The 68488-nt window shown below is 49.1% G+C and overlaps 2 protein-coding genes and 2 long non-coding RNA genes across 5 annotated transcripts; 2 read left to right on the forward strand and 2 right to left on the reverse strand.

The window, feature by feature from the left end:
- Positions 1 to 12132: 12132 nt before the first annotated feature.
- LOC122386441 lies at positions 12133 to 26670 on the reverse strand. Of its 2 annotated transcripts, none has more exons than XM_043375620.1 (2): positions 14204 to 14594; positions 12133 to 12819 (listed from the first exon to the last, which is right to left on the reverse strand). In XM_043375620.1, exons 1-2 carry the CDS (start codon positions 14429 to 14431, stop codon positions 12334 to 12336), a joined length of 714 nt encoding a protein of 237 aa, XP_043231555.1. In that variant the 5' UTR covers positions 14432 to 14594; the 3' UTR covers positions 12133 to 12333. The 2 variants fall into 2 exon arrangements, with proteins under 2 accessions (XP_043231555.1, XP_043231556.1); XM_043375621.1 differs by lacking the exon at positions 12133 to 12819 and adding an exon at positions 26545 to 26670 and having other exon boundaries at positions 13947 to 15153.
- Positions 22830 to 25244, forward strand: LOC122386442. The gene is made up of 2 exons (XR_006257381.1): positions 22830 to 23038; positions 24542 to 25244. It is a non-coding gene; the product is annotated as an uncharacterized LOC122386442 (long non-coding RNA).
- Positions 26671 to 39634: 12964 nt separating the features above from the next.
- Positions 39635 to 41094, forward strand: LOC122386437. The gene is made up of 3 exons (XR_006257378.1): positions 39635 to 39971; positions 40453 to 40598; positions 40891 to 41094. It is a non-coding gene; the product is annotated as an uncharacterized LOC122386437 (long non-coding RNA).
- A 10416-nt stretch (positions 41095 to 51510) lies between these two features.
- Positions 51511 to 57602, reverse strand: LOC122386432. Its single transcript, XM_043375611.1, has 2 exons — positions 55557 to 57602; positions 51511 to 51516 (listed from the first exon to the last, which is right to left on the reverse strand). The coding sequence occupies exons 1-2, from the start codon at positions 57600 to 57602 to the stop codon at positions 51511 to 51513; spliced, it is 2052 nt and encodes a 683-aa protein (XP_043231546.1).
- Between the last annotated feature and the right edge of the window lie 10886 nt (positions 57603 to 68488).

Below are 68488 nucleotides of genomic sequence, written 5' to 3' on the forward strand. Positions count from 1 at the left end.
GTGACGTTCATCTAACGAGCTAGATCTGAAGACATCACAAAGTCCAGTGATGTGTCGTCCTGGACACAACAAGCACTTGATAGGCGTCGGATCCAGTGAGCCTCCAGTGTGTCCGCTACGTAGTTCAGTTGCCGGCCTGGGGGCGCCTGCTGATGACAGGAAGGTCCTGACTCTACCATTAGCGGGTTGTGTTTGCGGGCGACGCTGGCTCCGCGTCTCTTCCTGGGTCGCCAGCATCGCCACGGGGCCCGAGGCGATTCTTGCTTCTCTTGCAAGAAATGTGACAAATTCATCGAACGATGGGTAACACGGTTCTTGGTCAGGCTCTGGCTCGTAGATTTTCTTGTCCACGATCCTTTTCCACTTATCGACGATGTACCTCGGCAGCTTCTTCAAGATCATTGCATTCTCTTCTGCTTCGCCTAGCGTTCTCATGCCTGGCACGACATCAGCAGTAGCAGAACACCCATCTAGAAAGTCAGCCAGCTGTTGCAGGGCCTTGGTGTCGCCCGGTTTGATCACAGGCCAGTCCCTCAGTCTTTTCTTGTAGCTTGTGACGGTAATGAAGCTGTTCCCATATCGCTCGATGAGGCGTGCCTTCGCTCGGTCATACGCGTCGTTGGTCCTGAGGCACAGCAGTCCGTGTATCGCACTCCTCGCTTCTCCGGCCGTGTAACGAGACATGTAGTTCAGCCGTTCAACTGGAGACTCGGTCTTGCTTTCAATGAAGGACTCAAACGACTTTAACCAAAGCGGAAAGTCTTCAACGTTGCCCTTGAAAACGTCTGGCTCCAGCTTAGGGAGATCACTTCTTTTGTTCTGAGCTGACAACAGCGTTGACAGACCCGTCAGCAGTTGTTCTTGAGATGTCATCTCAGCGTTTCCTTGCGGATCACCGACTGCGTCCAACGGAACTCTTGTTGAGCGACTGATACCGAGGCCAGCTGTGTCGATGGTTGGACCTTCAGTTTCTTGATAGTTTCTCAGTGTTGCGGCTTCATGCATAGCAGCAGGAGCTTGCTGATGTTCGACACACATGCGAGGTCTTGCTCCTGTTTCCATAACAAACATCTCTTCTTCTTCCTCTGCAATCCGGTTTGCAGCTTCCCTCTGTGCTGCACTGACTTCGATTTGTGTCTTCAGCCGAAGCTCTTCTTCTTTCCATTCGAGTTCCTGTCTCATTTGGTCCAGTTTCCTCCTACTCTGGAGAGCAGCCATCTTCGCTTCCGCTTCAGCTCGCTGACGCTCATCCTGAAGGCGGGTTTCGAGCAGCTTAGCACGAAACGAGCTTGCAGTGCTCTTTCGAGACGCAGCGCTTTTGTTGTCATCATCGCGTTCAATCCTGAGGTCGGTTTGAGGCGTCTCTTGCGTCACACCCTGTCCTCCAACTGCACCAGGTGCAGCACTTGAATACGGGCGGCAGAGAAGCCCTCTTGGATCTTGTTGTCTTAGAAGACCAAGAATCACTTTCATTTCTTCCAGTTGCTGGCCATGTTTCTTGTCATGTTGGAGTCTGTCTTCAGGATCCAGCAGTTCTTGGAGTTCCTGTTCAATCTGTAGGAACTCCTGATGGCAAAGCATCCATTTGTCCAGAAGTTCCTGACTGATATCGTCTGCTATTTCCATACCATCTTCAGTCAGTATGCGCACTGCCAGCTTGTTAAGCTCCTTGCAGTATCTGTTATATGCCTGTGTCTTGATACCACATTGGTATTCTCTGCCAGCTTCAGTCATCTTCTTTCCTCTTGTTGGTCGTGACCCTTCACATACAGTTGTCTTCTTCTCTTGCACTTGAACCTTCTGTTGATCCATCTTGTCTTCAATTCTCCTCTTCAGTGATACCAATGACAAGGATGGGACATTACATTGGACAGAAGGTAAGTATGTTCAACTTGTGTTCATTGAGTGACTGGAAAAGGAAGCAGCAAACGAACTTTTACTGTAACCGCGTTTCGTCAACTACCATCAATAGAGAAGGACAGTTAGGATTGCCCCAGTGATGTATTGCAGCAGTAGTCCATTCATTTGTCACGTAAAAGCTGCAACAAACACGCACAGATCACGCACCGTCAGTCACATGAAGCTCATGCAGTGCTCATGCACGATTCATGCACGACAGCCCTGCGCAAGAAGCTATGCGGACAAGACAATCGAGCAAGCATTCTAGCGATTCGTTTGACAGTGCATTATTCACAAGCAATCATTCACATTTTGTACTGTCTGGCGTCTGCTGAACATTCTGTTGTGATCAGTGTCAATTCAAAGTAGTGGCCAGCTCATTAGAAAACAAATGACTCCATAGCGTAGCCACAGTTGACCGTAGACATTTAACACATAAACGTATGGATACGTACTTCGTTTGCAAGATGAAGGAGTTCAATGGTCCAGAATACGCCTGTCATCAATGAACAATTACTTTAGCACGTTTGCACTGTAAGAGAAGGCAAAACATGTGTGAGCAAACCCGGCAGCCACGATTGCAACACAAAGCAAACGTCCCAACATCCCATGCAGTGCAAATTCCGCAGGCAGACATGCACAGGTAAGTGTTGCACATTCGCATGCCCTAAGCAATAAACTGAACTGGCACCTCCTATTCCTTCAATTCCCCCTCTCGGCGGTAACACATATCTTCCCATTGAGAATAGAATACCCGACTTTGACTCAGATAGCGAGGCCGTAAGTCTATGCATGTCGCTCCCCTGTGAGTGATATGCCTGCCAACGTGACTCTCGCACTTACTTTAGGTATTGGGAACAGGGTATGGGTTGCAGTTGCCTAATGAGAATTTGTCACGGGACGGGAAGGGAACATTGCTGCTGAAATATTTGCCTTATTTTGTTGGGTTACGTTATTTGAAGTCGGTCGTGCTAATTATGGGTTTCTGATTGGATGACGGGCTGGTGAGATATTTGCCCTTATCATCAGTATGTTCCTTTGAAGGCGTCCACAGTTCGAGCGAACATTCAAGTGATCGGTTTAGGAACGGGTGAGAGAAGTGAGCGGAAGGGAAGAGATTGCGCACAATATTAAACGAAATCTTTTAATTGACGTTCAACTGCGAAGAAGTAACCACACATGCTAGTCCCCGATCGAGTAGCTCCGGCCGTGCAGAGGTCCTTTGAATTATGTCATTGACGACAGTTTAACTATCAGCAGCAGACAGATAGGGCTTAGGGCACCTATAGCGCTGATAGAAGAGGATGAGTGTGTAGCCGAAGAAGGCTAACCGTTTGGTCGCCGGTGCTGTCCCAAAACCCGTGGCTATACGGAGACGATGCAGGCAGCCCGGACGGACCTAGTTACCCAGCCCGGTTTTTAAAGGATAGGTTAGGTCCACTATCTCTCCATCGATTGGAAGCGCAGGATGACATTCGAAAAAGCGACGAGGTAGTTGGGAGACGGTTAGGACCCCTGGCGTCCCATCGAGGAGACGAATGCCGCCGGATGAGTAATGCCCCGCGAGGAAACGTATGATGCCGAGGGACAGGGGTAACGCTATATACCGAGCATGTGAGTCGGGTGATCGCTGTAAGACGGTGCTGGCCACACCGCTGTTAGTCGATTTACCACGGCCGTGCAGAGGTCTTTTCGATTAGGTCTGTGACGACAGTTTAACTACCAGCAGCAGAAGATAAGGCTTCGGGCACTTATAGCGCTGGTAGTCGATGATGTGCAACTGCCAGCAGCGGACAGATAGGGCTTCGGGCACCTATGGCGCTGGTAGTTGAGGACGCAAGCGTAGCCGACGAAGGCTAACCCGTTTCGGTTGCTGGGCTGGCCCGAAAACCGCGGCTATACGGAGACGACGTAGGCAGCCCGGACGGACCTTAGTAACCCAGCCCAGCTGTAAAATTTAGATTAGTCCCCGCGGAAAACCCTGACTTAGGAGCGTCCTGCGAGCCCTGGTCTAGGGACTGCGGTCCGGAGACATTTAGTTGTTTTGTGTGTAGGCATTTGGTATAGTCATGGACCCGCTGCAGGTCACATAGCTCAAGGAGGGAGTGCTGAAGCATGGTGGTTGTTGTATTATTCCTTTACCGAAAGACAGTCTAGTCTGAATTGTATGCAATGGTCGTCTGACTTACAGAAGTCGTGAAGGGGAAGCGTAACTCGACTAAGGCAATGTCACATTTGGAAGTCAGTGATTTATCAGATACCTCGAATTGAGCTTATATCTCGAATGCGTTCGTTTTTTTTTTAATTATTTCGCGATTGTTTGACCAGTCTGAACTTGGGTACCACTGGGGGATTGTAGGTAAACGGGGAAGGGAAAGGTTCGCCACCTGCGATATTTTATTATGCATGGAAGGATGAATGAATGGCCGTGTGAGAGGAGAGTCAATGGGGAGAGCGTGAATGCGTTATATACAGTGGGAGGGAGGCGCCCTCAACTCAGGGGATGACTTGAAGAACAATATAAGTACAGATGAGATTTCGTTGAATAAAACAGAAGGGAGCGTAGGCAGAGAGAAACATCAGGCAACCTTTTAATACCCCATTGTGAATGCCCACCAACCCTGTGACCTATGCCGCTGTAGTAGTGCGTAGCAGTCAATGTGCCCGCCAGTGAATGACCAGCCTCGCACAAACACTGATCAGTAGCCCGACACCCTGCTACACAATTTGGCGCCCAACGTGGGGGATGGCCATACCCTGGGGGCATGAAGTTGCAGGCTGGCATGCATAGCCGAACCGATGAAGTCGTGTCGTAGAAAATCACCGGAGAACAGTTTCAGAGGAGTTTCAGGCATGACATGTGTGTATCCCGCGGCATGCGGATGCTCACAGCTCTTTCAGGTCTGAAGATGTTGAAGGATCGAACATTTGTTGTCCAGGAAGATGTTGAGAACCTTAAAATTAGAAAAAAAGGGGCATTTTGCAACGGCATGAGAATCGATGGTGGCTGCTTTCGCTCGTGAATGTAGTATATAGATATGTGGTATGAACTGCTACTGGACGTCTGAAGATGTTGAAGGATTGAGCATGTGTCCAGGAAAATGTTGAACTTTGACATGAGGTGTTTAAAGGCAGTTTTACAGCGGTGTGAGAAAGGAGGTCGGTTTGCTTACGTCATTGAAGTATCGGTTCTATTCTTTTGATGGCCGGCTGAGGTTGTTGAGTGGACTAATAATTTACTTGTTATAAATGAATGAAGTTTTGAAAGAGGCTAGATGTTCCGTCAAAGGAGAGCAAGAGAAAAACAAGAACTCGAGGAAGAAGGAAGAAATTGTTGAAACCACTACCTGGGTGTGACGGAGATGCATTGAAGACGCGGAACGACCTCTGGCTGTCGGAGACGGGTCGCTGGTCAATCCAGTGGCCCGCTGACGTTGGCCACGGAGCCGAAGCTGACATGGTTCGGCTCTGACAACGGGAGACCCGTCGGACTACATCACCTCAAACCAATACTGGAAGGAGATCGGAGGAAGGAGAAAACACAAGACGAGATCAATAGGGGGAAGGTAATGCAGCAGAGCGACGTCGGAGAGCTGCACCGTCATCGGCAGTCTTCGTTCCGGTACACCCCTCCCCGTTTATTCGTTTACAGGTACGGACCGGGCGGTCACTAACCGGCAGGAGAAATTCGGAGCTGGTGGCCGTGCCGGCCGAAGGAGAGGAAAGGGAAGCCGGTGCCGGTCAGCTCTGACGGCGGTGCCGGGCCCTCTCTCCGAGCAAGCCGCAGAGTTGGCACGCTCGCCAGACGCCAACTGGAGACGAAGGAACACCAGGCGCCGAGGCGCAGCCGGGGCCGGACTGGCCAGGGTGGCCCGGCACAACTTCTCGTGATGACCGGAGGGGAAAGCCTCCGTCGGGCAGAGTGAAACAGGACTGCTCCATGGTGTGGTCCGGTGGTGGGACTTCCACCATGGGCTTCATTTGTAACCGGACTTGACGTGAACATTATTTTGCGGTGCCTAAATGGCTAGGCATTGAGCTGGTTAAGTGCTAGTGGGCGAGTTTTCACTGTTTCATTGAAGGCTTCGGATTCTTAATCAGGGACCGCGGATTCAAATTTTTGTAGGGTGTGCAAGATGTGGCGATTGGGCCCCCCACCCATGTCGGGGCCCCTTCCAAAAAGCCAACGCCTTGACTGCTCTGGTAGGTTTCTAAGGGTCACCGTATCGATTTGGGTCCGAGCTAGTGAGGGTCATCAGAAGCTTCCTTTAGTCCTGCGACTTTAGAGGGTGGTGTGAGATCCTAAAAAAAGTGAGGGCACTCAGAGGCTCGCATAGGGCTCTTCCTCAAAGGTCAGCCTTGGCCGAATGGCGTTCCTCAAACTAGCGTAGGGCGCTGATATTATTGTGTGGGGCTCTCGAGTATTGGCATGGGGACCTCAACTATCAGCTCGGGGCCCTCAGAAGCCGGCAAGGGCTCCGCTGCGGCATGCATTAGCCATCCGATCTCAGAGGCCGATGTGAGATCCTATATGGGAGCTGAGTACACTTAAAAAACCTGCGTAGGACCCTCAGAGACCAGCTTTGACCACTGACCAGACGTCGTTCGTGGACGCCCTTAGAAACTGACTTGGGGGCCGCCTCATCGGCCGGCCCTCTCACATCAGCCTGGGGATCTCAGGAATCGGCCTGGGGTCCTAGAGAGCCGGTTAGGGCCCTCGGAAAGTGGCATGGTACCCTGAGATAGCTATATGGGCCCTCGGGTAACGGCTTGGGGCCATCGATCATCGGCCTGAGGCCCCCGGGCATTGGCCAAAGGCACTTGGATATCGGTCTGGGGCCCCTCAAGAGCCGGTGAGGGCCTTCAGAAACTGGAGTGGGGCCCTGAGATAACTGTGTGGGCTTTCACGTACCGATGCGGGGCCCTCAGGCATCGGCCCCAAGAGGAGGTTAAGGGGGGCAGGGGGCAGGGCTCTCAAGAGCCGGTTAGGGCCCTCAGAAACTGGCGTGGATCCCTGAGCTAGCCATGTACAGGGTGCGGAAAAAGTTCTGTCATATCTCCGCATTTCCACAAACAAATGCAACCTGAGCAGCTATATTTAATAAAACCACCAAACACTGGTTTGCCACATCTTACCACATGCTTTCACTCCCCCCTCACTCAATATAACCCCCCTCAGCGGTGATGACCTTCTCCACACAGGGGTTAAAAGACTGGCATGTCTTGAAGATGTAGGCGGGGTCCATCGCCTCCCACGTCTTCACGATGTGCGCCTCGAGAGCCTCCACATTAGGATGGGACACTCCCTGGACCTCCTCCTGCAATACGCTCCAGATGCCGTAGTCGAGGGAGTTCAGGTCGGATGACTGAGGAGGCCACATCTCCCTGCGCCAGAAATGGGCCTCCCCCGAGCTCTTCCGTCAGCTTCTGCTGGGTGGAACTTGCAGTGTGCGCGGGCGCTCCGTCCTGCTGGAGCACAAAATTGCCGAGTGGGTAGGTCTTCAGGATCCATGGGATGACGTCATTGTTCAGCAGACGTTCGTACACCACCGCTTATCGGTCAGACGTTCGTACACCACCCTCTTCACCTTCTCATTAGCATCAATGAAGAGCATCGGGCACTTCTTGCCGTCCGAACCCACCACGCCGAGCACCATCACCTTGTGTGGATGTTTATTCACCTGATTGAATCGAACCATCGGATCGACAGTCTCCCCCTTGGTCTCCCCTGCTCGTATTTTGGCTTTAATGCGCATGACTGTTCGCCAGGTGACTCCACATTTTGCCGTAACCTGCTTATCGGTCATGCCCGATTTGGCCGCCGCGCGCAGGCACCCAGCGACGAGGCGTCGTTTAGCCTGCCTTTTCATGACTGACCGTGAATGGCTGGTAGTTTTTGCCCTCCGGCCAGGTGGCTAGGTCACCGAAGGTCACGCCTGCGGCTATTCGCTGCCCAGAACTCAACCGCAGCGCTCGTAGGCGAGATTAGCATGCATATGACAGAACTTTTTCCGAACCCTGTAGGTACTCAAATACTGCCTGGGGCCTCGAGACATGGACTTGGGGCCCTCGGGCATCGGCCTGGGGCCCTCAAGAGCCGGTGGGAGCGCCCAAAAATGTTGTGGGCCCTGAGATAGCCTCTGAGATAACACTGGTACCTGTTTAGGCCTTCAGGCACCGGTACGGGGCCATCAGGCTCGGGCTGGGGCCCTCGAGCGTCGGCTTGGGACACTCAAGCGCCAGTGAGGGCCCTCAGCACCCCGCATGGGCCCCCACAACGAACTGTGGGTGTGCAAAAAAGGTGTTTGCACATCCTCGGGATTTTCAGGGTGTGCAATTGCACACCCTGCCCCCCGGAATCCGCGGTCCCTGTTCTTAATGTTCAGGAACAAATTGTATGATTACGGGCGCAAATGTGTGTGTCGTTTTGAATGTCTGTGTGTAACGCGTATGTATTTTGTGTAGCTCCAGGTCTCTAGGTTCATCCAGGACAGCAGGTAATCAGGAATCAAGTGTTTTAGGGAAAGGTGCCCAGACCAATGTCCTTTCTTTCGTCAAGTTCCTTGATCCTTCACCTTTGTACAGATTCAGCCACCGTCAATCTCACCGAGCAGCCAGCTTCATCCAGCAGCCAGCACAATGTGGGAACCAGCGCCGTCGAGAGGCTATCGAAGCGCAGCAGCAAGCATCATTCAGCTGCCAGCGTTGCAAGACCACTGGCCTGTCGTGCCCCTCGGCGAATCAACATCCCTTAGTCGCGAGGGCGCGACTAAAAAAAAGAGGCCAATAAAATGTAACGCTGACGCGCTACATTTTAAACGAGTATTTCCAACATTCTCTCATGGCGACGACGGCGTGTGCACCGGGGTTTGGACGCCGGCGCTGGCGTCACCGCACCGCCGCGCCGGCAAACAGCCCCGGGCCACGCCGGACCAAAAGGGTACGGCCGGGGCGAGAGGGGACCCGGCCGTCAAAACAACCCGGGCGCAGAGGCGGAGGAAGGAGGAGAAGGAGGAGACCACGCGAAGACCAGGACGAACACCAGTACCTGAAGACGCCTCTGTCAGCCATGAGCAGCTGCACTGGGGAGCCGAGGGAGAACGAGGCCAGGGGGAGAGAAGAGGACAGTCGGGAGTTGGAGTCTGGCCTGAGAGCTGACCATCGACGGCAGGACGTCGGCTGGGCCGGACGGCCCGTGTGGCCGGACGGCCCTGCAATACAGGAGGAGGGCTCACCAGCAGCGGTAGGCCATCGGCGGGGCCCGGCCGGCCCTGCCGGCCGCACGGCCCGTCAACCGGGCGGCGCTGAAAGAAGAGTCGGGGTGTGCAACCCAGCAGCGACGGAGGAGACCAGGGCGGCCGACCACCTTGGACCGTCAGCCATGTCAGCAGCAGCAGCCGCTGGCCACCTGCAGCCTCACCATCAGCTCAGGCAAGGTTTGGCCAGGATCTGGTCGGGCGCTGGGCTGCTAACCTTCTATCCTTTTGCCCAGCTCCGACCCACTGATGTTTCTCTCTGATCTTACATGAATAGAAAATTCCTTCCTATTTTGGTCTGGGTACAGTTAGGATATTGATTTAGGATGATTGACACGTTAAACTAAAGGGGGGGGGGGGGAGAACACTCAACGGAAAGCGCGCGATTTAATGTCAGATTTGTTTTGATTGTTAACTCTCATTGATTTTTAGTAAGGATTTGGGGACGATATATAGGATCTTGTGCGTCAAGGAGAGAAAGATTGGAACTATTTAGTGATGAAACTGTCATGGCTTTTCAAGAGGATTGCAGTTTTATTTTTAACAATACTGTCCTGGATTTAACGTAGGGAATTAAACTTTTGTCTGTCCTGGTTTCTTTCAATTGTAAATACATAGCGTAGTAAAATGTAAACACATTTTTGATGAGGATGTGTTGATGACGGATCAATATGACGGGAAACCCAGGAATGTCACGGGGAAGCCGCGAGTGCGACAGCGAAACACGGATCTGACACTGCTTATTTAGGTGGTATCTTTGCACTGTTTTATTAACCCTCGCATGTGTAGGGGGGGGGGGGGTCGGATGGGTTCCGGACAAAAAGTCAAATGCTAAAAGGTAAAAGGATGATTAGTCAACAGACATTACGTCAAAAGCAAGAAGTCAAAAATCTTAAAAGTCAACAGGTAAAAGGTCAACAAAGAGGGAAGTCAAAAGACAAAAAGTCAAAACGGACTAAAAGTCAAAAGATAAAAAGTGAAATTGCCAAAAAGTCAACGAACAAAAAGTCAACTAGCATAGAAGTCAAAAGACAAAAAGTCAAATGGACATAAGGTCAAAAGACAAAAAGTAAAAACGGCAAAAAGTCAAATTGCCAAAAAGTAAAAAGGACAAAAGTCGAAAGACAAAAAGTGAACAGGACATAAAGTCAAAATCCAAAAAACCAAAAGGACAGAAAGTCAAAAGGACAAAAAGTCAAAAAACAACAAGTCAACCGGGCATGAAGTCAACATAAAAAGTCAAAAGGACAAAAAGTCAAAATCCAAAAAGTCAAAAGGGACAATAGGTTAAAAGGACATAAAGTCAAAATCAAAAAGTCAAAAGGTCAAAAAGTCAAAAAGACATATCGTCAAAGTTCAAAACGTCAAAAGGACAAAAAGTCAAAAGGTCAAAAAGTCAAAAGGACAAAAAGTGAAGAGGACTAAAGTCAAAAGACGAAAAGTCAAAAACTCAAAACTCCATCAGAGCCAGACACGGCCCGCCCCGTTCACTGATCTCATCTGCCTGCCCTGTATAACGCGACCACTGCCACCGGGCACCGACCGCAGGCCACCCACGTCAGGAGCAAACAGCGAAAACCTGAACGGCTCGAACCAGGGCTCGAGCCGCGTTTTCACTATCGGTCGGCCTTGGAGAGGGTCGCTCTTCCACTGAGCTACTGGGGCGGGCATCTTTAACCTCGGAGTAGTTTCTACGTTTTTATGCTTCCCGTGTGTACATTAACCCTCGCCCTGGCAGGGGGGGGTGTTGATGCAACCCCCCCCCCTAAGGTTTTTCGAAGATAGCGTAAAAACGGCGGCGCGCAGCGCCGCCAAATTTGGCACAGCCTATGGGCCAACCTTTTTACAATGACCTGAAAATTTCAAGTCCGGGTGACGTTGGGTCAGGTCACCAGGTCAGAAAAACCGGTACAAGGTCATGGTTAAATTTCAATTTTCTTTTTGCACCTGTCCAACTCACAGTTTTGGACTGATTTCCTTCAAACTTTCAGGATGTGCTAAGTTCACCGAGTTGTATAACATATAGTTCGGGTTTTTTGAGGTCACTGACCTGAGGTCAATTAGAGGTCATTACGTCGTAATGTTAAGCCTATGGGAAAATACTAAATTCGGAAAATACTAGAGATATCCGCTTCGTTCTATCACTTTTGTGCTTTGAAACCATAGTAATTAACAGCAGGTCACTTGGTGCTCCTTTGTTTGGTGTACTTATCCATGGGTCAGGTCAAATGAGGTCAACTGAGGTCAAATGACGTTTTTGCCGATAACTTGGCACATAATGACGCTAGAGCTTCAAAAATGGCGTCATTGTGTTCCTGGTGATCAGCCGAATCGAATGATATGCGATATGATGCAATTTGGTTAACTTGAACTTAGTTAATTAATTTAAGTTTACTTGAAAATTAAGAAAAACTTAAAGTATACTTAAGCAAGCAAAAAAGTACATCATTCGACGCGCCTTGACGTGCTGAGTTCACTGGTGCCTTTCTTTTTCTCTATCTTAATTAGATCAAAAGTTATATGCGAAAAACTTTTGACCTGTTTTTAGCAAAATTTTTACATTTATACCCCCTCAAAACCCCCCTAAATATTGATCTAGAGCAACCAAATTTGCACAGGAGCGAGAACTCCAGGGGGCCCACCTACCGGCCAAATTTGGTGTTTCTAGGTGCCATAGGAGCCAATCGCGAGGGGGGTCGCATCAACCCCCCCCCCCTGCCAGGCCGTGTTATGAAAAATGCCCTGCCAGGACGAGGGTTAAAAAATCAATGACCTATATATTTTACTTTACTATACTGTCGATGCCATTGCTGCCATAAAAATTAATGAAATAAGCAAATCAATAAATAAAAATTAGAAAACGTTATATACAGAGATTAACACACAAAACCATGTATTATTAAAACACATTTTGCCGATAACAGTGTCGGGCGAACAATGACACGAACAGAACAGTAGGCACGTAGTCTTTGGGAGCTGCTCCCAGTGCCTCGCGTTGGCACAACAAAAGTTTTAATCTTGGCTGCGATGAAGTGCATCATGCACTTTTTTAACGGAATGCATTGACAACGGCAATGCCCATATCAGAATCGGGGTGCAAGCGCATGTACTGTATCACAACTTCGATGAAAACACCCACGCTTATCACTCTGCAGTCTGCACCACGCTGCCACTCAGCTTACATTGTGTAGTTGTGAGCGACAGCCCGCAGAAACTCAAGTGTTGTCAAGTGCCCTCCGTCCCTTCGGTCCACCAGCCTCGTCAGCCTCTCGGCCAGCTTGGCCCACTGGGGCTTTTGGTTGCGCGGGAGCGCCCCGGCCACCACCCGGTCAATCTCACCCCGCCAGTGGTCCTCCTCCTGACGCAGCCGTTGCAGGAGGCGGTAGATGTTGGGACTCGCACAGTCCACCACACCCCTAAACCTCCTGTGCCAGCCTTCGATGTTGTTCGTCGTTCTTGCCAGTCCCGCCGCCGTTCTATCGTGCTGATTCCATAGTTCCGGCTTGAATGTTGCTCGACGCCCCTCATCAGCATCTCCGACGTATGTGGCGTTGAAGTATGCTGTCAATGGTAGAGTTTCTGGTGGTAGGATCCCCAGCAGGAACATGAAACTGTCCGGGACTTCAGCGGCCGGCAGGAATGCGAGCGCAGGGATGGTGCGGACCTGAAGGTAAGACAATGTTCAGAAGCACGAATGCACTAACTTGTCTTGCGGCCTCATTTTACATTCACTTTGCTGACATTTATGTTTTTTTACCATAGTAAACAAGATACTGATAGTTCTAAAAAAAAAACTACCATGTGGAGCAGTAATGTTAACGTTTTCATAACGAATTCAATGTCAGGTTAAAACCAGATCGATTAAGCTGACGATCAGGATAAATTTAGCTAAAATAGACTTCGCATGAGAAATCACGAGACGAGCAAAAATAAGCCTAATGACGTCATTTTCTATCATAACTGTGCACATGGAATTTTATTTAGATTTATCAATGTCAATCAATGTCAACGTCATATGCATTGCAAAATCATTTTAACCCTCGCCGGCACAGGGGGGTGATGCAACCCCCCTAAGGTTTTTCGCAAATAATTCGCGTAAAAAGCGGCCGATCGCAACGAAACTTTAAGTACCCTCGCATTGATCAATTTTACACCTACCCTGAAAATTTCATGACCCTGACCCAAATGACCTTTGACCTGTGACCTACTTTCCGAGACCATGTTTGGCCGGAATCGCGACTCGGCGTATGTCGGCTCGCATTAGCCGCGCGTTTGCAAGCTTTTCGTGGTTTAAAAACGTTCAAACATGTGATTTGATGTTGCTCCCATGCATTAGAGTGGATGTCAAGGTCACCTGAAGGTCAGGTCAGGTCATTGACCTTTGGTGACCTCGGCTCACTTTTTCCAGTTTTATATGTTTTTAAGCTAGTTTTTGGAGCTGATTTCGAATTTAGCAACCATTTGAACGTTTATGAAGTAGTTTTGGTGGCTTCGTAACATGTTACGAAGCTGTTAGGGGCGGTTGGCACGTATTACGAATACCCGTCACGACCCCTACCGGTTGACCTGACCTGACCTGACCCGACCTGATCTAAATGCTTAAAGACATCATCTCTGATCAAAAACAACACGATATTCGTGATCAGCACCACGGAAAACCTCATAGCAGCCACACTTTACGACATTCTAACAGGTCCCGATTTTCCCGATTTTCGGGTCATTGACCTGACCTGGAAGGTCACCCGATGACCTAGGACCTTAAAATTGGATGTCATAGGCTTCCTCTCGTGACGGGCAACACGCTCGTTTTTTTTCCGCGAAGCTCTAAATGAGGTAATGCACAAATAAATCTGAGAATCTGAGAATCTAGCTCGATCAGGGGTCAAACGCGAGGGGGGTCATACCAACCCCCCCCCCCTTGTGCCGTCGAAGGACGCAAAATGGCCTGTGCCGGTGAGGGTTAATGAAGAAAACGAGCGAGGTGAGGGGGTGTGTTGAGAGATCATGAACAAAGTTGATGTCAGAAAGCTAAAATGAAGGTATCCCACCATAAGAGCGAAGTCAGCATCTGTTGCGTACAGACGTGCGAGGCCGAGCTCTTGTGTCTTGCGCCACACCGCCTGGCTGAAGTGAAAAAAGCATAGCGACCGTTCCTTTTCGGGGAACACTTCTTCAAACGCCTGCAGCGCCGCCATCTCCAAATCTGTGATGACCGTTCCTGTCAGGTCAGTGCCGGGGTATCTCAGCAGAAGCCTCTCGCGGAGCGCCAGAAACATCCTCACGTATGTGTTACGGGACTTGTTCGGCAGCAGCGCGTACGCGCAGGGAACGATCCTGTCGTGGACTGTGGCATGTACTGTGTATAGCTGCGTGAAGATACCAGGAGCCACCTGAAACGTGCCATCTGCTCCCCAGTGGGGGGACTGCGATAGGTTACGGAGACCCCAGTCACTAGCAAAAATGAGCATGCGTGGTCCTGGTTCGTCTCTGCTGTCGTAGATCAAAAAGTTCTCTGGCGGGCATCCTGGTCGTCCAATCGTGAAGCAATCGTCTTCTCTCAGCTCCAACTCATCTGCCGTCAGAGGCTGGGCAGGAGTACCGTGCGCTTGGGTGCGATAGCGCCTGACGTTTCGCCTGCTGTCAGCTGCCTTCGGCATGTCTGTACGTGCTGCGCGACTCATGCCCATCTCAGCCTCGACACATATAACTGAAATAGGCTCAACTGTTTCCATTGCACGCTTCTTCATCTCAGCCCTCGCCTTTGCCCGTTCTATGATAGAAGGATTTGGCGCATGTGAGTGGCTTTTTGTTGGGGTGACCACGCCGTTTTCCACCACCGCTCTTCCCTTGCAGCTTTTCGACGTTTTCTGGCTGCACTTCATGTAAATCGTGTCACCCCTGGCGCTATCTTGCGTGTAGAAGTATCCCTCATGGCTGATTCTTCTCTTCTTCGTACCCTCTATGACCTCCATCTCAGGACGCGACGGATGACAGAGAACTGCAACAAAACGGAACACCATTTATTATTATAACGTAAGGATGTATTATTAATTCTGTAAAAAGTTTTCATAAAAAAAAATCTGACCTCGTGTGACATTGGGTGAGCTCAATGCCAATGGTAGGCAGGTTAACCCTATTCCTGGCGGGGGGGGGCCTCAGGAGCCCCCCCTGAGGTTTTTTGGTTATTTCTCCCAAACGCGTTGAGCTAGGAAGCTCAAATTTTCTGACTTTTCCTAAAAGGCTTCTACGCAACATGTCTGAAAATTTTGAGTTGATCTGACCTCAGGTCAGGTCACCAGAGGCGGTTTGGTGACCCTACCTCAGAAAAGTTTGCAATCACGCCAGAGCTAGAGTTTTTGACCGATCAATTTCTTCTCTTCAGGCTTTAGTTAGGGTACCAGCATGTGCAATTTGTATATCTCGGAATTTTGATATCGGTGACCTAAGGTCAGGTCAGTTTCGCGACCTCCCCATTATAAGTCAATGGGGGAAAAATCAACTCCCTGTTTTTACCACTAAAACGGGTCGGAATGGCCCCATATACCATACATGACTTCATATACGATCAACCTTCACTACCTTGAGGTCTGTTTTGCTGTTGGGCAGCTGTGAGGTCATGTGACGTCATCAAAGGTCACCAAAGGTTTTTGGCCAATAACTCCGTACAGGAACAAGATACAGACGCGTGGATGGTCTCATTGTGTTCAGCTCGTCAAGACGCATCGAATGATATACATGATGACCTCGAGGTCACGTGACCTGAGGTCAACCTTTGACCTTGACCTTTCGAGGTCAACATATATATATCAATTGATGCGGATTGACGAGAGGATCACGATGATGCCCTTAGTTTGTTCCTATCTTGACTAATTCGAAAGTTATTCGAGAAAAACTCCATATCTAGCGCCGCCATTTTGACTTTTTCGACCCCTGTGACGTCATCTTTGACCTGACCTGAAAATGACCTTTGTAAAAATTGTAGACCTTGTCCATGCGTATCCGATGCCGTTTACCGCTTGTCGCTATCTTGCTTCGTTCTCGAGATCTCAGGGGGGGGGGCCGAATCGGCCCCCCCCCCGCCAGTTTCTTGTCCCGGCGGAGCCCGCCAGGAATAGGGTTAAGTTTGTAGGTCATGAAGCGCAAATGGGTCTTAATTATAGATTTTGACTCGCTCCTGTGGGAGGACACGGGAATGCGGGGTCGGGGACTCCCCGGGCCGGCGCCTGAGCGAGCAGGTGGCCGACGACGGCGGGGTTTCCCCTGCCCGGCTCGCGGCCGACTGCGCCGGTCACGCGGCGCCGGGGCGGCAGCTGGCCGACTGCGCCGCGAATCCCACCAACCGGCCGCCGATTAGCATCAAGGAAGGGCAGTGCGGGCCGCGGAGTGGTGACAGGGAACGACTATGAATTAGACGTTAGAACAGGTAGGCGCTACTTAAGCGAGCGAACGAATAAATAGAGAAAAGAATAGATAATAGGCAAGCGCCACAAATTTAAACGCACGAGCGCACCTCCGAAACGGAAGAAAATTAAAATGTACATATCTAATTTATTTATTTATTTATTTATTTTTCGGTTCACCCGACAACCACAAACAAGTGGGCATTACGACGGGAACTTGCAAAAGCACAGATAACGCAGCCTCGCACCGCTCGCACATATCATACAAGATTGTTAACATTTGCAATTCAGTCCCACGCACAAGGGGGAAAAGCTCAAAAAATTGAGCGCTCAAAAAATTGAGCGGGCCCCATTATGAAGGAATAGGCGAAACGATGGTATTTTACAATGCCTTTAGCGTCACACTACGGCAAATATCGTATCCAAATAAGGTATCAATGGCAAGAGAGAGCAACAAGGTTTCTTCTCGAACACTCGCCGTGATAATTTATATCGGTGTTTTTGGAAAGAAGATGCCCTAAAGACGCTCAACTTTTTGAGCGCCACTAGTCGTTCGGGACCGCGATACTCAATAAATTGAGCGCCACGACAGACGACAGTCAGCTGGCGCTCAAAAAATTGAGTGCCGGCCAGCATCTACACTCAATTTTTTGAGCGTTCTCCGCGACAGGTGAAGCCGGTACTGGCTGCCATTTTTGATGTTATGTTTGTTGAAATACGTTAAACTGAGTTGAAACAGAAATGCAGGAAGTTGAATGCTACGTGGTACCTAAACTTTTCACAAACCCATTGCCACGGTTACAACTTACAAGGCCTGAGGCCATCGGCCGCAAACAAACAAAAATACTATACAATGTGGGTTAGATTCACAAACATCATCAAGTGTGGAACACAGAGACGAGCAAAACAACATCACATTATCGCATGCCAGCCCGACCACATTGGAACCGGGTCCGGGTGACCTGCGACCGGAACCTGCGTCTTGCCAGCATACATCACAAAAGCAGGAGGCAGTGTCGTATTGCTTTGATCCAAAATATGCCATATAACAAATGATATAAACGACCTAAGCTCGGACTAAGCTTATCATTATCAAATCCTTAACATGTAAAAGACGAATGGAAACATCGAGTCTCAGACCAGCAGTAGCAACGATCACAGTAGCAACATCACAAAGAACACGCGGCATTATCAGACAGCCGTTTTGTTATCGGGCTACAGGCGGCGACGGCGTGGTTGCAGACCAGCTGCGAGGTAGCGGCGTGCGGGCAAAAGGCGCGGGCACACCTCCATGTGGCCGTGCGGACAGTGCGCGGTCGGCGTCGCATAGTGGGCGGCATCGGGCTGTCCCGGGCCGTCGAAGCCGCACAGGCTGTCGGCGCATGTGGGCGCGCGCGGTCACCACGGCCAGCTGCTCACCGCCAGCACAGACTGCGCAGCGTCGCCGCTCCGCCGGCCAGAACACGCAGACAACCCTTCTTGCAGTCGCACAACACGTCGCCAAACTCATTCACCTGCTCCACCATGTTGTTGATGTCACCGAGTCGTTCGAGTTGTGGCTCGTGCCGTCGAGCATGACCTGCCCGATCGGACACGGGTCAGCGGCTTCTGCGCCAGCGAAGTCTTCATCTTAGTGACGTCTTGCTGATCTCCACAAAGGCTGAGCAGATGACCTTACCCACAGAGACGGCCGACGTCTTCGCCAGCGACCGCTTGGTTGTGCAGACCTGCCAGAAAAAGAAAAGCTGTTTGGTGATCTCAAACGATTTTTTTCTTTATGCAGTGGAACAAAACGGAAAATATGTCATACAACAGGAACTAAAAAAAGATGCAGCCTAGGTCGTCTAAGAAATGGGTGCAACACTAGGGTTACCCGCGTGCTCCGCAACGCCAAGGGGGGATTTTTTGACCCGTGGGTATTGGGTTGGTCTGTGTCGATTTGGTTGGTAGATATCCATTTCGTTCGATTGCTTTTTGACGGCCAAGCATTTTGTAATAAAACAAAAAGATACATCGCATCGAGGTGCCCGTGTCGTATTATCATGCGTTCTACTTTAGAATGATTCGAAAACTGGCGTGAAGTCTTTTGAGGGCCATCGATGAATTTCGCTAAAAATGACAATGTAATGGTTTGGAACATTTACATTTTTAAGGAAACTGTTGCTAATCATGCGAAAATGAAGAGTGAATATTGGACAGAATTGAATGCTCTATCCAATGGTACCATACTCAATTGCCAAAGGTATCAGGTTATGCAGCAAACCCCGTGTGATTAATAAAGTGGCACAAAATTGACAAACACCATTTTCTCCTGTGATTTGCACCACCTTGATTTGGATCAATCAGCTTTTCACAATTTTTATATGAGAGGCGGTACCTTTCTCTTGCAAATAGGCGTTGATTCAACTCGCTCCATTTAACGGTCACCTAAAAATAAAATTAATTCCAAAATCCCTCAAAAACCGCATTTTTCAAATAAAAGTGCCCTCTCCGGTGCACGTGGCGCGTGCTATCCTCTGCATTGCACACCATTCAATAGCCCGTTCAATTCTGTACACGATGCTGTTTTCCCCGTGCCGGTCGGACCCCTGGTCACCAAGATATTGCACGGGAACTGGACCCGTGTTTGCCAAAATTAGCCGTTTTCGCCCGATTTCGCACGCCGATTTATACATGTAAAGTCTATGACGCGAATTTGCACTTTTTGAGCACGCGCCACGCGCTCCCTATCAATCCGATCGAGCTGAGACCCCTCAAAGGCACGTCGCGCATCCTTGATCTATAAGTTGTGCAAATTTCACCGGGCTAGGTGCAACGGTCTGGCCTGTAGTCCACGCAAAGCACGACCAAGTCGGGACCTCGGTAACGGACAGACGCACCCTCCTCAAATAGTAATATAGATTGATAAAATTCTTCATTGAATGAATTCTGCAAATGCTTTTGATAAAATGTGTGGTGATTTTAAGGAGACCACTTTACTATAAAATTGCTCAGGATTCCCTATCTGGACCTGTCAAAAAAAATCCTGACTGCACACCAACAATGAGCATTAAATCCAAAACCTCTACCCGGTACCTAGGGATAATTAAATTCTGATTCAGGAAAATATTTCACATCATACAAATAAAAACCTTTACTATATTGAAACTGAAAATGTGATGCTGATCCAGTGACCTAAGGGTCTCAAAGTATAATAATGAATTAATCGATTATAAATTTGGTGGTGACTGCCGACTGGCGTCTGGCGGCCTAGACCTTGAGGCTTGAAAGTGGCCTTCCTTTTCCGTTGACTCCGATCCTCCAGATGGAATGATATAAAGGATCATTTTTATCTTATTTCATATGAGCGAGCCAGTCAGCAAAGTGGCTATCCTGTTTCAGCATTCACCCACACAATAGTTGACTGTCAGTCTGTCATGCTGTCAGTGTTGTGAAGTAGGTAATGAAGGAGTTGAGTTTTGTTGATTATAAATTGTGATGTGATGTAAAGGACTGGAAAATGAATGTGAAAACTATGGAAACATTTTGGCAGAGTATTGTCACTTACTATCAGGACATATGGATAGAGAATACATTCAAATTAATAAGAAATACCAAATATCAAGGTACTCAATCACTGATAGCAGTGGACTATCATATGTTTTAATGTCATTTATAGACATAGACATAGACATAGACGTGTATTGAAGCCATCCACGATACACTCGTGGCTATTACGGCCGCTCGTACAGGGCTAAAACTCTGCATGGGAGACATAACATAAAATAACGTGATAAATACGCTCAAAGCCCGTACACACAAACAAACATACACATGCACTCATACAGACTCATGGCCGCTGTCTAAGTCACCTCGCCTCCCCGTAGGTGGGATTGGAGGTGCCGACCAAATAGGTGGGCCGGTAGACGCGTCAGTTCTGACGGGAGCTGGTTGTAGGCGAGGGGCGCCCGGCAGCAGAACCGGCGCTGCCCCATCGCTGACCGCGATCGTGGGACTGACAGATTGCGGTCCTGTCTGGTGGATCGCTGCCGCGTCTGCGATACCTGCACCAGCTGGGCAGCCAGGGTTTCTGGCTCGCCTGATCGCCGCACCTTGTGCAGCAGGCACAGAGAGTGATACTGAGCAAGCTGCTCAGCGCTGAGCCAGCCCAAGTTATCCAGCAGGTCCGATACATGGTCGTACTTTTTGCGGCCGAATGGCTTATATGAAAGTTAAGACTGAAACTACCTTTTACCTCATCATAACTAATGAAAAATTGTGTGAAGAAAACATTCACAGCCTCTTTGAAGCACTTAGACCACTAAAAAACAAAAATTTTCACGTAAATATGTTGTGTCTCCTTCCTTCAAAACATCATATCGGATGGCGCCACTTTCGTCGACAGTTACTTATCTGCACGCAAATCGAGGAAAACGTGAATTGACTGACGTTTATGTGTTTCCAAATTTAAAATCACAGCATATTCAAACTTTTCAGTGTACCTTTTAACATCTAAGTACAACTAAAACGATAAAAACTTACCCTCAACACAAGGACGACGACAACCACGCGACCGGAGACGTCGCGACGAAATAAACAAACGGCGCCGCCAAATGAAAAATATTCTCCGATATGGGTAATGTGAAATTGAATCGCAATCATTTTGGGTAGTATGAAAAATGCTCTTTCCAACAGAACCCTAGTAAAAAACGTGAATTGACAAAAATTAACTTTTATTTCGACATAAATATTGGCCTGTTTTTAAGTCATCCTGGTATGCCGTAAGATTTCGACCTATAAATTGGTGTTCCCCCAATCATTGAAGCTTGAGCAGTGAAAAATATGAAAGCCTAATCTGTTTTGCATCATTAGTGATTCTCCTAGGGTGTTGCCATTTCTCCCTAGGTGTTGCGAGTTGCTTTTGCAAAACGTGTTCCTGAAACGGCTCAATTTTTTGAGCCCTCAGCATTACGCCTATGGGAGCCTCTGACGTCACACGCTCAATATTTTGAGCGCTCAATAATTTGAGCTTTTCCCCCTTGTGCGTGGGACTGAATTCACACTTATGCACAACTTCACAATAGGTATACACATTCGAATAAGACGCATCGCCGTGCTACATTCCTAACCGCTTAATTCGCCAGCATCCGCTTTACTTTTAAGGTATTTGCTAAACTCGGCGATAGAGCATTGTGGAGGTAACCCATTCCATATCTTACAACCGTGATACGATAAGGATGCTTTTTTGTATTCGGTTTTAGGGATGGCAAGGTCCAAATTGCCACATTGCCTCGTCATTCGCTCAGATCGTTTCATTTTAAAAAGCGATGAAATAGCATTTGGAGCTTCGGAAGAGGCGGAAACGTCACAGGTTTTAAGTGCCAATACTAATACATTGTGGCACTTATTTGCAAATTGTTGTAGGCAATTGGCTGTGGAGAGTGGAGTAGCAGATTAAATATCCGAGATATAACACTGAAATAAAAATATCGCTATTTTTAAAAAGTCGCCGTGACGTCACAAGCAAGTTATTCGCGATTATCTTGGCTTCTAGATGTCCGACCGACAGGGGACAGACATCAAATCCATCCCAATTTGTATGGCCAATCCAATTTAGCCATGCGATAAATACTTAAACGATTAGAGTTCGTTTTTTTTTAGTTTGCCCCTCACTGTAACGTCTTTTTGAACACAGCACGAGAATTGCTAGCTGAATTACTGAGAAAACTGGTTGGCGCACATTGTATTGGAGATATGAATAATATTCTCAAAATCAGTTTTGAACACCAACGATGTAACGTTAATGTTAAACGCCGTGCAATTTGTTTATTAGTTCGGACATAATTCTTGAGAAGTCGTCTATCACTGTGGGGCTGTAGGTATGGGCAGATACGAGCTATGAGTCTGTGAAATAATAAGTAAATTTGATGAAACTGATCGCCTGTGAAATCTGGTGAAATCAATAGCCGGGTACACAACGACACAAATCGGAGCGGGCCAGCGAGGCCCGGTAGTGGGCTAACATGCGGTTCACACCACACTCCACATGCCTACCCAACGTCTCACTACACACGCCTGCGATAAATGGTTACCAGTAATTAAATGCCCTACTTCGATTTTTATGACGAATAAAAAGTCATTCAATCCAAAAAAGCCTATAATACTCACTTACAAACAATATTTCCTCAGCAGCTATGCGCCGATGTGAGCCTGCCTTTACCTGGCATCGGAGTGGGCCAGCTAAGCCACCTGCCGCGGAGATGGCCAGGCTGGCCCACTGCGAATTTCCACGGAGAAAAAAATATGCAGATGTCACGCTGATTTACTGACTCAGCACCTTTTCGCTGAATTTGTCACCTACGGTGGGCTACCGGCCTCGAAATGAGAACCTGGGCGCATGCGCGTATATCGCATCTAGGACAATTTTATTGTCAAGAGGAGGGAGATAGGTAATTATGGAACGTTTTTAAAGCTGTTTTTGTATTTTGACGGTCTGTGGCTAAGGTAGATGTTATGAATTTATGTTTTTAATGAATGTGCTGGTTCGTTTGCTTGCTGGCTGCTCTTACTTACCTACTTTCTTGCTCTTTCGTTTTGATTTTTTCCCTGCTAAATTTCTACCTGATAAGGCATTTATTACGGAGCGAGCGAAGCGAGCGGAGTCTCATACTGAATTAAGGGAAAATCCTGAGTATGAGCGGCCGGCCGGCCGGCCGGCCGTGGGGACGCTCTTCAAAAGCTAATATCTTAGGAACGAGACATCCGATTGACAAGCGGTCTTCTTTACTGAATGTCACTTGGACGTAAAAGTTCTGTGGTGTGATGGCCACCATGCGTTCTTGCCAACCACCGCACGTGGCGCGTGGTAAAGTTGGACATTTTTTAAGAACCCCCAAAATTGCAACCTCAATAACGGCACAACGGTTGGGCCGATTGAATTGAAACTCGGTACACAGTTAGGTCTCCATCAGATAATTCATCTGCATGTGTTAAGGTTGGGGTGCTACAGCACGTGCGCACGTGCAGGGGCGCTCCCAGATCTCGAGAACGGCTGGGCCGATAGCGCTCAAATTTGGTACACGGTTGGGGACCAGTTAGTAGGGTGCCGTGCAAAAGTCAGTTTGGACCCCGCTTGCACGTGCGCACGTGCAGTGTGCCGCTTCCAGATCTCGAGAACGGCTAGGCCGATTGCGCTGAAATTTGGCACATCGCTAAAGACCGGTTAGTAGGGTGCAGTGCACAAGTTAGTTGGAGGTACCCCCTCGCAATTTCGCACGTGCAAGGCCCATCCTCTCGCTCGCTCCGTTGGTCGCCCAAAAGGCGTTTTACTGGTAAATATGCAATATATTTATACTTGTCTCTAATTTCCATGTAATGCCAGTGCATGGAAATACTGGGTGCTTATATGCATTCAATAATATTGCTGCAGTTCTGTATTACCTATTGAATGAAATGAAATAGGCTGTTTATTCTATTAAAAATACATATAGGTATTTGTGTGCAGACTGTGGCGGTATTGGTAAAGCTGGCGTCTCTGTCGACGCTAGCCGGCGAATGTGTCAATTTAATTTATATTTTATACTGGGTATAATAAAACATAATCTAACCTGACCTAACCTTACCTACAAACTTACAACCTACCAACCTACATACCTACACCTTACCTACCTACCTGCCTTCCTATTGCTGACCGTGACGCCAGCGTAACCGATACCGCTGTGTCCAGCATCTTGCTCTGAAATCTGATTTAGATTAAGGAAACTGCATATCAATGTAGGAAAATGATAAAGAAGAACTTTTGTAGATTGATTATGCTGTTCTTGTTCCATCTTTCTGAACTCGCCTGTGGTTTGTGGACTCTTAAAATGCAGTAGATGCGTAAGTGTATTTCCCTTTGTTGGACATCTGTTGCAGGTTAGTTTCTGGCTTGAAAAAGTATTAAATTGTGTGTTGTCTGTATTTATATTATTATGCATCAACAAGTATTTTTGTCTTCTTCTATTCCAGGCTGGAGAGTGGTGAAGAATAATCCTTCAACAGAAATGTCTGCAAGATTGTTCAAAACATTGTTTTCTTTTTTATTTTGATTTAAGACTCTTCAATTGACATAATTACAGGAAATAGCATGTTCATTAAATGCATCAAGCCATGAGTTTGGGAAGTGAACTACTATAGAGTGATCAGTGAATGGATATGTTGGACTTTGTGCATAGTTGTGCGAAGTGGTGAAGTAACTTGGCTTGAATTTAGATTCATCCCTGCTCTCCTAATTTCTAAAAAAAAAAGTTCTTAAATTTTCTTCCCAATTGTACTGTGTCCACGTTGCAAGGATGGATTGCGAGTTGGTTGGATTAGTGGAAACATTTGCCTACAAAGTGTTGCATGTCGTTAAGCACTGCTGGCAATGCTTATGGTATGTGCTGTGTTGGACTTTGTGCATAGTTGTGCGAAGTGTTGAAGCAACTTTGCTTAAATTCAGATTCATCCCTAGTCTGCTAATTTTTCAAAAGGTTTAAGTTTCTTCAATTTTCTTCCTGTTTGTACTGTGTTCATGTTCCAAGGATGGGTTGTGAGCTGGTTGGATTAGTGGAAACATTTGCCTGCAGAGTGTTGCATGTTGTTTAGCACTAGTATTATTTGCTAGCAGTGCCTATGGTTAATTGTTGCTTGTGCAATTTCAGAAAAAATATATAGAACTTGATTAATTATATCTACATGTTTGGTGCATGTGTACATGTAAGGTGAGAAACAAGATGGAAAGGTCAGGACCCAACAGCTTACTTTTTAAGATATTCAATTAGAGCACATGGCAGTTGGAGTCACTCAGCTGAAAAGGGTTCATGAAAATCATTTGGACATGTATGCTTTCAAACCAAACTGGGGCCAGCAAAGAGCACCAGCCGACTTGCCAGGGTCAAGATCTAGCTGAGGTTGGGGGAGCAGCAACAAACTTCGCTGCTCAGATCAGGTGGTAGGTACTCTTCAATTCATTCCACGTGTTACACTGCTTAGAAATGGGGTATATTCAGAGGATAATTCTGCATTCTCCTTCATCCACCAGTAGCCAAAGGCCCGCAGTAGTCCAGGGACCTCAGTTTTCGATCCATGTTTGAGGTCCCAGCACAGCCATACGGACCCCAGTCCCTAGAAGTCACAGCCAAGCATGCTGAACGAAGATTAGAGATGCAGGTTGCCGTGTGTTAATGGTGCATTGTGAGTTTCCGTGTATAACGGGAGATTTGACGTTGTCGTGGCTTATACGACGTTCATTTATTAGTAGAATTAATGAATTGTTCGCATCTGAACGCCAAAATTTGGCCTTATAGGTATTACAGACGGCAAAACAGTTACCTCGTTATGCATCTCTAATAGGAAAGTTGCCTGATTTGGTGTATTTAGTCTGAAGTTAGTTTTACAAATAGTAGGAAATACATGCTAATGTTTTCGCTTTTTACCTTATGATTTATCAAGTAAAAATGATATTTTAGAATATGATTTCATCTGTAAACACTCGTTTGCACAATATTGATGCGTATTTTGTTTGCATTTCACTTTTATTTTGAATAATATAGGAGGAACTGAACACAACTAAGTTTAGACTAGATTTCTTCCTACTGAAACGGGCCTCGCTGGCCCTCTAGAGGGCTTAGCTGGCCCGGTCAGGTTTATGCCGTTGTGAACCCGGCTAATGTGCGCCAACCAGTTTTCTCAGTAATTCAGGTCGCAATTCTCGTGCTGTGTTCAAAAAGACGTTTACAGTGAGGGGCAAACTTAAAAAAAGAGCGAACTATAGGTAGAACACGAAAACCAGAAACCGATTCGCGAGAACGATGGGCTACGGACGAGTACTAATTAGTATTTATTTGCCACATGCCACGTAGTTAAACAAGTACCAAGCATGTATTAAGTGCTATGGCAAGTAATAAGTACTAAAGTAAGTTTCAATTGCTTGGCAAATGAATCGAAATACTTTGGCAAGTACCAAAAGTACATTAGCAAGTAACACTCACCTCACTCTCCACCACCTCTCTCCACGACCGGCCGCTCAGTCACCACACGCCTTCCTCCTGCGCGCCCGCTTAGTCGGCTGAGTACTGACCAGTGGGTCAGCCCACGCCCACCGCTGTCACTGCCGGCCGGCCGACTGAACGGCAACTGCATGACCCATGTCGCACCCACCCACCCCCACCCCACCCGCCACCGTCTCCCGTTTCCGGCCATCTTCTGTGTCTCTGCCTTGCCTGCCCCCAGAGCGGGATCTCGAAGCGTGGGAACGTTGAGCGTCTGGCCGCCGCCATTATTTCGCCGGGTGCGGCAGCGGCAGATCTATTCCATGGATTATATGCATGTTTATACTTTTTGAAATCGTCGTGTCATTCTACATCCATCAGTCTTCGTCCCATCTCGATGCGACTTTTCGTTCTCATGTTTTATCTCGTGGCGTTTACACTTTCCCCGCCCTCACCCCCTCACCCCTACGTCGAGCTCGGATCGCATTCCAATTTCCAATGCGTCTCGGCCGCCGCCGCCGCTCAGGCAGGGAATTCCCACGTCAGGCGGCCGGGCATAATTCTGCACCGTGTAACGGGAGATTCGTCGTGTTGTTTACATGCATGTGTATACTTTTTGGAATCGCCAAAGTATTCTGCATCCACCAGTTCTGATCCCATTTCGCTGTGACGTCTGGTTCTCAAGCTAAAAATCGTCACAACCCGCCCGTCACTCTCCCTGACGCCACGGCCCACGCCGTCTGTCGCCCAGCATGAGAGATATCAGTTGTCGTTTTGCTGTATCGATACGAAAGGTTCGGTTGTTTCAAATTTCCTAATTGTGTAGGGAGACGTTTCTCATCAATTGATTCCGTCACGGGTTCTATAAGCGATTTCACACTTCCCCCTGCTGGAGGAATCGAAATCGGAAATCTACCAACATAATTTCATAGATTCATACATAGGCGCGGGAACTGGGGGAGGGGGCAGTGGGGGAAGCTTGCCCCCACAGCTCTGCGGCCGTGGGGGCGGTGCCCCACAACTTTTCATGAGGCCAGGAACTGTTGGTCAGCTTGTCCTCCCCAAAAACGTGGGTCACAATATAACGGAAGAAAGCATGAAAGTGAAAAATCAACCTCTTTCACTGTCTCCGCAACTCATTTGGCAGATTAAAACCTTTATTCCAGGTTGCCAAAACGGCAGTTTCTTCACTCAGCTGAGACGGAATATCTCACTTTTTTGCAAAGATTTTCGTTTTTGTTTCGTTGAAAAGGCCAAGGTCTGAAAACTAAGTGGCCTAAAACCGATGAGAAAACTAGATTTGGGGGTAACCTAGGTTTATCTCCATTATGGTTCGCCCCCCCCCCTCAGTCTGGAAGAAGTTTCCGCGCCACTGATCGAGATGCGATTGCTAAAAACACAATTTTCTTAGGACCTCGAAGCTGTGACTTCCAAAGAGAGGTGACAAGTATAGCGCATTGTGGCCACCAGTTACTGCCTCTCTCCTTCATCTTCGCCTCCGCCCTACGTATCCTTAACGGAACTGCCCCCCCCCCCCCTGCCACCAGCAGGCACATTACGCCAACTTTATATAGATAAGTTCACATTCCCAATATACTTTATAAAGCAAATTTAAAATAGGTAGGAGCGTTCTTATCTGTAGGGTCGGGGCGCGCACGGGGACGCGCCGAGACGCGCTATGCGGTGCAGCCGGCGCCCAACGGGTGGCGGCCGGGGATCAGGTGGCCCGGGGTGGGTCAGTCGCCGACCGGAGACGCGGGCTGCGGAGTACTTGTACCGACTTAAGTTAAGGACTGCTGTTAAGGACTACTTTTTGCTGTTGACTACTTTTTGCGCACCTATTAATTATTTGCGTGTTTACTTTTTGCTTGTTGACTTTTTGTGTGTTGACTTTTAGCGTGTTGACTTTTAGCGTGTTGACTTTTAGCGTGTTGACTTTTAAGCATGTTGACTTTTAGTGTGTTGACTTTTAGCATGTTGACCTTTCGCGTGTTGACTTTTAGCGTGTTGACTTTAAAGGGACCCTCCCACCTTAACATTAGTTTTGAGTTGAGATAGCCAAGTTTGCGGCCAGGCTCAGAAACCACCATTTATCCTGGTCGCAACCCCCGCAGCTTTATAGTGTTCAAGAAATTTCTTCCCTTTACTTGCAGGGTGGGACCAGCGTAGTCCCTATCTCTTAACACTAACGGACTCTGATGACGTCATCAAGCCCATTGACCGCGCGTTATAAAATAAAAGTCTTATATTTCAAAAACGGGTGAATATTTTTCGGTGAAATTTGGTAGATGCTCATTTTCGCTCTTTCTGATTCACGGTACACCACTTTTATGCCAATTCATTAACTTTTTTTAAGGTGGGAGGGTCCCTTTAAGTATGTTGACTTTTCGTGTATTGACTTTTGGTCTGTTGACTTTTAGCGTGTTGACTTTTAAGCATGTTGACTTTTAGCCTGTTGACTTTAAGCGTGTTGACTTTTAGCGTGTTGACTTTTAGCGTGTTGACTTTTAGCGTGTTGACTTTTAGGCGTGTTGACTTTTAGCGTCTTGACTTTTTGCGTGTTGACTTTTTGCGCATTGACATTTTGCGTGTTGACTTTATGCGTGTTGACTTTTAGCCTGTTGACTTTTAGCGCGTTGACTTTTTGACATGTCGGCTTTTTGTCTCTTCGACATTATGTCTTTTGACTTCTTGCGTGTTGACTTTTAGCTTGTTGACTTCTGGCGTGTTGACTTTTTGGCAGGTTGACTTTTTGTTCATTTGACATTTTGTCCTTTGACTTCTTGCGATGTTGACTTTTTGTCTGTTGACTTAATGTCCTTTGACTTTTTATCCGTTTACTTTTAACGTTTTGACTTTTCATCCGGGAATCGGGTCGGATGGACCCCCCCCCCATGGTTTTTCGCGAATAACTCGCGTAAAAAGCGGCCGATCGCGACGAAACTTTCAGTACCCTCGCAATGATCAATTTTACACCTACCCTGAAAATTTCATGACCCTGACCCAAATGACCTTTGACCTGTGACCTCTTTTCCGAGACCATGTTTGGCCGTAATCGCGATTTCGCGTATGTCGGCTCGCACTAGCCGCGTGTTTGCAAGCTTTTCGTGGTTTCAAACGTTCAAACATGTGATTTGATGTTACTCCCGTGTGTGTCAAGGTCACCTGAAGGTCAGGTCAGGTCATTGACCTTTGGTGACCTCGGGTGACCTCGGGTCACTTTTTCGAGTTTTACATGTTTCTAGGCTAGTTTTTGGAGCTGAATTCGAATTTAGCAACCATTTGAACATTTACGAAGTAGTTTTGGTGACTTCGTAACATGTTACGAAGCTGTCAGAGGCGGTTGACACGTACTACGAATACCCGTCACGACGCCTACTGGTTGACCTGACCTGACCTGACCCGACCTGGTCTAAATGCTTCAAGACATCATCTGTGATCAAAACTAACACGATATTCGTGATCAGCACCCCGAAAAACCCCTTAGCAGCCACACTTTACGACTTTTTAACAGGTCCCGATTTTCCCGACTTTGGGTCATTGACCTGACCTGGAAGGTCAACCAATGACCTAGGACCTTAAAATTGGGTATCATCGGCTTCCTCTCGTCACGGGCAACACGCTCGTTTTTTCCGCGAAGCTCTAGCTCGATCAGGGGCCAAACGGCAAGGGGGGGTCCAACCGACCCCCCCCCCCTACACATTAGAAGCTGGAAAACGCCGCACACATGCGAGGGTTAAATGCTTTTTTTCATCCAGAAACATTTGATAGGAAAATAAGTTTTCCACTATCTTTGGTACATATTGACGACGATATTCATTAGGAACTTTCAGCATGTTCATCGAGTTATTCCCGGCAAACATTTGAGAGCGAGACCCATTCATCAGCTCTTTCTAGGCCTGAGCTATTTGTTTATTTCTTATCCTTAGCAACCGACTATAGAATTTGGCACGCAGGCTGATAAGTCCATGATTTTGTCCTTAAAAGGTTGCTGGTTAATTTAACACATCCAAGTGTGATTATTCTTCGCTCCCGAAAATATAAATATGTTTTGTTGTTGTTGTTCTCCTTTAGCTTAACATCAAATGCTATCGTCCATTTATGTAGAAATAACTAGGATTTAATGAAATGGAAACGACTCTTATCTGTTACAATGAACATCGGTACTATTCTCTCACAGGAATATAAATGTTAAATTATTTACTTCGGCTAGCGTGCATCTGACATTTATCGTGTTGCTGTTCTTGCATACGATTTAAATCATCTTTTCATGCCACGAACGATTATGACGTATGACTTAATTAGGTCACTGATAGCAATTGCGATCACCAACAGCCGACAAAGGATAGTGCTCCTCACTGACAAGTAATGGGCTCCAGCGCCCCAGTGACCGTCTCTCGCTCGGCGGCCGCGCTGCCGGTCCCATGTTTTGACGGCCAGCCGCCGCGCCGATTCACCCCTCGGAATGCGTAGTGGGGGAAGGACACGCAGGGGGGAGGGGACGCTCCGGCCAGGCGGCGGCGCACAGACGCCGGCCGGCCCGCTCGGCGCGGGGGCGCCCGCAAATGGCGGCCGGCGCGGTGTGAAGGGAGTGCGGGCCGCTGGACACCGAGCCGGATTGATGACGTCACCACCCTAACTACGGGTGGATTTATGTAAGATACAGAGTAGCGAAACAGGTTCCGATGCAGCATTTAATGTACGATCAACACGTTGGAAACAAGATTAGATTTGTGGTCAATTAGCTCATTCTAGTATCGCAATGAACCCATTTTTTCCAATGTCATGGGTAGGTAATTGGTACGAGTAGGTTTGATCAAATTTAAAGTGAAATTATAAACTCGGTTGGAAATGTTAATAAATATCTTATCTCTTAAATTTGTCAGCAGTTAATCAGTGACATTTGGTCATGTTGCAAATAAAACACGGCGATTTATAAACCGGTCCGTCGCGTCGGTCAATCGGTATGAAGCCCTATTGGTTTATGATCTGTTGAGTGCTGGTCTACTAGCTATAGTTTCTCTCTCTCTCTCCCTCTCTCTCTCTCTCTCTCTCTCTCTCTCTCTCTCTCTCTCTCTCTTTCTCTCTCTCGCTCTTGGGCTTCTCAGCACCGATAACAACGAGCGATCGGAGGAAGATATTTATAGCAACCAAGCGGAGGTGCGCCCATGAACTGGGGTCAGCGGACAGTGTCGCGGGCCGGTGGACAGTCTCGGAGGCCGCCGGCAGCGGCCGGACCTGGGCCACTAATGATCCGCTGGTACCCCTCGCGTCGTCAACAAAGGGGAGAGACGGGGTCGGGCTGATTCCGGCTTCGAGTGAGCGGCGGCCGGGCGGAGTTAGGTTATTATGAATACTGCGAATGATACACCGAACGCTACCGTGCGGCACCTTATGGTGGAGAGTGGATGACGTCACGCGAGAAGGTGTTATCCCACCGAGAGGGGATCATGATTAGCACCGGAGTTAAATAGAAAGGCCAGTTTAAAATTGATTATTTAACGTTAATATGTTCAACGATACGTGTTCGATGGTGAATATTAAATGGAAATTAAATCTTAATTATTAACCAATTTGCACCTATACATTTTAAATTTTCATTATATTTCATATCAGGGTAAGATGCTAGCTTGATTTTAGCTTGTAAGCCGTAAGGATAATAGGACTCCATATCTTCCCATTGAGAATAGAATACCCGACTTTGACTCAGATAGCGAGGCCGTAAGTCTATGCATGTCGCTCCCCTGTGAGTGATATGCCTGCCAACGTGACTCTCGCACTTACTTTAGGTATTGGGAACAGGGTATGGGTTGCAGTTGCCTAATGAGAATTTGTCACGGGACGGGAAGGGAACATTGCTGCTGAAATATTTGCCTTATTTTGTTGGGTTACGTTATTTGAAGTCGGTCGTGCTAATTATGGGTTTCTGATTGGATGACGGGCTGGTGAGATATTTGCCCTTATCATCAGTATGTTCCTTTGAAGGCGTCCACAGTTCGAGCGAACATTCAAGTGATCGGTTTAGGAACGGGTGAGAGAAGTGAGCGGAAGGGAAGAGAATGCGCACAATATTAAACGAAATCTTTTAATTGACGTTCAACTGCGAAGAAGGAACCACACATGCTAGTCCCCGATCGAGTAGCTCCGGCCGTGCAGAGGTCCTTTGAATTATGTCATTGACGACAGTTTAACTATCAGCAGCAGACAGATAGGGCTTAGGGCACCTATAGCGCTGATAGAAGAGGATGAGTGTGTAGCCGAAGAAGGCTAACCGTTTGGTCGCCGGTGTTGTCCCAAAACCCGTGGCTATACGGAGACGATGCAGGCAGCCCGGACGGACCTAGTTACCCAGCCCGGTTTTTAAAGGATAGGTTAGGTCCACTATCTCTCCATCGATTGGAAGCGCAGGATGACATTCGAAAAAGCGACGAGGTAGTTGGGAGACGGTTAGGACCCCTGGCGTCCCATCGAGGAGACGAATGCCGCCGGATGAGTAATGCCCCGCGAGGAAACGTATGATGCCGAGGGACAGGGGTAACGCTATATACCGAGCATGTGAGTCGGGTGATCGCTGTAAGACGGTGCTGGCCACACCGCTGTTAGTCGATTTACCACGGCCGTGCAGAGGTCTTTTCGATTAGGTCTGTGACGACAGTTTAACTACCAGCAGCAGAAGATAAGGCTTCGGGCACTTATAGCGCTGGTAGTCGATGATGTGCAACTGCCAGCAGCGGACAGATAGGGCTTCGGGCACCTATGGCGCTGGTAGTTGAGGACGCAAGCGTAGCCGACGAAGGCTAACCCGTTTCGGTTGCTGGGCTGACCCGAAAACCGCGGCTATACGGAGACGACGCAGGCAGCCCGGACGGACCTTAGTAACCCAGCCCAGCTGTAAAATTTAGATTAGTCCCCGCGGAAAACCCTGACTTAGGAGCGTCCTGCGAGCCCTGGTCTAGGGACTGCGGTCCGGAGACATTTAGTTGTTTTGTGTGTAGGCATTTGGTATAGTCATGGACCCGCTGCAGGTCACATAGCTCAAGGAGGGAGTGCTGAAGCATGGTGGTTGTTGTATTATTCCTTTACCGAAAGACAGTCTAGTCTGAATTGTATGCAATGGTCGTCTGACTTACAGAAGTCGTGAAGGGGAAGCGTAACTCGACTAAGGCAATGTCACATTTGGAAGTCAGTGATTTATCAGATACCTCGAATTGAGCTTATATCTCGAATGCGTTCGTTTTTTTTTAATTATTTCGCGATTGTTTGACCAGTATGAACTTGGGTACCACTGGGGGATTGTAGGTAAACGGGGAAGGGACAGGTTCGCCACCTGCGATATTTTATTATGCATGGAAGGATGAATGAATGGCCGTGTGAGAGGAGAGTCAATGGGGAGAGCGTGAATGCGTTATATACAGTGGGAGGGAGGCGCCCTCAACTCAGGGGATGACTTGAACAGAGGTGAAAAAACCCTGCTACTCGCCTGCGTGCGTAGGTGACAGCCATAGGAATAACGAGACAGATTCGAGCATCTCAGTTGATGCATCTAAAATTGATAACTAGTCCGTTTCCGCTAAAATCAAAGCTGTTTCCCATAGAGGGCCACTATGGACCATGGCACAAAAATTTAGCAGCGTCATCTCTTTGTAGACAGCTTGGGCTGAAAAATCCCGCCGGTACGACAGCCGGTGCGTTGTGAAGCGCCATAGACAACGCAGGAAAAACGGCGACAGCGCGACAGCTCGTCCCCGCTCGTCGCCGGTTGAACGGTGGCGGGGACCGGCGCGGCCTTGGCCGCCGCTGGAGTAGGGGAGGACCGGGCGACTGGGACGGGGGACGTCACATCTGGCCTCTGGGCCACAACTGGGGTGAGGTCCATGACCATCGGTCCCAGAAACTTGGTAGGAGCGTTGATAATTGGTTCTGACTACTGAAGCAAAGGTAAGTGAATCAGTGACAACTGACAATCCTTTCCTGGGTTCTGATTGAGCTGGGCCCATAGCCCATAGGGTTTACATAGCCTTGGCCCTTGGAACTGGGTCAGGAAGCCAGGACGAGCTAGGAAGTCGATCAGACCTATAGGTAAGTTGGATTTATTTTGCTGTTGTTGTGTCACTGAAATGTGGTGATGCGTTGTAATGCCCAGAGGCCGAAATTTGAAAAGTCAGTTTCTTTCTAACATTCTAGCCTCATTTTCAATTTTTGTAGGCCTTCAGGTGATGAGGAAACGTAAAAATATGGCACCTACTGTTTCAAGATGACTTGTAAAAAAAATCGTGACAGCTAGACATCGCGTAGGTGACAGCTTTTGAGTTTTATTCACCTCTGGACTTGAAGAACAATAGTACAGATGAGATTTCGTTGAATAAAACAGAAGGGAGCGTAGGCAGAGAGAAACATCAGGCAACCTTTTAATACCCCATTGTGAATGCCCACCAACCCTGTGACCTATGCCGCTGTAGTAGTGCGTAGCAGTCAATGTGCCCGCCAGTGAATGACCAGCCTCGCACAAACACTGATCAGTAGCCCGACACCCTGCTACAGAGCAGACTGACGGGACAGACTGGCCGCGACCCTGGCGGGGCGGTTATACAGAGTATAGGTGGCGCCACGATCGAAGGCGGCCAGCACGGGAATGCAGGCATTGTTACAATTAGAGAGCAAGTATTTCAATGGGGAATGATTATAGACATAGTGCAACCAATGAGAGTAGTATAAGTAGTTTCATAGACTATTGTACTACGCATATACTTATCGCATATAGGTACTTATTATGTTCATAATATTCACATTCTACATACCTACCTAGGGTAAGGGCGGGTAAGAGTACGCGGGCGATAAGAGTACGCATCAGCTGTTTCGGTTGCTTAGCAACGCGGGTTTGTCGAGTTCATGAAGTAACATGAAGCCGCCAGTGCGTGCATGTCACCAACGGAACGTGGGCGTTGAGCGGCGACGCTGTTGAGTTTAAGGCGATGAATATTATTTTCGAGCGTTATGATATTATTATGATATGGTACAATAATTTTGATACTTGGCAGTTGAGATAAGGTACATTTCCGTGATTGTTGTGGGAAACTTGTGAGGTTATCTGGGGAAATACTGTACAGTGCAATATTCTGTTTGCGAAGTTTTGCACAACGTTTCGGGGTTGTTTTGTGCGCGAATTGCATGTACGGTAAGAGGACGCACTGTTCAGGAGGGTAAGAGTACGCAGAATTATACATAAAATCGAATATACAGAAATATAGAGTTATTAATCTATCGCTCAATGACGTTTGTTTTGTAGGTATATCATCAATGGAGCACTGTGATGCAGATGCGTACCCGAAATTCTTCCAAATACGAGGTATTCTCCTTTTTGATTGTGCTTTTTTTAAGAAACACACGACATGTTTATTTCCTGATTTATAGACTTGAAAGATTTATTTTGTTTTTCTTTTTGGATACTTGAATTAACTTAAATGCCTTCTGAGTTTGAAGTTAAGCATTTGGACAGTGCAAGCTGCATAGGTGTGTGTTCATATGCTTGCGTACTCCACCCGCCTGGCGTGCGTACTCCTCTTACACACCCCATATGGTAAGAGTACGCAAGTGCAACGGTTCAGAAAATGTCAGTTTTAGACCACTTCCATTTACGCTGAAGGATCGTTGCCCCATGGGTTGATGGCTAATTCAATGAACTTTAATATTCCCTATTTGCGATTTCTTTCCTTCAAATATTAAACAAATGAGAGCAAGAAATCCACTAAGTGCGTACTCTTATACGACTTCACCCTATGACTGCTGAGTGCTGGTGCTAAATATTGCTGTGCGGCCGCTCGGCTGTAGGTATCAGTGCTGGCTGTGTCAGCGTCTGACACTCTGGTGTCAGTGGTGCAGCGGGGAGCTGGCGGCAGCTCCGTCCGACTGCAGTCAGCTGACACAGCTCTGTACGACAGGGCCGGAGGTGACGGAGCCGAGGTGGCCGGAATGGTACGAGGATGATGGTCTGTCAGTGTCGCTACAGGGGGTGGCTGCCGACACCATCAGTCACCTCACTGACCTGGGACGGACGGTCAGACTACTGGAGATATACGGTGAGCAGCGGCAGCACGGACCGAGGCCGCTGATATACGAGCTCAGGGAATGGTGGACACCGAGTAACGGTGTGCCGGTGTCGCTCCTGGGCCCAATCTTATAAAGGTTGTGCTACCAAATGGCGTACTATCATTCCACCCCACTCTATTTACGGCACCCTATTCACGCAATCTTATAAAGAGAATAGTATGGTAATTCTATTCACGCCATTTGGCCCACAGTACAAATCAACGCCAGCAGGAAACACGCAACGTGATTGGTCAATGTCTTGTCGCCGTCGCTATTGGAAATTATGCGTACTGTTTGCGAACAGCAAAAGTTATGTGTTTTAATTTTTATGGGGCATTTATTTCTTTTAGAGACACACATATGTGTAATGAATAAGTTATTTATGGAAAACGTGATAGCAAACTATGGAAAACACAAACATGCTTGAAGAATTCTCCTGAAAAGTGGATTGCCGACCAAATAAATTTCAGCGAGGGCATTCTCGCGCTCAGAAAATCGAGTGAATTAAGTGTTTCTTCTACTTATCATTTGCATTTATTTGCTGTTAAGGCATTGCAATAAATTTGTTAAAGAATTATTTAAATAATGATTTAATCATAGCTCGGCTACTGTTTCAGTAATTGAAGTAATGCCATTGACAATGAAGCTCCTACAATTTGAGCATTAAGATATACGTACATTAACTGGATCAATTCAAGATATAGCTTATTTTCCTTCTTGTCATAAGCTCTTGACATTTTCCTCCATGAAGATAAACTACTAAAATTCGAAGATTACGTACATGAACTGAATTAGGTGAAGTTACAGCATATTTTCCTTCTTATTCAAGCATAGGTACCTATTACCTAACCTAAAGCTAAAAAGCAATTCCTCAAAAGATTGAAGAACCGTCTACATAGCAAAGCTACATCAAGAAAAATACTCGGTTCAGAAGTCAGATCGAGATGCAGGAGGAGAAACAACAGATTGATCCGTAACTGTGCCAGACAGAAAGTAAGGAAATACGAATAGTGAGTAGGCATTTACAATTTTTTGACAAACTAAGGTATATCATTTATTTAAATATCTAATCAGAAGCCATGAACTGAAGTGTCCGTTATTTGTGTCATACGTGAGACGTGAGAATAGGCTAAAGACCCATACCGATTCTACAATGTGCAGTGGCTGCCGAAAATCTAAGACGGTTACTGGTGCTAAAATCCTCTTAAAAATCCCCTTTTAATTTGAAAAATAAAGCCATATAACGATGAACACTCGTTTTTAGGTGTTTTAGTGTGCATTTAGTTTCTGGAAATACATATTTTGCAATTGATCGTTGTCTGCATAATAAGCATCATTATAATAAATAATTAAATATGTGGAGGAGGTTTTAATCTTAAAAATATAATGTAAAATATTGCATACCTATGTATATCATAGAAACGTAGAATTTATCTTAAATCAATGAAATTGTCTGAGAAGCTCGTGTAAGTACGCCACAAATTCTGGCGTGAAATGGACGCCGCTGAAACTGCAAACAGCTGATGATTGTCGGTGTTTTGAGATGTGCACAGCTGCTCACGGCTGAAATCATTCTACGGCACATCCAAAACTGGCGGTTACCAAAACCGTAAAGAGCGTGCCGTGTTTTCGATTTCACAGAGCTTTATAAGATTGCGTACTATATATCCAGCCTTAGAGTGCTGCCATATCCATTTCACGACGTTTATAAGATTGGGCCCTGGAGAGGGGTGCGATATATCCCTCGCCCATGTAGGGGGGGGTTGTTGCAACCCCCCCCCCTGAGGCTTTTCGGAAATAGTGCAAAAACGGCGGCGCGCAGCGCCGCCAAATTTTGGGTACCTTATGGGGCAAACCTTGCGCATCTTTTGATAAAAAAAAAATTTGACCGGGTCATGTCAGGTCACGGAGTTATGACGTCACAAAGGGAACAGCCTCCGGCCGGATTTTCACAAACTGAGTGCCAACGCCCGAGGTTTCCTGCCGGTGGTACCGTCATCGGTTGATGGATCGTGATGAAACTTCTAATGCATGTTGGGGCAAGTATTGGCTATCATATGGTATAAGAAACTTGACCGGGTCAGGTCAGGTCACGGAGCTATGACGTTACAAGAGGAACAGCGTCCGGTACTATTTTTGAAAAGCGCCCGAACCACTATTTTGCTAATTCTTGTCACCTCAATGGGAATATTCAGCAATATTAGCTTCTATAGGGAGCAAATGGACCTCCGAAATCCAAAAATACAATCAGATTTCAAAAACTTAAATTTTGATTTTTCGAATTTCTGCCGCCGACTGTGACCTTGCCGACTTTCGGCGCTCCCAACGCGCAATTTTTAGAGCTAGGGAAACGAAATACATACCAAAAACAATAGAGAATTGATCAAGGAACACGATAGTGAAGGTTTCAAGTCGATATCTCCCACCGTTTTGCCGCAATCGCCGCGGAAAGTTGAAAAAGTCTATTTTTCCGAAAATTTGACCTTTGACCGGTCAAAAGTAGGTCAAATGTTGACCTAGGACCAAAAAATATACCACCAATCGCGAGATCTCGGCGAGAGCAATCCGTTGGTCTTTTCCGCTAAGCTCTACGACGTTCCGTTTTCAAATGCCAAGGGGGGGGGTCGCACCAACCCCCCCCCCCCTGCATGGGCGAAGGTGGCAGATCGCCGTTTACGGGCGAGGGAGCCAATGTGGGTTGCGATATAATCAAGCTAAATGAGCTTCAAAATGGAGGAGGACTGTTAAATCAGTGACATATTCGCTCATAGTTAGTTGAGTTAGTTTAACATAGGTACATAATGCGATTGTAATGCAATATTCAATGCACTTCAATGCATTGGCTGAACTGATTTCATATAATATAGTACCACTGTTATATCATCGTCTACTGTGTCTGTGTTCAGAAAAGCATGCGAATTCATAACTGTTTCGTTTTTTCCTATATTGACATGTATTTTTGCCGACTGATCCTGTCTGTTATGTGTGTCTGTGTGTTTTCTAGACTTTTCTGATCTCACGGCCGGCAGCCTGGATCCCCTCACCAGGTGCCCTGGGCTGCGGGAACTCACCCTGTCCGGCGGCGTCCCTGACACAGGGAGCCTGGAGCCCCTCACCAGGTGCCCTAGGCTGCGGGATCTCACCCTGTCCGGCGGCGTCCCTGACGCCGTGAGCCTGGAGCCCCTCACCAGGTGCCCTGGGCTGGAGCGTCTCACCCTGTCCGGCGGCGTCCCTGACGCCGTGCTGGACAGTCTCAGCGGCTGGCCCGGGCTGCAGGACCTTACACTGGGGGACCTCCAGCGGCCGGCAGAGACGGCCTTCACGGCAGCAGCGTACACCAGGTCAGTCAGCAGACACTGGCGAGGGGTGTCCTGTCAGACACTGACACTGACACTGACGCACTGACACTGACGCACTGACACTGACACACTGACACTGACATACTGACACATTGACACTGACACACTGACATTGACACACTGGCACTGATACTCACACTGACATACTGACACTGACACACTGACACACTGGCACTGACACACTGACACTGACACACTGACACTGACACACTGACACTGACACACTGACACTGACACACTGACACTGACACACTGACACTGACACACTGACAGTGACACACTGACACACTGACACTGATACACTGACACTGACACACTGACACTGACACACTGACACTGACGCATTGTCACTGACACCAACACATCGACACTGAAATACTGACACTGACACTGACTCGTACGTCCGGCCGGCTGGTGCCGCTGTGTTTGTGTGTGACGGCTCTGCTGCTCTGCTCTGTTACAGACTGGTCAAGTCGTGTCGGGAGCTGTGGTCGCTGTACCTTCACTGCACGGCAGACACCGGCCGGGCCGTGCTGACCGCCCTGAAGGAGGCGGACCTGGGCCGGGACAGTGATGGCGAGCCCCGTACCATCAATCTCATTGTCCCCGGTAGGTGAGAGGGCGCCGCGCGCCGCGCCTCTGACCAGTCAGTCCCTCACAACAGACGCTGCACGGCGCCACCGGCCTCTCAGACACACACACTCGACCACCGCCGCAGGCCACGTCACGGACGGTGACGTGACGCGTCACGGCCACCACGGCCGACGGTGACGTCACGTCAGCCGTCTGTCCTGTGTGTGACGTCACTGGCCGGCGGTGTGTGGACATGGCTGTACCGCTGTGTGTGTGTCTGTCTGTGTGTGACGTGCCCACCTCAGACGTGTCTCTGCTCTGTCCACAGGGGAGCTGTACGATCAGCTGAAGAGCCAGGGAGGCGGTCGGGTCACAGTGTGGAAGTGGTAGTATTGATACGCTGCACTACCGACCGTGCAGTGATGAGCTGACTGCAGAGAGGCCGAGCCAGTCGGCCGGGGCCGCCAGCTGACTGCTGCCGTGTGTGCTGCACCAGCCGGCACTGAGAGCGGCGCCGGTCAGCCGGCACACGGCCCCCGTGTCCGCTCTAGTGTAGTCATGTAGTTGTAGTAGTTGTAGTGTAGATGTAGTAGTAGCACACGGATGTGATGTAGTGGGTAATTACCGGGCGGGTATTGGTGGTAATTGGCTGGAGGGATGTGACCCAGTGGGTAATTACCGGGCGGGTATTGTGGGTAATGGGACAGTGAAAAGTGATGTGATTGAGTGTAGTAACTGATCGTGACATTGTGATATTTTGTATATAGAACCCACATCTTAGCTTAGCTGTATAAATGGGGGCCCTCCCGGACCGTTCGACTCGGTTCACCGCGCCTGGTCCCGGCGGCACGGCCGGCCTCGGTCACGTGACCGCCTCCCGGTGGAGTCGGACGGCTCGGTCACGTGACCGCCGTGTCGGGTCGGGCGGCTCGGTCACGTGACCGCGGTGCGGTGCGGCTCGGCGGTCAGTCGGACGGGGACGCTGTCTGACCGGGCACCGAGGTGCACAGTACACGGAGAAAAATAATTACTCCCCCCGGGAATCACGATCCCCTATTTGGGAATCAACTGACACCCATGGTGTAATCCGATTCTGAAAAACGGTGTCCATACACCGTTTTTTAGTGTAAATTGATCTCGGTCAGAATCACATACCCAAGGGTCATTTGACTCCCAAAATTTTGACTCCCATTTTAGGTGTCGTGTCAAAAGATCCTGCAAGGTGTCAGTGTAAAATGACACATCTAAGCGTTTTTGACGCTATCATGAGGAGTTTTTATATCCTATAGGTGTCATTTCACACAGTTGAGCGTTTTCGCAATCCACGACTCCCTTATTAGGTGTAATTTGATCCTCAGTGGTGTCATAATATTCCGTACAAATGACTTATTGAGTGTAATTTGACCCTGGGTGGTGTCATAATATTCCGGTGTCATTTGAGCCCCATTGGGTTCAAATGACACCGGAAATGTTATGGCACCACTGAGGGTCAAATTACACCTAATAAGCGAGTCACGGATTACGAAAACGCTCAACTGAGTGAAATGACACCCATAGGGTTCATGATAGCAGTATAGCGGCGGAACATCTTCAATTAACCCGCGCCCCGTTGGGCTCTGCCGAGCAACGCGCCCCGTTGGGGGGGGCCATTTTGGCCCCCCCCCCTAAGATCTCGAGAACCACGCAACGTAGCGACAAGCGGCAAACGGTGTTGGATAGCCCTATCAGGGAACTACCTTGTGACCCAATTTTATTGACCTAGGTCAAACCGATGACGTCACAGGTCAGGTCAAAGGTCCAATTTTCACCGTTTACAGGCATTTCAAGAAATGCGTTGTAAAATCGAGTAAAATGCATTTCATTGAAAATCATCGATGGGGAAATGTTCTTCAAACACATATTTTGCTAGTTGAGGTCACTGATACCAGGTCAGGTCACTGAGGTCAGGTCACTGGGGGGTCACAATATGAAAGTGTCGTGTGATACATGTTTTATGGTCCATTTTACATGACAAATGCGATTATGTGGGTCAGGCAGCCTTTGGGGCCAGCTTAGGTCACGTTTTGGTCAAGGTCAGGTCAAGGTCAGGTCAAGGTCAGGTCAAATAAGGTCAAATTTCAAAGTTGATATTTTTGCATAAAATGGGTATCGAATCGATGCAGCTCGTCACGGGGAGTTCAATGGTGGTCTTTGTTTTGCCGTACGAGGTCTAGAATCGATAAAAATTGAGTTCAAAAATTTGACGTCATCATTTTTGAACAGTTTTTTCGCTATAACTTGGCCAAAAAACGAGATATCGATCTGAAATTTGGTATGTATATAGAAGAGCGCAGGGACTATCACATATGTTCCGGTTTTTTCGAAATTCGGAAAAATTTTGGATTTTTTTTTAGTTTTTCTAAAAAAATCAATTTTTTGAATTTTTTTGGGTCAAAAACCAAAAATTTTGAAATTCCGAGATAGCAGTTTTGTAGCGCCGCTTTTTGTCTATTAGACCATATAAAGAACTTTGAAATTGCTTGATAACTGTAGATTTGGTGAGCGTTTCAAGATTGCATGTTTTTTGCTCATTTTTGCTCGAACATGACCTCAGTTTGACCTCAATAACTCCTGACCTAAGGTGACCTAAGACTTGAAATTTGGTGTGAAGGTGTCAAATTGATGCCCGGAAAGGTACTGAAAATTTGGCGGCGCTGCGCGCCGCCGTTTTCTTGCTATTCAGGAAAAACCACAGGGGGGGGGGGGGGCCAAAATGGCCCCCCCCCAACGGGGCGAGGGTTAAGGGGGGGGGGAACCGATAGATCCAGCTCTCAAATTTATCGAGAGATCCGTAGGGATCACAGATTCGAGTCTCATTTTTTGCTTGAGATCCTGTGAGATCGTAGATCCTCACTTATTTTTTGTCAGCACAGAAATAAAAAAAAAACACTTGTTGCAACGCATAACCGTTCTGTTTGAGTGATTTTATGTGCTCGCACGTCATAATCCATAGTTTTGTGGCACTTATTGATACAGAAACCCTTTAAAACATGATTTCAAATGTTGTGCATGGTGGGATCCACTCAGATCATAGATCCATGTTCTTGATTTATCGTCAGATCGTATGAGATCATAGATCCAAGATGAGTTTTTCACGACGGATCCGATGGGATCATAGATTCTAACCTGTTACCTGCAGTTTGCTTCGAGATCCACTGAGATCATAGATCCATCGCTCGGATCCATGCACATGTTTGGTGCTAGCCATGGCTGGTCCGCTACGAAGATGAAATAGGCAATAGCCCCATCAGCAGGCTGCACTGTCAATTTGCGGACGAAGATTTGTGGAAAAATGCGAGACGAAGAAATGCGGAGACGAAGAAATGTGCGGACGAAGAAATGCGAGACGAAAAAATACGGAGACAAAGAAATGCGAGACGAAGAAATGCGAGACGAAGACATGCAAGACGAAGACATGCAAGACGAAGACATGCAAGACGAAGACATGCGAGGCGAAGAAATGCGAGACGAAGAAATGCGAGACGAAGAAATGCGAGACGAAGAAATGCAAAACGAAGAAATGCGAGACGAAGAAATGCGAGACAAAGAAATGCGCGGACGAAGAAATGCGGAGACGAAGAAATGCGAGACGAAGAAATGCGAGACGAAGAAATGCGAGACGAAGAAATGCGAGACGAAGAAATGCGAGACGAAGAAATGCGAGACGAAGAAATGCGAGACGAAGAAATGCAAGACGAAGAAAGGCGGAGACGAAGAAATGAGCGGACGAAGTTTTGCGGACGAAGAATTGCGCGACGAAGAAATGCCATGCAAAGATTTGTCCGGATACGCTGCGGTATCAATTGATTTTCGGTGACTCAGACTCCGACTCCGACTTGGAAGAGTCGGCTTCCAAAGTCTACTCCGACTTTGACTCCGGCCACAGTTCTGTCAACTCCACCCAATTCTGACTCTGACTCTGTAACCCTGGTGCGAACCACAGCTCAGGTCCAGTGGTTTGAGTCAATGGCCGGCCAATCAGCAAGCTGCATTGTCGTGTGACGTCATTTGTGTTCTAGCCATGCCGGTCCGCCACGAAGATGAAATAGCTCGACCTTGCAGGAAAACCGTTGGGAAAGCCGTTGACTTCAGTTGCCGGAAGTGTGCCCACGTGGGTGCGTGTGGTGTGAGCGGGGAGAGGAACTTATTTGAATTAACGCGCTTGTAATGTCGCCAAACGTTGTTTAACCCTCGCCCTGGCAGGGGGGGGTCGATGCGACCCCCCCTAAGGTTTTTCGAAGATAGCGTAAAAACGGCGGCGCGCAGCGCCGCCAAATTTGGCACAGCCTATGGGGCAACCTTTTTACATATGACCTGAAAATTTCAGGTCCGAGTGATCTAGGGTCAGGTCACCAGGTCAGAAAAACCGGTACAAGGTCATGGTCAAATTTCAATTTTCTTTTTACACCTGTCCAACTCACAGTTATGGACTGATTTCCTTCAAACTTTCAGGATGTGCTAAGTTCACCGAGTTGTATGACATATAGTTCGGGTTTTTTTAGGTCACTGACCTGAGGTCAGTTAGAGGTCATTACGTCGTAATGTTAAGCCTATGGGAAAATACTAAATTCGGAAAATACTGGAGATATCCGCTTCATTCCATCACTTTTGTGCTTTGAAACCACAGTACTTAACAGCAGGTCACTTGGTGCTTCTTTGTTTGGTGTACTTATCGATGGGTCAGGTCAAATGAGGTCAACTGAGGTCAAATGACGTTTTTGCCAATAACTTGGCACACAATGACGCTAGAGCTTAAAAAATGGTATCATTGTGTTCCTGGTGATCAGCCGAATCGAATGATATGCGATATGATGCAATTTGGTTAACTTGAACTTAATTTATAAATTTAAGTTTACTTAAAATTTAAGAAAAACTTTAAGTACACTTAAGCAAGCTAAAAAGCATATCATTCGACGCGCCTTGACGTGCTGAGTTCACTGGTGCTTTTCTTTTTGCTCTATCTTAATTAGATCAAAAGTTATAAGCGAAAAACTTTTGACCTGTTTTTAGCGAAATTTTTACATTTATACCCCCCAAAACCCCCCTAAATATTGACCTAGAGCAACCAAATTTGCACAGGGGCGAGAACTCCAGGGGGCCCACCTACCTACCAAATTTGGTGTTTCTAGGTGCCATAGGAGCCAATCGCGAGGGGGGGGTCGCATCGACCCCCCCCCCTGCCAGGCCGTGTTATGAAAAATGCCCTGCCAGGGCGAGGGTTAAAGTGTAGATTTACTTCAAGTGATAGTGCTTTAACGATAGACTTAAGATTTTATTTGTAGTTTGCTCAACATGCGTATTTAAATAACGAGGCGCCCTGCACTCGGCGAAATTTTGAAGTAGGACAAGATAGCAACGCCCCATGGAGACGGAGGTAAGTTTTTATGTCATTAAGCAGCAGAATAACTCTACCTAAGTAAGTAGCAATAATCACCGGTTGATGGAACATTGACATTGTTGAAATGTGAGTAATTCCTTACGGTGAATGGAGTCACGGACCCATGAGCTTTCCGATAAGTTTTCATTAGATTTCGCCATTCATTTCGTGCCCAAATGTTTTGGAATTTATTGTTGCATATAAAATAAAGAATGACATACATGTATTGTTATTTGCGTCACGTGGTTAACAACTGCAATTATGACTCTGTTTGAGAGTGTATTTTGATCCCATAAGGTGTATGATTCCGAGAATCATTTGACAATATCTGGTATAAAGACTGATTGAAAAGAAGACGTCATCGTCAATAGATAAAATTGTAGCTGCAAGGGTGAAGACACATGTAAGCTACATTTAAAGTCTCGTTGCAGTCTGGCTAATCGTTCCTATAAGCTTCAGAAGCAGAACATACCCATGGGTATGTTGGTTAGTTGTACGGGGACCCGCAGTTGCTACTGTACAGCGACCCTGAGTAAATTGTCCCAGCACCCTCACAGGGAACAACGAAAAGCTGTCAGAGGGCACGCACAGAAAACCTCAGCTGCTCTTGTACACGGACCGACAGTCGATATCAATGTTATCGGTCGTTACTGGACAGGACAGACGGCTAGAGTTAGGGTTCGTGGACACTTCCTAGAGTATTTATTATGACTCTGATTTGGGGTGTATTTTATACCACATGTCGTCAAATGATTCCCGGAATCATACACCGTGTGGGATCAAAATACACCCTCAAGATCCGATTACTCCCTGAAGTGACACCTAAAAGGGGTGTTTTTTGAAGCGTACCAAAAACGCGCAGTTTCCAGGAGTCAGATTACACCCGGAATCAGACTTTTCAGACACTTCCTAGAGTATTATGACTCTGATTTGGGGTGTATTTTATACCACATGTCGTCAAATGATTCCCGGAATCATACACCGTGTGGGATCAAAATACACCCTCAAGATCCGATTACTCCCTGAAGTGACACCTAAAAGGGGTGTTTTTTGAAGCGTACCAAAAACGCGCAGTTTCCAGGAGTCAGATTACACCCGGAATCAGACACTTCAGACACTTCCTAGAGTATTATGACTCTGATTTGGGGTGTATTTTTATTCCATAAGGCGTATGATTCCGGGAATCATTTGACGACCTACGGTGTTAAAATACACCCTCAACCAGTGTCATAATACCCTAGAAAGTGTCTGATTCCGGGTGTAATCGGACTCCAGAAAACTGCGCGTTTTGGTACGCTTCAAAAAACACCCCTTTTAGGTGTCATTATTTTTTTCAGTGTAGTGATGTCAATTACAGAAAATCAGAATACCGATACCTAACTAAATACCAACCGAAAATCCCGGGAAAATACCGAAACCAAACCAACTTGGGAAAATGAGGGAAATACCAACTTTTTACCGATTTCTTAGCCTCTTATACATTAGCGAGGGTTTATGATACCAACAAAATACCAAACACATTACGATTGAAATACCAAGTACCAAGTTGGTATCGGTTTGGTATCGGTAGGTATACCAAAACGTTGGTATCCGATTGACATCTCTAGTGCACAGCGCGCCATGTTGAGTGTTCTGAATGCGTGTTGTGACACTCACACGGCCAGGTATATATCAATACACTACTGGATAGGCCGTCCGAGCTGTATAGGCGGTGTCAGTTGAGACGGCGGCTCACAGCCGCGCCCGCCCGCCTGCTCCGGCAAGCGGGTGTCTGTTCTACTCTCTGTCTTCTATACATACACGAGAGGAGTTGCTTGAGCTGTATCATCTGTCGCCTTCAATAAACCAATGAACAGTGTGCCATGAGTGGGACCGGTGGGACTGTCTCTGCCGACTGTCCCTACCCCATGAGTGGGACCGGTGGGACTGTCTCTGCCGACTGTCCCTACCCCATGAGTGGGACCGGTGGGACTGTCTCTGCCGACTGTCCCTACCCCATGAGTGGGACCGGTGGGACTGTCTCTGCCGACTGTCCCTGTCTCATGAGTGGGACCGGTGGGACTGTCTCTGCCGACTGTCCCTACCCTATAAGTGAGTGTCCGTTTCTGCGGCGGCCGCTGAGCCCCCAACCCTGTCCTTCTTCTCTCCCCAGTCCGCTGTGCAGGGTCGCTCGAGGTCACGTGGTCAACTGGGTGTCTTCTCCAATGCACATTGTATTCGTCGATCGACCTTACACACCACCGTGCAGTCACATGACTACGACCCGACTCCCTCCGTGCCGTCCGACGCGCCGGCATGGCCCCACAACTGGGACAAACGGCCGCCGGGGACGCTCCTATGTCCGATGTTCGTCTCCGTCCACACCGGAGAGGACAGGGCAGGCGGCGGCCGGCCGACGCTGCCCGCGGCGCCGAGGTGACAGCCTCAGACCTCTCTGCTCCCAGTACGCTACACTGGTCAGGCAGGGCCGGCGGCGGCGTGCCATCGGCCGCCGGCCAGCCGGCCTCCCCGTACTGACCACTCACTCACATACAACACACACACCTGTTTATCGAGAAACATACAGAACATACGCTCTGAACTATGTAATCAGCAGTCACGAACGAATAACGATGGTCTTCCATAACTCAATGGTCTCAAATGTCCCGCCCGCCCCCCTGATCATCCACCGGTGCCGTCCCAGTGGTCGGTCGGGGCTCGACCGGTGGTCGGTCGGCAGACAGACCGACCGGTCACCGCCAGGTCACGGCCGGCCCACTGACAAGCACGCCGTGCCGCCGCCGGGGCCGTGGCCGTGCTCCGGCCGTGCCCTGACCGGGCTCACCGGCTCTGACCCACCGGCCTCAGAGATCTGACACCAACTACCGGCTGGACGAGCCGCCGAGCGGCCTGCCGACCGACCGCTCCCGTATGGCAGCGGGCCGCCGCCAGCTGCACCACCAGACACCGACAACAAGCACCGACACACTGTCACAGCACATCCAGCAGCCGGCTTGTCTCGCTGTCAACCACGTGCACTCGACTGTCCATCAACGTACTCACAAAATCTACTAATCACCCTCGCCTGTCCATCAACGCACTCACAAAATCAACTAATCACCCTCGCCTGTCCACCAACGCACTCACAATATCAACAAATTACCCTCGCCTGTCCATCAACGCACTCACCAAATCAACCGGTCACCTCTCGTCAAATACACACAAAATAATACTGAGCTCACAACTATTCCCGTATTTATCGGAAAATCCCACCGCAGCAGTCACCCCCGTTGCCGTCGTGTGGCCTTTCCGTTGCAGTGCGGGACGATTGTCAGCACCCGTCGCTGCTGTGGCCAGCGGGCGGCTCCAGCACAGCGGCGAGCGTTACTGGCTGCAGCCGGTGTGTCCGTGCCCACAGCCGGGTGCAGCTGTTGGAGGCCGTGTTGGAGGCCAGTGTGACGTCACACCGTCGTGCCGTCCCAGTCCGTGTCAGTGTCCGATTGACAGTGGTCTATATATATATATATATATATATATTATATATATATATATATATATATATATATATAGAGAGAGAGAGAGAGAGAGAGAGAGAGAGAGAGAGAGAGAGAGAGAGAGAGAGAGAGAGAGAGAGAGAGAGAGAGAGAGAGAGAGAGAGAGAGAGAGAGAGAGAGAGAGAGAGAGAGAGAGAGAGAGAGAGAGAGAGAGAGAGAGAGAGAGAGAGAGAGAGAGAGAGAGAGAGAGAGAGAGAGAGAGAGAGAGAGAGAGAGAGAGAGAGAGAGGAGAGAGAGAGAGAGAGAGAGAGAGAGAGAGAGAGAGAGAGAGAGAGAGAGAGAGAGGAGAGAGAGAGAGAGAGAGAGAGAGAGAGAGAGAGAGAGAGAGAGAGAGAGAGAGAGAGAGAGAGAGAGAGAGAGAGAGAGAGAGAGAGAGAGAGAGAGAGAGAGAGAGAGGAGAGAGAGAGAGAGAGAGAGAGAGAGAGAGGAGAGAGAGAGAGAGAGAGAGGAGAGAGAGAGAGAGAGAGAGAGAGAGAGAGAGAGAGAACAGACTCGTTTGTGACGTTTCGATATATGTGTATGCTTATATCTTCGTCAGAATAATAAATCGGCGTATCGTTCACACTTTTCGACAATAATCTGTCTGATTATTGTCGAAAAGTGTGAACGATACGCCGATTTATTATTCTGACGAAGATATAAGCATACACATATATCGAAACGTCACAAACGAGTCTGTTCTCTATTTTATTATCGGCATTGGTCTGTTAACTATATATATATATATATATATATATATATATATATATATATATATATATATATATATATATATATATATATATATATATATATTGAGTAGGAAAAACATACAGCACATGGGTGGACGCGTTTCGTCAGAGACTTTTTCAACACCCGAATATTGACAAAACAATACGAACACACAAGAACAAAGCTAGCAAGCACAGTTTCATACCTGTTGATATATCGCGTGTACATATTATGAGAATGTGCCTAAATGCAAATACACTTCCAATACTGCGCGTCAGTTAAATGGCAAAGAAAGAGAGAATACATATATAAGACAATTCATGTTGACAGTATCTGTTTTTCTATTTAACATTTATTTTATAATCTGAGTACAATATACGGCCGCAGATTTTGCCCATTTTATAAACCCAACCCGTGTATTGATCGTTTCGTTCGTTGCAATGTATGCCGCTTCCGTCGCCTTTCTACTCCCCTTGTTTTTGCACTTCGCTATCACTTTCGCCCCTCCCCAATTCGGTAAATGATTCGTTGAGTGAGCATGAAGCACGAATGCACTGTGTTCCATGTCGTTTCTTACATCTCTCCTATGTTCCTTTAATCTTTTGTCCATGCCTCTACCTGTTTCACCTATATATGACTTTTCACAATGCCCACAGGGTACCTGATATACAACGCTAAGATCTACATTCTTACTTATTTTCTTTTGCGTGATCTCTCCTATTTTTCTGCCAGAAGTCAATGCGACTTTGACGCCTGTCGTTTCAAGTTCTTTCGCGATGATGATACGTGATCAGAGCTGATCACCCTTTTGGCGAATCAGCTCGTTGTTATCTAGAAGAGGCTTGTACCGAGTTACGAAATAAGATACATGAACTGAAGGACGAAGTCATTGGAGTACCGCTACCAGCAACCTTACGAACGAAGCTGAACGATTTCAACGAACGCCAACAGATGAACCTGAAACGAAAGTTACACACGCTGTGCATGAACAGCCCTTGGGGCGAAGCAGGTAACACGGACATTTTGACAAATCTTTCTTCACGACATCTAAATGACGATGAGAAAGAAGCATTAGCACTTGGCATGAAATTCGACTCCGGAAGAGATAAGAGCAACTACATGGACCACGTCCAGCGAAATTACAAGAATCATGAGGATGATATAGAAAAGGGATTTATCCAAGGAATACTGCTGTGCTGCAAAGCCTTATCGGACAATGAACCAGACAAGATACCCAGACGATACATGAAGGCACTCCAAAGTCTTGCCAACGATCCGACTATAGTGATCACACCTGCGGACAAAGGTGGGGGAGTGGTTATTATGGATAAGGCTGACTATGTAAGTAAAATGAAAGAGCTGATGAATGACAATGACACATACAAGAAAAGACCACACGGATTTGTCGAAAAGGCAAGTAAGAAATTCAACCAGGAGGCAAGAAAACTTCTACGAAAATCGGAAAAAGGAAAACAGCTATTGCATCTTTTAGAAGAATCACCAGAAACTCCAAAGATGCGTGGACTTCCAAAACTCCACAAGGACGGCATCCCACTACGGCCCATTACGTCAGGAATCGGCAGCGCGCCACATCGACTCGCAAAAGTACTGGCAAAGCCCTTATCGAATAGTCTGGGTGCCATCAGTGATGCACACCTACGGAACAGCAACGACTTAATTGAACGACTTAAAGACTTCGACTTCACAGATAAGTACATGGCTAGTCTTGATGTAAAATCACTGTTCACGAATGTACCCGTAGACGACGCCCTAAAAGTGATCAAAGATGTAGTTGATAAGATCGATGCGAACCAGTTGCCGCTCGCAAAGTCTGACTACTTTAAGCTTGTGTCAATGTGTATGAACTTTGGGGGTTTTGTATTTGAGTCGGATGATTACAGCCAACACAGCGGGCTGGCAATGGGTTCACCCTTGAGTCCAGTAGCAGCGTGCCTGTATTTGGAATGGCTGGAACAAAACAGGTACCAAAATATTATGGGGGACAATGTTCTGTGGGTACGATACGTCGATGACGTGCTGGTAGTAGTACCAAAAACGATCGATTTGAACGCCAAAGTCAACGAACTCAACGCAGTCGACCCGAAGATTCCGTTTACTGTGGAAACAGAAAAGGGAGGTTCCATTGCTTTCTTAGATACGGAAGTAGTCCGAAGCGATAGTCGTGCAAAATTCAAAGTATATCGTAAGCCTACAAACCGGGAAGATTATGTTCATTTCTTTTCCGGTCATAGTGATAGAGTGAAAAGTGGGGTGGTATTGGGCTTTTTCTTAAGGGCTTTTCGTATTTGTAGTGAGGAGTATCTTGCTGAAGAAATTGAGCACATCTTTTCCAGTTTCATGAAGCTTAAATATCCCAAAGGCTATCTCATTCGTCTCAAGAAAAAAGCGCTGAACATTCGAAACAGAGCAAAAGCTGAAGCGAAACGAAAGAACGACATAAGATATATTTCATTACCGAACTCAAAAGCAGCCGAAAACATCGCGAAAGAACTTGAAACGACAGGCGTCAAAGTCGCATTGACTTCTGGCAGAAAAATAGGAGAGATCACGCAAAAGAAAATAAGTAAGAATGTAGATCTTAGCGTTGTATATCAGGTACCCTGTGGGCATTGTGAAAAGTCATATATAGGTGAAACAGGTAGAGGCATGGACAAAAGATTAAAAGAACATAGGAGAGACTAGGGTGACCCGCGTGCTCCGCAACGCGAAAAGGGATATTTTCGATCGGCGGGTGTTCGGTTGTTCTTGTGTCGGTTGGGTTATCTATCCATTTCGGTCGATTGCTTTTTGACGGCTAAACGTTTTGGTTTGTGGAAAAAATATCCACCGCATCGAGGTGCCCATGTCTGATAAGCATGCTTTCCACTTAAGAATCTGTCAAATGTGCTTTATAATTTAGGCGCGTAGTTTTATGACAAATTAAAGGCGTAGATAATTTTCACTAAAAATCGTTTTGCAGAGGTTTGAAACATTTATATTTTTAAGAATACTGTTGCTTGTCATGCAAACGTGATGATTGGATCTTGGAGAGAATTGAATGCTCTTTCCAATGATAGCATTTTCAATTGTCAAACGTATCAGTTTAAGCAGCAAAATCCGTGTAATTATTTAGTGGCACATTTTGGACAAATACCATTTAATTCAGCGATTTTTTCCACATTGTTTTTGATCAATTAGCTTTTCACAATTTTTCCATGAGAGACGGTACATTTTTATTGCTAATAGGCGCTGTTTCAACTCATTCCGTCTGACGATCACCTGAAATTAATATAAATTCCAAAATCCGTCCAAAACGTCCATTTTTCATAAGAAAGTGTCCTCCCCGGTGCACGTGGCGCGTGCCAACCCCTGCACCGCACACCATTCGATAGCCCGTTCGATTCTCTACACGATGCTGTTTTCCCCGTACCGGTCGGGCCCACGGTTACCGAGATATTGCACCGGGACCGGACCCGTGTCGGGCAAATTTAGCCATTTTCGCCCGTTTTTGCCAGCCGATTTATACATGTAAAGTCTATGACGCGAATTTGCACTTTTTGGGCACGCGCCACGCGCTCGCTATCGATCCGATCGAGCCGAGACCGCTCAAAGGCACGTTGTCCATCCTTGTTCTATGAGTTGCGCAAACTTCAGCGCGGTAGGTGCAACGGTGTGACCTGTAACCCGCGCTACGTAGCACCATGTCGCGACCTTCGTAATAGACAGAAACTACGTCACCTCAAATAGTAATATAGATGTAAGAAACGACATGGAACACAGTGCATTCGTGCTTCATGCTCACTCAACGAATCATTTACCGAATTGGGGAGGGGCGAAAGTGATAGCGAAGTGCAAAAACAAGGGGAGTAGAAAGGCGACGGAAGCGGCATACATTGCAACGAACGAAACGATCAATACACGGGTTGGGTTTATAAAATGGGCAAAATCTGCGGCCGTATATTGTACTCAGATTATAAAATAAATGTTAAATAGAAAAACAGATACTGTCAACATGAATTGTCTTATATATGTATTCTCTCTTTCTTTGCCATTTAACTGACGCGCAGTATTGGAAGTGTATTTGCATTTAGGCACATTCTCATAATATGTACACGCGATATATCAACAGGTATGAAACTGTGCTTGCTAGCTTTGTTCTTTTGTGTTCGTATTGTTTTGTCAATATTCGGGTGTTGAAAAGTCTCTGACGAAACGCGTCCACCCATGTGCTGTATGTTTTTCCTACTCAATATATATCTATTTGTCTATACATCTGTGGCATTCAAACTTTGCGTCTATCGTAGACTGTATTTCTTCACTCTTCAGACATCTCAACGCGCACACCGACCCGTCCTCTTTCTCTCCCGCCCTGCTCTCCACTGCCCGCCCGTCTCCCAATGTCCAGCCGGGCCGCCCGATATACGGGCCGGCGTGTCCCTGCTGCCGCGCACATGTGTGGCCATAGACCTCCATTTATGACCACTTATGACCCGACGCCGACCCTACGCGACAAGGCTAGAATACAAACTATGTGAACAAACAGAGAGACACATTCCCCCCTGTTCCTAAAGAACACATCTAACTACAGTTTAACTAATGGGGGATGGGAGCGCCGAAGAGTTGCGGCGCACGCCTGCAGCGCAAACCCCTTCTTAGCACGTCACTATAACTATCGATATTATCTACACTTTCCGCTGGCGCTCTACCTTCGTTCACACGGTCGTTTGACAATCCCTCAGTTTCCGTTTTTACAACTTTCACTGTATGGATCCGCTCCTCTGTTCCGGCACCGCCATCCGCCTCAGCTGCTGCTCGAGGGACCGGCTCGGTCTGCTCGGTCGGCGCGACAGCTGGGGTCAGCTCTGACGGCTCCACCGCCGCCGGCGCCTCAATGGCCAGCTGTCCAGGCACATGGGCGGTCGGAACCGGACAGGCGATCTCCTCTTCCTGCTCATCATCCGTCGAAGCAGCCATTGCGTCGTCACCGTTGTTGGCAAGACGATGACGAATGTTCCGCACGTGCCATGGGACTCCATCCACTTCAATCGTCTGAGCGGATACGACGTTGGTGACAGTGCCCTCCTTTGACACGGCGGTGCACCGATCGCCCCGTTTTCGGACCCACACCGCATCACCGGGCTGATACACACCAGGCTGGCCGGCCGTCTGAGGAGGAGCAGCTGTGTTTCCCTGTGACTGCACGCACAAGTCTCTGCCAGCCTGACGGTAGGCACCATGTATCGGGGCCGTGGTAATATCACGCCCGTCCTTGGGCGTGACATTATATCGGTGCACGGCTTCTGGTACGGTGCATCCCTGACGGGCGGCCATCACTTTGATGGTGCGGTGGTGGCGCTCGATGATGCCATTCCCACCAGGTTCATAGGCCGCGCGATACCTCAGCTCGACGTCCCACCGCACCGCGAACGCCTTCAGCTCTCGACCCTTGAATTCGGTCGCATTATCCATTAGAAGCTCGGCCGGTGCTCCTCGCTCCAAAAACAGAGCCTCGAGTTGTCTGACGATCTCGCTCCCGTCAGAGCGGCGGATCTCACGCCACATGGCGTATCGCGACGGCCCACAGTCAATCACGGTGAGATAGTGTTTTCCGCGGAAATGGGTTACGTCCATTGCCAGCCGCTCCCAGTTGCGCTCGACCGCCAAGGCACCATGCTTCCAGCGCGACGGGGCTGGGTCGATCGACGCACACACCTGGCACGATCTAACGATCTGACGAACGGCCGACTTCGTCACGCTCTTTCCCAGCTCTCGGCGCGCATACCACCACGTCCGCCGCACTCCCTGGTGTCCCACACTTTCATGCACCGCCATTATGTCCTCCGGTCGAGCTGTCCTAACGGCCGCCACCACACCTGTCGCCTGCTCGCTTCCGGTTCTGATCCTCTCTTTTGGTACTCTCGTGAGTTCGTCTGCACGGTTGGCAGCCGACGGCACGAGCTCCACTGTCACGACGAGGTCGTACTCGCTGGAGAGCTGCTTGAAAACGGCCACCCGCCGCCGAACCAGCATTTCCGACTGTGCCTTCGTTCTCAGTCGGGCACGGCCTGTCAGAGCGTCGGTCAGCCAGCGCTGAACAGTGACAGAGTCTGTGCGGAGGATCACACGCTTGAATCCCCACGCCACCGCCATATTCATACCGTTCAGCGCGGCATCCAGCTCCGATAGGTTTATGTGCATGTCTGAGTCACTGTCAGATCGGAGCCACGCGGCGTCTTCGATAACCTCACCCGTGGTGGGGTCACTTAGCACTACGCCGCGGGCGATGGAGCTGGCATCAGTCCACACCGTCACCGAGTCTCCTGAGACGCACCACTGTCCTCGTGCCGGGTCACACTCTGCCAGCCGCCGGGCCACATCACTGACTTGTTTGCGCAGGTCATCGTCGGTGATCGGTGAGTCCCAATCTTTGGTGACCTTGTTCGCCGCCCTTTTCAGCCAGGCAGCGGCCGGCCGCAGCCACCCGGCGACGGGCACGTGTGAGGTTAGCTGACCCGCCCAGGCGAAGATTGACCGCCTGGTCAGCACCCCGGGTGGCTCAGCTGGTGTCACGCCGTCCCGAGACCATCTCAGTGTGCCGTCACCGCCAGACTGCCGTCTCACTCGGAGCCCCAGCATCCTGGCTCCGGCCTCATCCGCTACCCGTTCCGGTGGCTTACACGAGAGCCCGTATGCGGAAAAATGTTCGGCCACCCGCTCAGCCGAGATGAGCGTCTCGTTGACGAGCAGGTCGTCAGCGTACGGGAGCACTGCTTTTGCGATCTCTGGACTTTGATCCAAAACTTCCCGCACTACCGCTCGCATGATGCCGCTTGCAACGCTGAGACCAAATCCGACCCTTGTCAGACAATGTCGCTGGCCGTCCACGATTACCGTCTGAAACGGCCACAGCTCCTGGGCCACGTGCAGCTGCAGAAACGCCTTCTTCAGGTCGATGACGGCCACATCGTCGCCGTGTTGCCGCCACTTGCGGAGCTGGTCGCGGCACACATCAGCTTCAGCCGTATGAGCCACCAGGTGCTCATTCAGTTCACGGTAGTCGAGCACCGGCCTGACCTTGTCCTTGGCTTCCTGGGTGACCGCCATGAGCGGAATTAGGCCACGCACCGGCCCGTGTTCCTGCTCATTGTACGGTTGCAGCCACCCTTCCTCGATCCACAGCCGTAACTCTGCGTCGAACCGCTCCTGCGACTCTGCCGGCACGCGATATTGCGGCACAGTATTCTTGAGTTGTTTTGGCTCCTTTCCGTCGGCCCACTTCCACCAAACTGTCCACTTTCCGTCGCTGAACTTAGCCACAAAATCAGCCGTCTCGATCTGTCTGTCCACTGGACCACGCCCCTGAGACACCGCTGCCGACATACCGCTCGATTCTGCCTTTACACCGGCGCACCCCGAACGCTCCCCCGTCACCACTTTACCACCAAAACGCACCTCTCCACCACTAACAAACACACCACCCAGCGCCTCTAACCCGGTCATGCCCAACAGCACGTCAACACCCAACAACCTTTCCGCCACTACCACAGCCCGGACCACCGCCCGCCGGCCTTGTGCCTCCAGCAGCACCTCTGCACTCCCGCTGCATCGCACGACACTCCCATTCACCGCGGTCAAGTTTGTCTCACATCGATCCCATTTATCGACACAACCCGCGAACACCACGGTCTCCTCGCAGCCCGTGTCCACCAGCGCGTGACACGGTCGCCCGTCGAGCAGCATCTGGATTACCGGCGCTCTGCTGCCGGCTCGGTGGACGGCGGAGGAGGTGCTGGCGCTGATGCAGCTCCCCCGCCGCAGCCGTTTGGGCACATCCGGGCGATATGACCTGGGCGACCACATATCCAGCATCTGATCGGAGCCGGCCGGCGACTTGACCTTGAAATGTCACGTGATGGCCCACTCGCCGCCGCCGCCGCCGCCCCCGCCGCCGCCGCCGCCGCCGCCGCCGCCGCTGCCGCCGCCGGTGGCGCTGCCGTGACTGCTGTCCTGGACAGTACGGCTCTCGCTCGGTCCAGGACGTACTCGAGAGTGAACTCGTCTCCGAGCCCGTCCCGAACCGCAGCTTGCGCAGCCTCCGGCAGCCCATTGACGAAGGTGATGGCGATAGCTCTCTCCGGCAGACCTCCCATTAACTCAGCGAGCTGCTGCAGCGCCGCTAAGTACACATCCGCCGTCTCTCCGGGATGAAGGCGACGCCGAGCCATTTCCGCCTGCGCTGTGAACGGGTCCATGGCGAAGGCCCTCAGCAGCTTGGCCTTCACGCTGGGCAGCTGATGACGAGTCGCTGCGGGCATTCGGGACCACACCGCGAAAGCACCGCCGCGCAGGCGAGTCGGCAACACAGCCATCAAGGACACTGATCGCAGCTCGCACAGGAGAGCAGCCTGCTCCAGCCACTCCACTACGTTTCCAGTTCCGTCGAACTCCGGAATAGTCCTGGCGTCGAACGCCGGAGTCACCTCCATCACCGCTCTTCCCGCGGTGTCACTGGTCTCCTCCTCGACACTCGGCATCTTCTCACCACTTGTCAAAAAAATGCCGAAATAGCTTGTGGCATTCAAACTTTGCGTCTATCGTAGACTGTATTTCTTCACCCTTCAGACATCTCAACGCGCACACCGACCCGTCCTCTCTCTCTCCCGCCCTGCTCTCCACTGCCCGCCCGTCTCCCAATGTCCAGCCGGGCCGCCCGATATACGGGCCGGCGTGTCCCTGCTGCCGCGCACATGTGTGGCCATAGACCTCCATTTATGACCACTTATGACCCGACGCCGACCCTACGCGACAAGGCTAGAATACAAACTATGTGAACAAACAGAGAGACACAGACTAATACATTTTACACATGTCCAGTCTTTGTCCTGGAAAACCGTTACCTTCGGAGCTTACCTCATCATCTGTGCTAATGTCCTGGTGACCTGAGTACAGTTTGGCCGGTCGGCAGACAGACCGACCGGTCACCGCCAGGTCACGGCCGGCCCACTGACAAGCACGCCGTGCCGCCGCCGGGGCCGTGGCCGTGCTCCGGCCGTGCCCTGACCGGGCTCACCGGCTCTGACCCACCGGCCTCAGAGATCTGACACCAACTACCGGCTGGACGAGCCGCCGAGCGGCCTGCCGACCGACCGCTCCCGTATGGCAGCGGGCCGCCGCCAGCTGCACCACCAGACACCGACAACAAGCACCGACACACTGTCACAGCACATCCAGCAGCGGGCTTGTCTCGCTGTCAACCACGTGACCTCGCCTGACCATCAACGCACTCACAACATCAACTAATCACCCTCGTCTGTCCATCAACGCACTCACTAAATCAACTTATCACCCTCGCCTGTCCATCAACACACTCACAAAATCGAACGGTCAGCTCTCGTCAAATACACACAAAATAATACCGAGCTCACAGCCATTCCCGTATTTATCGGAAAATCTCACCACAGCAGTCACCCCCGTTGCCGTCGTGTGGCCTTTCCGTTGCCGTGCGGGACGATTGTCAGCCCCCGTCGCTGCTGTGGCCAGCGGGCGGCTCCAGCACAGCGGCGAGCGTTATACTGGCTGCAGCCGGTGTGTCCGTGCCCACAGCCGGGTGGCTGTTGGAGGCCGTGTTGGAGGCCAGTGTGACGTCACACCGCGCGTGCCGTCCCAGTCCGTGTCAGTGTCGGAGTGACAGTGGTCTATATATATACAGTGTCAGCTGTGTCCAGCTGCTGGTCCTCCGACTGTCAGCTGAACTGACACACTGACACTGCAGCCCCTGACAGTGTCAGACCGGCCCCCGGTCAGTGTCAGCTGCCGGCACGGAGAGCGGTCCGGTGACACTCCCAGCTGCAGCCCCCTCCCCGTGGCTGGTGCCGCTGCAGTCTTATTGTGCCGGTGGTCAGCTCCGTCAGAATCCACCACAAACAGCTGCCGTCACTCCTCTGCCGCCGCTCCGACACTCTATTCCGGCAGCCGGGCACCAAACAGCTGCAGTGGCTAGCAGTGCATTCACTCCACATGGACACACCGCTCGGAACGTCTCGCCAGACGGACCCGTCTGGGCCGGAGGGGTCGGTGAGGGGGACGCGGCCGATCGGACAGACGGCCACAGCGAGACGCGCCACGGCCGGCCCGGCCCGGCCGAGGGACTCAGCCCGCCGGAAACGGAACACACCGTGCACGGCTGGACGATAGCCAGACGCTCCACTGGTCAGGCCGGGCCGGCGGCGGCGTGCCATCGGCCTCCCCGTACTGGCCACTCACTCACATACAGCAGGCTTAGCGAGCGGTAGATGGACTCACGGGCTACGTCTGATCGCAGTTGACATGACCACTGTATTGCCTGTGGCATAACGATACACGTCGCAGTTATGGTATGAGACTGCAATTTGAAGGACGTCTATGCAGTGTTATAATCGATTTGCTGTAATGTGGATGGGTGCCAAGAACAATCAAAATGCAGCCTCTAAAGATAGGTCTTTCCTTATAAGAGTCATATGAATAAATGACATCTGTGCAAGCATATCATGGGTGGAGAATAAGGGGTTTTGGGGGTGCTCGAGCACGCCCCTGAAATTAAAAGGTTACCACGTAATAATGCTCAAATGGTTGCTTGCATTTCATCTGAGACACAAGCTGCTTTGCGTTAGTCGCGAGGATAGTGATGCTGTAGAAAAGGGTGCTTATAATATGTGCTTTACTGCGCAATAATTTGACTCTGCCACTCGCCAGGTGCTGGAAAAGCACCCCCTGGTAGAATTCAGAATTCAGAATGTATTTCAAGCTCATCCAGGTAAACATACACCGGCTTTTCATGTGCTTACGTCAGTTGTGGGATAAAAGGTATACACACACGACACTAATACGACATAAAACAATGCAAAAGGCAACTAACCCAATGAAAGAATGCTAAAAGGTACCACACACGAGCACGCTCACACCTGCATCTGCCGCGCCTGACCCATGTGTATCCGCAAAGCGTTTTTGAAAGCCGCGGTGCGTCCGTCCCGTACGGAGGGTGGTAGGGCATTATATGCTCGGGCCCCCCGGTAGATGAACATTCTCCTCCCTGACTCTGTTCTGATGCGTGGTAAAACAAGATGGTCGTCCTGCCTGGTCGATCTCTGCCTCACACTCATCGCCGTTCGAAAGTGACTCGCCAAGTCAGCCGGTTGTTCGTAGGTGAGGATGGCTTTCAGCAGACACAGTGTACGATACATCACGAGGTCCTCGGCAGGCAACCAGTTCAACTCGCTCAACACATCACGCACATGTTCCCGCTTTTTCCGCCCTGACACCACTCTTGCGCAAAAGTTTAACAGTTTCTGAATGCGCGTCACTGAGTGTGTAGTTGAGTTTCCGTATACAACAATGCAGTATCGAATCAGAGAAATAACCAAGCCACTCACGATCACTGGTAGCACACCTTCAGGTAAACGATGCCTCGCATGGCTCAAAGCTATAAGTAGCCCGGTGCACTTTGCAACCAGTTGGTTGACATGCGTTTCAAAAGATAAGTGTCGGTCCATAACCAGCCCCAAATTCTTTACTCGCTCAACCTCCTGCACAGTCACACCATTTACTTTAATGGAAATCTTGGGAAGACCCTGGAGCATATGACGTGTGCCAAAAACGATAAGTTGAGTTTATGTCAATTATGTCAATTTTCCACCTAGATGGTGCATATATTTTTATTGGTACTATGTCAATACTGAACAGCCGTATGCATTTCATGAACGCCAATTTATTTGTTAGTTAGATATTCTTCTTAACGTCCTCGCAAAGAGCATAGCTATGAGTGTTCGCGAGAATCGTTTAGTTCACCCGTTCGATACGTTAATGTTCGTGCGTGCTCGTGATCGTTCACTCGTTCTCGTACTCGTTCTCTTCCGTCCCCCGGAGGACCATAAAGTTATTGTTCATATAAGTAAAAGTCTATTGTTGAATGAAACGGAAGCGGTTAAAATGCACAAAATACGGGGGTCACAAATGCAGTTCACTAATCGTTCTCGTAGGGCCACGTCGGCCGCGTCGTACGTAAGGCCACGTCGGCCACGTCGTGCACCGGGCCGTCGCGCACCGGTGAAGTCCCGTCGAAGACTGTCGGGCCCCCGTCCCGTCTCAGCCCTCGTGGTAGCACAACACGTGGGCCTGAGAACCAGGACAGGAGCCAGATGACACATATGTGCCCGGCGCGGCGCGGCGGACGGACCGCCGCGCTCCGAGCGCCGGCCGTCTTTGCGAAAATACCCAAAGCAAAGTATTTGATCGCTAACAATGAGAATATAAATAAATGATAATACATTCATTTACTTTTCTCCCCGGCTACCTATCATCAGCAAAAATGAATGATGCAAAAATTACTCTTTATTGTTGCAGTAAAAAGTAATTCTTACAAACAAAGTAGTGTGATTTTTCGAACAAAAACACGGATTGGTGTCTCAGAACTGGTAGGCAGACAACTGAACCAGTGACAACTGAACCAGGGACAACTGAACCAGTAAAACTGAACCGGGGACAACTGAACCAGTGACAACTGAACCAGCGACAACTGAACCAGTGACAACTGAACCAGTGACAACTGAACCAGCGACAACTGAACCAGTGACAACTGAACCAGGGACAACTAAACCAGTGATAACTGAACCAGTGATAACTGAACCAGTGACAACTGAACCAGTATGACAACTGAACCAGTGGACAACTGAACCAGTAGACAACTGAACCAGTGACAACTGAACCAGTGACAACTGAACCAGTGACAACTGAACCAGTGACAACTGAACCAGTGACAACTGAACCAGTGACAACTGAGCCAGTGACAACTGAACCAGTGGACAACTGAACCAGTAGACAACTGAACCAGTGACAACTGAACCAGTGACAACTGAACCAGTGGACAACTGAACCAGTGGACAACTGAACCAGTGATGACTGAACCAGCAAACAACTGAACCAGTGACAACTGAACCAGTGACAACTGAACCAGTGACAACTGAACCAGTGGACAACTGAACCAGTGGACAACTGAACCAGTGGACAACTGAACCAGTGACGACTGAACCAGCGAACAACTGAACCAGTGGACAACTGAACCAGTGGACAACTGAGCCAGTGGACAGCTGAACCAGAAACAATTCTAATGTCGTACTGCGCTGTATAGGTACAAGGTAGCGCGTGGCTGTACGGACGGACTGTACCAATCTGCTGGTCTGCCAATTGATCTGTGTCAGTGTCCGTCCGAGAGCCGTACGATGGCTGACAGGGCTGACAGAGCCTGGTGGTCGCGAACTGACCGTTACGCCCACCTGGGACGCCCGAATAGTTAGCAACGTATAAATAATATTCACTTTGATGGCGTAACTCGGGACAGACAGGGCATGTAACGTGGGCATGGCAGAGTTCAGCCCGCTTGGGCCCAGAGGAATCTCCGGTATATAAATGGATTGACTGCTCGGACTTACATCGGGCTTGCGCCAAACGTCGCACAGCTAGGGCGTAACTACGGCTGTCCTGAGCTCGCCGAGCGCGCATACCTCCGGCAGAGCATTGGCTTTAGTCGGCGTTTTTTTTTAGTCATACGCCGACTGCCCAAACGCTAGCTGGCTTTAGCCCAAGCGCTAGCCGACTTTCGCCCAACTAAAAATCTCGGGCAAGCCTCACTTCAGTCTGCTTGGGCCCGGAGTAAAATTGCTGGCTGGGCTACTGGTTCAGTTGTGACTGGTTTAATTGTCAATGGTTCAGATGTCTCTGGTTCAGTTGTCACTGGTTCAGTTGTCTACTGGTTCAGTTGTCTACTGGTTCGAAGTTGTCCACTGGTTCAGTTGTCCACTGGTTCAGTTGTCACTGGTTCAGTTGTCACTGGTTCAGTTGTCACTGGTTCAGTTGTCTACTGGTTCAGTTGTCCACTGGTTCAGTTGTCCACTGGTTCAGTTGTCACTGGTTCAGTTGTAACTGGTTCAGTTGTCACTGGTGCAGTTGTCTACTGGTTCATTTGTCTACTGGTTCAGTTGTCCACTGGTTCAGTTGTCCACTGGTTCAGTTGTCACTGGTTCAGTTGTCCCTGGTTCAGTTGTCACTGGATCAGTTGACACTGGTTCAGTTGTCCCTGGTTCAGTTGTCCCTGGTCCAGTTGTCACTGGTTCAGTTGTCCCTGGTTCAGCTGTCACTGGTTCAGTTGTCACTGGTTCAGTTGTCACTGGTTCAGTTGTCCTGGTTCAGTTGTCACTGGTTCAGTTGTCATGGAACCCTCAGAACTATACGGACAGATAGGACGGAGGCCGCCACTGGTCCTGCGGCTTCGCTCGGCCGGCGCCGCGTCCACTGACCAGGAGGTGGAGCGTCCCGGCCAAGGCGGCCAGAAGACGGCGCAGCCCAGGCAGCTGGCCAATCACCAGACGCCTCTGCGGCACGCGCGCCACGCACAGACCAATCAGCAGACGCTTCTGCGGCACGTGCGCCACGCACAGACCAATCAGCAGACGCTTCTGCGGCACGTGCGCCACGCACAGACCAATCAGCAGTCGCCTCTGCGGCACGCGCACCACGCACAGACCAATCAGCAGACGCTTCTGCGGCTCGCGCGTTACGCACGGACCAATCAGCAGCGCCTCCCGCGACTGGCTCCGGCCGGCCGCTGGAAAATGGCCGTAGAAAAGAGGCACACCCGCCGACACCTTAGGGCTGGCCAGTGGCGTTCGGTGGCGTGGTGGCAGCACGGCACGGGGTGGGGCCGGGATGACATGTCGTAGACGAGATGGTCTCCGAGACACCCGGGAAATCTGACGACCCAGCCGTCCCCAGCCGGTACGTCCCCAGCCGTCCCCAGCCGGTACGTCCCCAGCCGTCCCCAGCCGGAACGTCCCCAGCCGGTACGTCCCACATTGATACATAGGTAGTTTGAACAGCTACTTCTTTGTTCGTTTGGAAATACCTTGTTTTGATATGCAAGGTGACATGATTCGGTGTAAAATGTCACGGTCCCTGCAATACACAGTATCACTTCGCTGTAAGTCTGTCATAACGCTGTAGGTGTGTCAGATTCTTCTCAATGCCAGATCATTTTTCCTAAATCGAGCGGCCACGGGGCGGGGGTATGACCCCCTGGCTTATATATGACTTATATATGTCGTAGGCATCGGGTGAAATCCGGCATTTCATGAAATGCCTAGGCATTACATGGAATGCCGGCAAAAACTGAAATCTTCGTAGAAATAGGCGCGTTACAGCGAATGCCTGAAAATTTTAGGCATTTCATGAAATGCCAGGCGGAGGCGAGGCACTCCCTGAAATATGGTCAAAATTAACTGAGTACACTCGTTGCCTAGGCATTACATGGATTGCCCAAAAGACGACCGGCACTCTCTGTAACAACTTTTCGTACGCGGACGGTTGTGTGCATATACACGCCGGCGGGCGGGAGGGGGAGGGACGTTATCGTATTGGTGTAAAATGGGCTAACACTACGAGATATTTCACGGATCGTCTCGTCTGCAGCGTGCCTACTTTATTGTTAGCTAGTACACAAATATTACACTGTGCAGTTATCGGGTTTCTCTGAAGTGTGGGGTCTGCTGTGTTGGTCCATAGGCAGTAAAAAAAAAATATCGTCTGGAAACTCCTATAGAGACCGCATTTTCAAACAAAAGGTTCCAGAACTGTTTTATTATTTGTTGACACATGGGAGTGCCGCGTGGCACCGACTCGTACACATCATTCCAGCCTTACGGCACTTGCACCTCTTGGTGTTGCACTGTTTGGCGCTGGCCCGGCATGCACACTGCTTCATCCCTTGCCCTCCAAAAAGCGACTGCTCTCGGAACGCCTCTCTCAGGCCAAGAGTGCGATCTGTTCCGACCACCCCAACCTCGTTTGCATTGGTTTCCCGCAAAGCTGAGCGCGGAAACCAGCCCTTTATGACCCCGGCGCGCGTACTCAGCTGATACACATCATTCCTTGCATCAGTGATCACTGCGTGGATGTTAGCAGGATCGAGCGGCCCACGGTCCACTTTGGGCATGGCCATTACTACGGGGGTCCCAACCGCTAGGGCTGGGAGGTTACGCACCTTATCGCCCATCTGCTTGGCCTGCCTGACTACTCCTTCGTAGGCCCCTGCCCTCTCCCGCAGGATATCAGCCTCATCTACGCAACCGTCACTCACTTCCACACCACGACGAGAAGGACCAGCGGCACTGCTGACAACATCATCGTCGCGGTGTGAATCGTCATCGGTAAAAAACGCGCCACTGGTCTGAAAAACATCCGCCTCCTCATCATCAGAAGATTCCTCAACGGGACGACTTTCTACGCCACTGCGTTCGTCACCTGAGGTGCCTTGGGTAGCTGCGCGGACACCATCCTCCGCGCTAACGATCGCTTCCAGGTCTTCTTCCGCATGGAGAGCTGTCAGGATGCTGGCTGGAAGCCCGGAGTTGCTGAGTCCGACTCGTGGATCGCAACCGAAGAGAGCGCGATACGGTGCTCGCCCAATCACGCGATGGAGGCTGGAGTTCTTCTGCCACTGTAAGGAAAAAAATAGCACACTTTGACGAATTGGGGCACAATAGGCGGGAGGAAAGGAAGGGACACCAGGAACGCGAGGCTGGCGGGGGTAGCATGGTAGCAAAGACGGGACAGCCGGACAGGCCGGCTGGTGGACTGACAGATCATATCATGCACTGAATTACAGATTGACTGACTGATGGACGGAAGATCATACGATCGGATGATAACCTAGACAGCTACCTAAGGAGAGAGAGAGAGAGAGAGAGAGAGAGAGAGAGAGAGAGAGAGAGAGAGAGAGAGAGAGAGAGAGAGAGACAGAGAGAAAGAGAGAAAGAGAGAAAGAGAGAAAGAGAGAAAAAGAGGGAGAGGGAGAGAGGGAGAGAGAGAGAGAGAGAGAGAGAGAGAGAGAGAGAGAGAGAGAGAGAGAGAGAGAGAGAGAGAGAGAGAGAGAGAGAGAGAGAGAGAGAGAGAAAGAGAGAGAGAGAGAGAGAGAGAGAGAGAGAGAGAGAGAGAGAGAGAAAAAAAAAAATTACGGATAATCCGAAAGATATTTGAAAACTGTAAAATGTCTCACCTGGACAAAGTAACAGCCCATCGACCACCTGGTACTCTTCTCGTCGTTCATCCAGGCTTTCAGCATGTTCTCCACGTCTTGATTGGCTCGTTCCACACTGCCTTGACTCTCAGGATGCCTGGGCCTCCCATGAACTATCTTGCATTCCGGCCACAGCTGTGACAGATCCTCGATAACGGCAGCGACAAACTCCCTGCCATTATCTGACTGTAGAATGCGTGGAGCCCCAACTTCCAGAAAGATTTTCAGCAGCTCCATGGCCACTTCAGCGGCTCTATTGGACTGGAGTGGGCGGAGAAAGACGAACTTAGTGGCGTGGTCCTGGTAATTCATCAACCACTTGAAGTTGCCGTCACTTGCGCTCTGCAGGTCGATGAGGTCGACCTGACCTCTGCTGTTGAAATCCTTCGAGGTGATGGGCCGCACAACGAGACCCTTCTTCCCTATGGTCGCCTTCGCTTCGCAAACGGTACACGCCTTTACAAAGATGTTCACAGCGGCTCTCGGGACAAGTTGCTTCCTTTTTAGCGAATGCAGCATTTTGTCCCTGCCTCCATGTCCAGTTTTCTTGTGGTGTACTTGGAGGACATTAAAGAAGTCTTGGTATGCAACCACATACTCTATTTTTTCCCGGTCGCTTTTGGGCTTTTTGATCAGGAACTTGTCGTCGGATATTTGCATTATGTCATACGTAGACACATAATGATACTGCATGCGAGTCAGACGTTCCCCGCGCTGCTTTCTTTGCTTCGCGGCCTGTAGATCTTCTATGATCCTCTGAATGTCCTCCCTGTACATAGCCTGTTTCTTGTTTTTCGTCTTGTAGTGCTCATTAAGCGCCTGATAAAATCTAGTCTTCATTGGTTCCGAGTCTTGTTCGCTGTCTTGAGTTCCCTGCCTGTCTCGTCCGCTGTCCCCTGAGCCCTCTCTGCCATCTTCGGCCTCCATTGCGGGCTACTCGGTACAATAAAATGAGACGACTCAGCAAGCTACTGACAAACGAAAACCACCCGCTACACCTCCAACGCAACTGACAGCCCAATGACAGCCAGCCGAAAACCCCTTCCCACGCCGCCGCTAAGACGCTGCACGCGCAGACAAGTCGTGGTTTCTATGGATACGAAAAAAGCGCGGGAAACCACACAGCTGCGGTAATTGTTTCAGAAAGTGCCGGCCGTCAGTCGGG

Source organism: Amphibalanus amphitrite, unplaced genomic scaffold, assembly GCF_019059575.1.
Source record: "Amphibalanus amphitrite isolate SeventyFive unplaced genomic scaffold, NRLGWU_Aamphi_draft 000251F_arrow, whole genome shotgun sequence".
Classification (NCBI taxonomy): Eukaryota; Metazoa; Arthropoda; class Thecostraca; order Balanomorpha; family Balanidae; genus Amphibalanus; species Amphibalanus amphitrite.

Excerpts from the sequence above, each read along its gene's own strand:
- LOC122386441 (XM_043375621.1), bottom strand. The coding sequence starts at position 15,127 with ATGGAGGTCATAGAGGGTACGAAGAAGAGAAGAATCAGCCATGAGGGA.
- LOC122386432 (XM_043375611.1), bottom strand. The coding sequence starts at position 57,602 with ATGTCGGCAGCGGTGTCTCAGGGGCGTGGTCCAGTGGACAGACAGATC.